Source organism: Dipodomys ordii, unplaced genomic scaffold, assembly GCF_000151885.1.
Source record: "Dipodomys ordii isolate 6190 unplaced genomic scaffold, Dord_2.0 Scaffold209, whole genome shotgun sequence".
Taxonomy (NCBI): Eukaryota; Metazoa; Chordata; class Mammalia; order Rodentia; family Heteromyidae; genus Dipodomys; species Dipodomys ordii.
Genome location: NW_012267425.1, coordinates 1,102 through 51,754, shown reverse-complemented (window position 1 = coordinate 51,754; position 50,653 = coordinate 1,102). Strand labels below are relative to the sequence as shown.

At 37.2% G+C, this 50,653-nt stretch overlaps 1 protein-coding gene across 4 annotated transcripts; it reads left to right on the top strand.

The window, feature by feature from the left end:
• The first annotated feature begins 14,950 nt into the window (after window positions 1-14,950).
• On the top strand, window positions 14,951-45,060 carry Vamp7 (vesicle-associated membrane protein 7). 4 transcript variants are annotated; one of them, XM_013035375.1, is made up of 9 exons: window positions 14,952-15,072; window positions 20,319-20,420; window positions 21,661-21,817; window positions 26,564-26,621; window positions 29,435-29,572; window positions 32,194-32,284; window positions 38,973-39,040; window positions 41,082-41,174; window positions 44,014-45,060. In XM_013035375.1, exons 3-9 carry the CDS (start codon window positions 21,672-21,674, stop codon window positions 44,080-44,082), a joined length of 663 nt encoding a protein of 220 aa, XP_012890829.1. In that variant the 5' UTR covers window positions 14,952-15,072; window positions 20,319-20,420; window positions 21,661-21,671; the 3' UTR covers window positions 44,083-45,060. The 4 variants fall into 4 exon arrangements, with proteins under 4 accessions (XP_012890830.1, XP_012890829.1, XP_012890828.1 ...); XM_013035374.1 differs by having other exon boundaries at window positions 20,319-20,470; XM_013035376.1 differs by having other exon boundaries at window positions 14,951-15,072; window positions 20,319-21,817; window positions 29,435-29,473.
• Window positions 45,061-50,653: the final 5,593 nt, after the last annotated feature.

Sequence of the window (50,653 nt, the reverse complement as noted above, 5' to 3'; positions counted from 1 at the left end):
ATTTGCAATATCTAGTATATGTCTGAGTCAAGCAGAAAAGTTCAGATAAGGTGATGTTAGGGAAATTAACCCTAATATATGTATTCAAATGTTTTTTTTTCTTTCATGCAATTATTTCTAACACATTTATAAGATGATTTCTTTGTTGCTTTGTATGTCCCTCCCCCACAGTATAACCCCTGCTTTCACTGTATTTCATGTCGGTAAATTTGTGGAGGGGAGGGGGAAAAACAAATCGTTTAAATAGGGATACAAGTGGACCCATTGCAACAATGAGATGTACAAGTCGTTATGTTGAAAATGAACTTTACAACTTTGGTGGGGGGCGGGGAAGATTGGGTGGAGAAGGGGAGGAGGATGGGAAGGGATGGGAAGAGGAAACAAAGGAGGAGGCTACAATGATAAGAAATGTACTCATTATCTTGCCCATGTAATTGTAACCCCTCTGTACAGTATTTTCACAATAAAAAAATAAAATAAAATATAAAAAAATATTTACTTTAAAAATGTGAAAGATCAACACAATGAAAACCATAAAACATTGATAAAAGATATTAAAGAGGATACCAAAAGGTAAAATATCCCATGTAATCATTAATCTGGATTGTCAACTTCATTGGATTAAGAGATACTCAGGTGATTAGCAAAGTACAATTCTGGATGTGTCTGTGAGGATATTTCCTGAGGTGATTGGAAAATACTCATCCTGAAAGTACATGGCATTATCAAATAGGCCAGCCAGCACATGCAAATGCCATCATTCCTCAACATTTCCCTTCTTCCTGTTATCTACCATTAGTGTCATCACCCACTGACATCACACTCCAGCTTCTTCACCTTTCAACATGGATTTACAAGCAACATTCCAGGAAGTTTCGAGACTTTTAGCCTTGAGCTGAGCAACATCATTGATGTTCCATATGAGGAAGTGTTCAGCTTTTTGGATTGAGCACCTATGAGGTTCTCTGGTTCTCTAGCATGTAGACAGCCATTGTTGAACTATGCAGTCTCCAACTGTTTACAGAAATATAATGTCTCTTTTTATAATTATATACTATACACATATTCTCTAGAATAACAAATCCAGAGAAACCTTACTGATAAGATTTTGGTGCCAGGAGTGGTTCTGGAGAAACAATTATAAGCATGAATTTCCTTAGTTGGCTTTATGGTTTCTGGAGTTGGCTATCCAATTTTTAGTCCTAAAGTTGCTAAAGAGGCTTCTTCTGATAGTATAGCACTGATAAACTATGTTACAAGCTATTTGAAGCAATACATGAAATACATTTGATACTCCTAATTCACTGCTTATGGGAGGCAAGGAATTCAATGACTATACTTTTAAACATTTCTGAAAAAACTAAAGAATATAATAATGTTGGCTAGTTGCTCCTGGCATCTCTGGACAAAGTCATAAAGGAAAAGAAATGAGCTCAGAGATTCAATTTCCCAGATCCAGATGGACATAAATAACCTAAAGGCTTCTAAAGTGTGCTCTGAAGAATCTTATTTCCTGTAGCCAAAGGGCAACAGAAGTTGCTGGCAACCAAACACAAGCCCTCATCATGCAATTAGCTGAATTACAATGCAAGTTTAGCTCAGTCTTATAGGGTTGAGGGAAAGAAAGGGGGACTGTCAGGTAGATAAGAATAAAAAAATGTGAACATAACACCTGCGGCTAACAACATGTGGCTCACCATAATGCTCCTTGTTTCCATAGTACCTTTGACTACTGCTCAAAATGGCAATTTTTCTTCTCATAATGTCCTGGGTTCCTGCTCAAATGCTCTTCTTCCCATAATGCCCTGGGTTCTTGCTTAAAATTCTGCATAGTGAGGTAATGTCTGTACAATGTCAAATATGACCAATCAAATCCACTTCTGTACTCATGCATGATGAGACATGATCAATAAAATTTATTTTTCTACTGTGCTCTGAGGGAGAGGGAAGACCAATACAAAGAGCCAGGGCAGAGAATATACCAGCAGTAAAGTCAGCCCACAAGGAGAGACACACAGGGAAGGAGATATGGGAGGAGACCCATACTATAACATCTGCCCTCTGAGAATCTCACAACAGACCTCCAGCTCCAGAACCCTTATCTATAGAGAGTTGATACTTCACTTTTGCTTTCAACAAACTTGCTGCATTACTATACTTTACTACTCTTCTGCCTCTTAACTTCTTACCTGTAGGAGAAATGGGCTGAACCATAGCCCCCTAGATGGCATTAAGATGAGTGGTATTAAAGTGACAGCACTGAATTCCATTGTATATGTGTGCCACATTTTCTTGATCCATTCATCCACTGTGGGGCATCTGGGTTGATCCATATCTTGGCTATGGCAAATAATGCTGTAATGAACATGATTGTGCTGGTGGCTTTAGTGTAGCTTGGTTTCTGGTCAATTGGATAGATGCCCAGGAGTGTGATTGTTGGGTCATAGGGAAGCTCTATGTTTAGTTTTTTGAGGAACTTCCATACTGCTGTCCAGAGTGGTTGAACAGCTTTACTTTCCCACTAACAGTATAGTAGCATTCCCTTTTGGCCATATTCCCACCAGCATTTGTTGTTGTTAGTTTTCGCCATAATGGCCATTCTAACTGAGGTGATGTGGAATCTCAATTTTTTTAACTTTTTTTTATTGTGAAAATACTGTACAGAGGGGTTACAATTACATGGGCAAGATAATGAGTACATTTCTTATCAAGCATTGTAGCCTCCTCCTTTGTTTCCCCTTCCCATCCCATCCTCCTCCCGCCCCCCCCACCCAACCCTCCTCCCTCAATGTTGTTTTGATTTGCATTTCTTTTATGGCCAAAGATGTCTAATATTTCATGTGTCTATTGGCCATTCTTATTTCTTCAAAAAAGTCTCTCTCTAAGTCTTTAGCCTGTTTATATTTTTTTACTTTAATTTTATCTTAAAGTGATGTACAAAGGGGTTAAAGTTGCATATGTAAGGTAATGAGTACATTTCTGGTTGAACATTGTTACCCCCTCCCTCCTTTTTTCTCCCACTTTCCCTCCCCCTGACTCTCTCCATTTATTAATTGGGTGGTTGTTTCTTTTATGATTTGTTTTAATTTTTTGAGCTCTGTTTATATTTTAGTAATGAGGCTTTTGTCTGATGCATAGCTGGTAAAGATCTTCTTCCATTTTCTTTCTATTTATCTTGCTAGCTTGTCCTTTGCCATGCAAAAACTCTTCAGCGGAATTCTATGCTTCCATCTAAAAGAATGAAATTACCCCATTCATGAGGAAATGCAAAGACTTGCAAAAAAAGACTATACTAAGCAAAGTAAGCCAGACCCAAAGAAACATAGATGGTATGTTTTCCATCATTTGTAATAATTAGAATGTGCCTATAAACCTACAAGTAAACCCAATGGATAGTAAAAGACAAATAATTATACCTACACATGATTAACTATTCGGTAGTCTAAACTTTCACACAGTGAGAACAGAGGATATTCTATATCTATATCTATCTATATTTATTTATTTATTGTAAAAATGTTGTACAGAAGGGTTACAGTTACATGAGTAGGGTAATGAGTTCATTTCATAGCGAGCATTGTTACCTCCTCCTTTGTTTTCCCCCTACCATCACTTCCCTTTCCATCTCCCCAACTCCTCCTGTCCCCCAACCCTGACATTTTTTTTTGTCTTTTTCTTTTTTGGTACTGGGGATCGAACCCAGGACGTTGCACTTGCTAGGCAAGCGCTTTGCCACTGAGCTACATCCCAGCCCCAACCCTGACATTTTAAAGCTCGTTTTCAACATAGTGTCCTGTACATCTTGCTGTCACAATGGGTCAGCCTGTATCCCCATTTAAGCATTCCTCAATATCTCTTCCCTTCCTCAAATTACAAAAATGTATATACAAGGTAAAGAACACCAGCATCAAATCCAGTGAAAACAGGGGTTATACTGTGGAGGAAGAAAATACAAAAGAAACAAAAGAATCACATAGTGCAGTGTAAGTACATTAAAAACACTAGCAATAAAGAAAAACCACTTGTCTTGGGATACATTTTGCTTAACGTTATCTCATGTGGTCATATGTACATAGCCTTTGATCTTCTCTGCTTGTCCTAGACATGTACTAGCCATTGCAAACAAGGGAAACCATGGGACCTATGTTTCTTTGGGCCTGGCTTACTTCACTTAATATAATTTTTTCCAAGTCTTTCTATTTCCTAACAAATAAGGCAATGTCATTCTTTCTGATGGAGGCATAGAATTCCATTGCTTATATATACCACATTTCCTTGTTCCATTCATCTACTCAGAGGCATCTGGGTTGGTTCCATACCTTAGCTATAGTAAATAATGCTGCAATAAACATGGTTGTGCTGGTAGCTTTGGTATGACCTTGTTTGTGATCCTTTGGGTAAATGCCCAAAAGCGGGACTGGTGGGTCATAAGGGAGCTCTATGTGAAGTCTTTTGAGGAACCTCCATACTGCTTTCCAGAGTGGTTGAACAAGTTTACACTCCCACCAACAATGCAGTAGGGCTCCCTTTTGACCACATCCCCTCCAGCATGTGTTGTTACTAGATTTCTTGATTATAGCCATTCTAACTGTGGTGAGGAATCTCAACGTTGTCTTGATTTGCATTTCTTTTATGGCTAGAGAAGTTGAGCATTTCTTCATGCGTCTATTGACCATTCTTATTTCATCTTCAGAGAAGTCTCTCTTTAAGTCTTTAGCCCACTTATGAATCAGGCAGTTGTTTCTTTGAGGATTTGTTGTTGGGGGATTTAGTTTTTTGAGTTTTAAGTATATTTTAGATATGAGACACTTGTCCATTGTATGGCTAGTGAAAATTTTCTCCCAGTCAGTGGGCTTTCTGTTGACCTTGCTAGCTATGTCCTTTGCTTTGTAGAAGCTCTGCAGTTTCATGCAATCCCATTTGTCCAACCTTTCTTTAATTTGTTGTGCTTCTGGGTCTCTATTAAGAAAATTTTGGCCTGTGTCAAGGAGCCCTCGAATTTCTCCTATTCCTTCCTGTAATGTTTTCATGGAGTCTGCTTTTATTTTGAGGTTTTGATCCATTTGGAGTTGATTCTAGTGCAGGGTGATATATACGAATCTACACTTCTACAAGTGTTTAACCAATTTTGCCAGCACCATTTACTGAAAAGGTTGTCTTTCTTCCATTCTATTTCTTTAGCTCCCTTGTCAAAGATTAGGTGGATATAGGTCTGTGGGTTCACTTCTGGGTCTTCAGTCCTATTCCATTGGACCTCAGGTCTGTTCTTGTGGCCATTACCAAGCTGTTTTGATTACTATGGCTTTGTAGTAGAGTTTGAAATTAAGAATTGATATTCCTCCAGCTCTGTTCTTTCTACTAAGGATTGTTTTTGCTATTCAGGGTCTTTTATTTTTCCATATGAATTTTGGGTTACTTCTTCTATTTCATTGAAGAATGAGCTTGGGATATTGATAGGTTTTGCGTTGAATTTGTAGATAGCCTTTGGCAGCATTGCCATTTTCACGATGTTAATCCTCCCAATCCAGGAGCATGAGAGGTTTTTCCACTTGCTTAGTTCTGCTTTAATTTCCTTTTTCAGGTTTTAAAAGTTTTTGTCATACAGGTCCTTCACCTCTTTTGTTAAGTGAACTCCTAAGTATTTTATTTTTTGTGGGGCTATTACAAAAGGGGTTGCTTTCCTAATTTCAGCCGTGGTCTTCTCATTGGCATACAGGAAAGCTATTGATTTCTGAGGGTTATTTTTATACCCTGCTACTTTGCCAACGTTTCTGATCAGCTCAAGTAACTTGGGAGTGGAGTCCATGTGGTTCTTTAAATACAAGATTATGTTATCTGCAAAGAGGGAGAGTTTTACTTCATCTTTCCCTATTTGGATCCTCTTTATGTCTGCATCTTGTCTTATTGCCCTAGCTAGGCATTCTAATACTAGGTTGAAGAGGAGTGGAGAGAGTGGACATCCTTGACTCCTTCCTGAATTTAGAGGAAATGGCTTTTTTCCATTAAGTATAATGCTGGCTGTAGATTTGTCATATACAGCCTTTATTATATTGAGGAATGCTTCATGGATTCTTAGTTATTCCAGAGCTTTCATCATAAAGTGGTGTTGGATCTTGTCAAATGTTTTTTCTACATCTATTGAGATAATCATGTGGTTCTTATCCTTGCTCTTTTTGATGTGATGAATTATATTGTTTTGCATATGTTGAACCAGCTTTGCATCACTGAAATGAATCCTGTTTGATCGTGTGTATGATTTTTTTGATGAGTTGTTGAAGTTGATTAGCCAAGATTTTGTTGAGAATTTTCCATCTATATTCATCAAAGAAATGGGTCTATAGTTCTGTTCTTTGATGAGTCTGTGCCTGGTTTTGGAATGAGGGTTATGCTGGCTTCATAAAAAGAGTGTGGTAGTGAATTTTTGCTTTCAATTTCATTGAAGAGATGGAGGCATATTGGTGTGAGTTCTGCTTTGAAGGCCTTGTAGAATTCAGCTGTAAATCCATGTGGTCCTGGGCTTTTCTTGGGTGGGAGGTCTTTTATTGCTGCTTCTATTTTGATGCTGGATATGGGTCTGTTAAGTTGGTTTAAATCATCTTGGTTTAGTTTGGGCATGTCAATATTTGCTAGAAATTGTCCATATCTTCAGATTCTCAAACTTACTAGCAGAAAGGTTTGAGAAGTATCCCCTTATTATATTCTGAATCTTGGCTGTTTCTGTAGTGATGTTTCCATTCTCATCTCTGAGTTTGTTTATTTGGGTATGTTCTCTTTTTTTCTCATAAGATTTGTTAAGGGTCTGCCAATTTCATTAATTTTTGGAAGAATCAACTCTTTGTTTTGTTAATTCTTTCTATAGATTTTTTTGGACTCTAATTCATTTAATTTGGATTTAATTTTAATTTGTTTCCATCTATTTGGTTGGTGTTTAGCTTGTTGTTCTTTTTAAAGGAGCTTTGGGTGCCTCATTAAATTGTTAGTCTCAGATCTTTCCAATTTTTTAATGTAGGAACTCAGAGCTATAAACCTGCCTCTGAGTACTGCCTTTGCTGTGTCCCAGAAGAGCTGATAGTTTGTGTGGTCATTTTTGTTAAATAGTAGGAACATTTGAATTTCCTTTCTAATCTCTTCCATGACCTACTGGTCATTCAACAGTGTGTTGTTCAACTTCCATGTGTTACAGTATTGCCACAGGATATTCTTATGAGAGGATCACAAGGACTCAATAGTTTTGTGCATACAATCATATAAAATGCTTATCAAAATGAACTCCAAAAATGGAAGCAAGAGGGTTTTTTTTATTATTTTACTGTTTGTGGTTTTTTTCCCCCCATCTTTCCTCCTTTCTTTGGTTTATTCTCTTCTGTCACTGTTTTTGATTTCTGTACCCTTTGTTTATTTGGGAAGGGCAAAGGGGAAGCACAGAAATGGTGGGACAAGGGGTGAACCAATTCAGCAGTGAAACCCTCTAGACACTATGTTGGAAATGAACTAAACAACTTGGCGGGGAGGGCAGATGCTGGTGGCTCATGCCTTTAATCCTACCTACTCGGAGGGCTGAGATCTGAGGATACCTGTTCGAAGCTAGCCCAGGCAGGAAAGTCCCTGAGACTCTTATCTCCAATTAAACACCAGAAAACCAAAAGTGGTGCTGTGGTTCAAGTGGTAGAGTGCCTGCCATGAGCTGAAGAGCTCAGACAGTGCCCAGGCCCAGAGTTCAAGATCCATGACCGACAAAAATAAAAACAACTTAAGAGGAGGGGAGGGAATTCAGGAGAGGAAAAACTGGGAGAGAATGAGGGAGGAATGATACTATTCAAAAGGAAATGTACTCATTACCTGATTTATGCAACTGTAACCCCTCTGTACAACACCTTTGCAGTAAAAATTAAAAAAAAATAAGTGACAGCACTGAGTAGAAAAAAATGGGATTCTGTAAATTGAGAAAGAGATGTGTGGGAGGACCCTGATAAGTTTGAGACATTGAACTCCTAAATTTCATTTATTGCTTTTGCCAGAGAAGTGGCCTCACCACTCTCAATGGTAGTGGCAACCCTATCCCTATTCCCTGTGGTATGGGCCTCTCAGTCTTGGCCCAAGGAACCTGATCTTGTATTGCCTATGGAAGCAGTAATGCCTTTTTTGATGCAGTTGCTAAGAGAATGCTAATGCTCCTTAAGACTCACCTACTCTACCATCCATTTTTGCCTCTAGACTAATCAGACACAAATCTCAACAGACTTCTAAAGGTGAGATACACAATCTTACCTAAAAGGAGATGGGCTACATTACAAAGAATCTCATGACTGTTTTAATTCATAAAAGCAGATGTCTGGGGAACCTGTGTAGGAAAGGACTTTCAGTGTATGGGATAATGGTAGAGGAAACAAAATTAGATAGCCCTGAATTTATTATTATAGGTCCAAAAAGCTTAAATTGAGAGGTTCTTTGAGTGTGCCAGTCCTGGGGCTTGAACTGAGAGGCTGGGCACTGTGCCTGAGCTTTTTTGCTCAAGGCTAGTGCTTTACTACTTGAGCCACACCTCTGCTTCTGGCTTTTTTGGTGGCTAATTGGAGCTAAAGCTGACTTCAAAGTGTGATCCTCAGATCTCAGCCTCCTGAGTAGCTAGGATTACAGGCATGGGCTACAGTAGCTAGCTACATTGAGTTGTGTTACAGTTTTCAGAGTTAACAAAGGAAGAGTTTACTTGACTGGTTGTTAAAATATGGATCAAAAGATAGCCTTCTATGAATGAAATGGTAAAGCTGTTTATCATTGATGAAGGGATTCAAATGCTCAAGAAGATTGGAATGTGAGAGTGGATCTGTAATATAAAAATTATTCACCCAAGGTTGAAGTCCAGAATATGTGCCTTTCACCAACACCTCAAGAAACAGACTTGTGAAGAAGTAACCAGAACCCTTGAAAACCTCTGTCATTGCTCTTCTCTGTATGCTAACCTGCACAGTAGCTCAATTGGAAAAACTTTAGTGTAATGGATATAATGGAATCCCAGAGTGGAAGTAGCCAAGTGACAGGAGGAGGGGGAATGGGGGAAGGGGGAAGGAGAAATTTACAGAGAGTGCCTAATGAGAAGTCAGCTGTCAGGCCAAGTGTATCTAAGGAGGGGTCAGGAAAGACAAGAAAGTCTATCTGAGAGTGGCTATGTAAGCTTGAATATGAATGACAAGGGAGACATGGACACAAATCTGAAGACATTCAGATCTGAGTAAACAGATTTAGTGCAGTATAAATAGTTGCTGTAAAAGATCAAAGTCAGAAAATGATTGGCTTGTTCTGAGGGTGAAAATTATGGTCTTGGTAGTCTATATTACAAGGACTTCAGGATAACTTACATGAGCATCTTCATCCTTGTCAAAGAAAAGTTAGAAGATGGAAAAGTGTGACAGTGTATCCTGCCTGTTTTCCCATAAAAGTGATTGATGACCATTATCAGCCTCTGCCTGGAGAAAGAGTCCTAGCTCCTTCCACTCATAAACAATTGGCTTAAGGTAGGAAGCTTTTTAGTCAAAATACTAAAGTAGAAATGAGCCAAGGTTGAAAAAGTCTAAGCCTAAGTTACACCTGTTTGATTATTTTCTATTTTATCTGAATATGCATTTCTGATGTCAAGTTAAAGAAGACAGCCAACAGGACACACTTAGATTTTATTCCAGGAACTTTAAAATGTAAGTGTTCGTTTACCATCAGAATTTTAATTGCAGATAATTTTTAAGTGATTTCTTCTTTTCAATTTCATTATTTTAATCTCATTTAAAACTTTTATTAGTGTTGGGCACTGATGGCTTATGCCTGTAATCCTAGCTAATTAGGAGGCTGAGATCTGAGTGAGGATCATGGTTCAAAGCCAGCCCAGGCAGGAAAGTCTGTGAAACTCTTAATTCCAATAAACCACCAGAAAACCAGAAGTAGCGCTGTGGCCCAAGTGGTAGAGTGCTTGTCTTCAGCTGAAGAGCTGAGGGACAGCACCCAGTCCCAGAGTCCCGCAACCAACAAAAATTAAAAAAATAAAAAACTTTATTAGTATATATTACATGTAAAAAGTAATTTCATTGGGCCAGCAATCTCATCCTATCACTTTTCCATTTTAAATCTTTTCACTACAATCGTGAATGCCCGATAAGAGCATCTGTCTGTCACAAACTCATGAGTATCGGGGTTAAAAAAAATGATCAGGGCTGGGAAGATGGTTCAGTGGTAGAGCGCTTGCCTTGCATGCCTGAGGCCCTGGGTTCGATTCCTCAGCACCACATAAGCAAAATGAAAAAAGCCGGAAGTGGCGCTGTGTCTCAAGTGGTAGAGTGTCAGCCTTGAGCTGAAGAGCTGGATAGTGCTCAGGTCCAGAGTTCAGGCCCCATGACAGGACCCCCCCCAAAAAAATTGATAAGTTAAATATTTCAAGTCAACCCTTTGTATGGATGTTAACACAATCTTTCCTATTCTTAGACACTATGAAACTTGGGCTGAGAATATGGCTCAGTGGTAGGATGCTTGCCTGCTATATGAGAGGTTCTGGGTTCAAGCTCTACTGCAGGAGGAAAAAATAAAACTTTGAAACTTAAGAAGTGCTACCATCAGTGCTCAAATTCTATTTTCTACACCAAGTCTTGGAATCATTATTTCTTAGAATTTTTATTTTTCTGTCAAGCAGGTCTTTTCTGTTATACTCCATGTAATGTGTTAGTTAAGGCAGTAAAATATAGTAAGTTCTTAATTTTCCAGAGTTAGAAGTTAGTAGGTAAGAAAGAAAAGTCAAAATTTATTTATAAAATTTCTATGTGTGGGGCTGGGAAGGTGGTTCAATAGTAGAGCGTTTGCCTTGCATGCATGGGGCCCTAGGTTCGATTCCTCAGCACCACATAAGCAAAAAAGAAAAAAAAACTGGAAGTGGCGCTGTGGCTCAAGTGGTAGAGTGCTAGCCTTGAGCTGCAGAGCTGAGGGACAGCACCTAGGCCCAGAGTTCAGGCCCACGACTGGACCCCAAAAATTTTTTTTCTATGCGTTTCTTGAAAATTAGTTAAATAAAAGAGAGACAATCAGCAAGGGAGGTTAACATTTACAAAATAGAGGAGAAAAGCAACTTAGTAAATAAAATACTTTTTATAGTATGGTGTTTTGAATTCAGGGACTTCCACCTGCCCAAGTAACATTTTCCCATTCGAGCCACACCTCTAGCATCACTTTGTGTTTATTATTTTGGAGATAAAGTCTCATGGACTTTTTTATGGACTTTTTTTTAACCTGGGCTGGCTTCCAACCACAGTCTTCCTGATCTCAGACTCCTCATTAACTAGCATTTATATACATGAGCCACTGCTGCCTAGCTTTGCTATGGTTTTGACTGGTTTATCATTCATGAATTTGAATGCTGAAAGATTGGTCCTCAGTGTAATAATGTTAAGAGACAGTAGAACTTTTAAGAAATTAGGCTTAGAGGGAAGTAGTTAGATTACTGGGAGCTTGATGCTTGGAAAAGATATAGTTTTCTCAGAAACCTGGTTAGTTCCTGTAAGATCCCATTTTAACTCCCTCTGCTAATTGTGAACTTAAAAAAAAAACAAGCATGCAGAATGTAGGTATGAATTGAGCACAGAATACCAGAAAAGTTACCCAAGTCTGAAAATCTAGGAGGAAAGCTACATAAATAGCAATGAAAATTAGCAACACACTGCAATAAACATGAATAATTTTGATTCCAACATAATGAAGCCACTAGATTTGTTTGCAAACCACAAAATAATACATCGAAATCAATTATGACAAACAGAACATAAAACAAGAATCTCTCAGATATGACTAGAGCCCTGTGTGATATGTTTTCTTATGCTGGGTGAATAGACATTTTCAAGCACCAAGTAAATCGGGGCTGGTTGTAATTCATGGTACATCTCTTCTTAATTTTGTAACCTTTGTCAAGACCAAGACCAGGTTTCTTGGATGTACAAGTGATTCACATTATTTAAACTGTCAGTTCTTTATTTCAAGCTTGGCATCTATAGGAACTGAAATGGCAGAGTATTTGTTTCATAAATACAACTTATTTATAATCATCAAGAAAGAGATTTTGCTTTGGTAACTTTGAAGAAATAGTAACAGGAATTCTAAGTTTGAAAATTGTACAGCTGTTCAAATGTTTCTGCATTTTCTTGGAAACTACCCAACATGTTAGGAAAAAATGCACATTTATTGGCTTGCTAAAAAAAGCCAAATAAAGGTAAAAATGCATTTTTAATCATTTTAATGTTCTACTTGAACTTCTGTACTGATTTAAAATCCAAATTATTTTTCATGGATCACATAATTGTGCAAGACCTCCTGTACACAAGAAAGCAAAGGAGAACACATTCTTAAACATAAGGGAGCTGGTGTAGAAACTGTAATGTGTGAAGAAACGATAAATTTGTGGGGCAGAAAGACTGTGCTTTCCTCTCTTGTTATTCCCTCTGAACTGCCAGTAGGCTCCCATCACACTAGCCTTATTTATGTTCCTTTTTATCTTTTAGTGGCTGACTCTATTTTTTACCTTCAGGTTTTGGCTTAAATCTTATACCTTCCTGGAGGCCTTCCTTGATTTCCTGATACAAGGGCTTGTATTGAAGATATAAATTTTGGAATATGGATGAGATTACTTTTGGAGAGAATATGAAGTAATAAGAATAGAAATAGAGTCCACAAGAAATCTCATAGAGAACAAGGGATTATTAAAGAATCAACTCAGATGATTATAGAAGCTGTAAATCTATCATCTGTAACCAGATATCCTAGGAAAGCACAGTCTGCCTGAGAACCATGGTAGCCACTGGTATAAAATCCCACTCTGAGTACAGAAGATGAGATGAAATGTCCCAACTCCACAGTGAAGTAGTCAAAAGAAACAATTTTCTCATTTTCCTTTTATTTAGATCTTCAGTGAGCTAGATGATGCTATTCACATTGTGAAAGGACAACCTATTTTACTGATTCCACTAATTCAAATGGTAATATCATCCCAGAACACTCTCACAAACACACCTAAAAGTGATGTTTAATCTTGGCACCATAAAGTTGATTGAAAAAGTAGCTATCATACTTACTATATAGGAACAGGCTTGAATGCAATGTGTGGGAGTCGGTGGAGAAGACCTAAAGCAAGAGAGATAGATAAAGATCATACTATGAATGGTCTCCAATTTTGCAGGAGATAAGATTAGTAATATTATTTCTGATCTATAGTACCAAATTCATTTTTGTCACTATTCTCTGAATGTGCTTCAGTTTGTATATAGTTCATCCAAAGGCATACATAATAACCAAGATATATTATGCCATACTTAGGGTAGTACTACTTGTTATAGTACCTTATGATTAGTATTATATTCTTGGTATACATGGGAAAACACTGAGAAATGAAGAAGAGTAACTTGAACAAAATATTTAAACCTTTGACATTTTTCTTTCTCTCTGCCTAAATAAACTAATGAATGCTAGCTATCATTATTATCTAATAAAAAATCTAATGACAGATAATTAGTGGTAAACACAATGTTTGCTCAGTAATACTGTTTCTTTTTAGTTTGGCTCTACTGCTTACTAATCGTGACAATCTGTGAGGACAGTCACTATTACTATCTTCATTTTAAAGATATGAAAACTGAAGCTTGATGAGAGGAAATTTTTAGGAGATAGAATCAATATAGCTTGCTTTTGTCTAATATAGCTTTGAGGAAATCTACCCATTCAAAATAATATCCAGCTTAGTGGTGTGGTAAACTGACTGGTTGAGACATGCGATTAAGAGGAGATGTACAAGCAGGTTAGGGAAGAGTGGAAATGTATTAGGTCAATTGGGGAGTACTTTGAAGTTTCAGGTACCTGAAAAGTTTTTGGTCCATTTATGATTAGATAATTGACTCTAAAATATGGGAGTCTTGTCTAGGGTTACTATATATGGGAAATATCAACATGTAGAATTCAAGCAAGGCCAGGCGCCGATGGTTCACGCCTGTAATCCTAGCTATTCAGGAGGCTGAGATCTGAGGATCACAGTTCCAAGCCAGCCCGGGCAGGAAAGTTCGAGAGACTCTTATTTCCAATAAACCACTAGAAAACTGGAAGTGGCGCTGTGGCTCAAGCGGTAGAGTGTTCGCCTTGAGCTGAAGAGCACAGGGATAGTGCCCAGACCCAGAGTTCAAGCTCCACGACTGGGAAAAAAAAAGTCAACCAAAGTAATAGGGAGGATTAAGAAAGTATAGGGAAGAGCCTCACAGAACACGAACTTTTCAAAGGAAAATGAGCTGTCACAGGAGTGGGAGGGAAACCTTCAGAGTGTAGTGTCTTGGGAAAAACTAGAGAGTAAGAAGTTTCTTGCAGAAATTGATTGAACTTTATAGACTTTAGAAATGGCTTGATTTTAGAGAAAAAGACGTTTTGTAAAGTATTTGTTTTAGGAACAGTGTTGAGAATTGTGGACTAAAGAGATGGGAGAATCAAAAGAAAGAAGCAGTAAATAACTACCACCACAATAATAGTAGAATGGGAGAAATGATAGTGAGGGGTACAATTTTCTTGGTGGAAATAGAGGGAGTTCCTGTCAGATAACTTCTATATTGTCTATGAAGTAACTTTAATTGCTATGGGAGACCGAAGGGAGATGGTTAGGGAAGCTCATCATTTACTAGTTTACTCAATACTGGTAGATTCATATTTTTTTTCCACACTTGCATTCTGTCATTTTCTAGAAACCTCCTACACCATTTTCTGTTGTGTACGACAGGAATCTTAACCCCAAGTGTCACAGGCCCGGCAAGTCTGCCCCAGGAACTACAGCTCCCATAATGCAGTGTGGTTCGTGGACTGGTGGGTAGCTGGGAACGTGTAGTTCCCGCCCTACTGCCCTTCCCATTGGAGGAGCGCTCACACTCCCAGGAGGCCATACGTAGTGGGTGGGGGCGCTTTACGCGGAAGTCAGCCTGTTCAAGCCCGTCCTTCTCTGGGTGAGCGCAGCGGGCAGCTCTGGGCCAATCTGCGACCCTCGGTCACGAGCCCGTGTGCCCTCAGAGGGTGCCCGGACAGGTAAACAGAACGAGACGTTCTCCGCGGGAAGCGAGGGACGACGACGGAGAGAACGCGAAGGTGTAGACTTAAAGGTGCTGGGGTGGAGGCAGAATAAGGGTGACTGGGGTTTCTCGATGTCGACAGTTTGGGCAAAGTGTGTTGTATGCCACTGAAAAGGCCTATAGTTAGAGTGTCAGAACGCGTCACTTAAGTTGTCGTTACAGGATGGAAAAATGTTAACTTCCACTCTTTTCGTGTTCTGTTAGACCTTTCTGTAGCATTTGAATCTCCCTAGATAGCCAGTCTTCTAAAAATTCGTTTTGCATTTTTTCAGTGACATCACTTTCTGCTATCCCTCCTACTTGTGACTGCTCATGCTCCTTTTCGAGTTCCTATCACCCTATATCTTCTTCCACTTCCTAATATTGACATTCTTCTTTCTCCTCGGTTTCAGTAGGGATTGTATTTCCACTCAGATCTATTTTCTCGCATCAGATATATATGATATTGTTATTTTTATTGATAGCCAATAGCTATCAAATTGATCATGTGCTTGGCTTTTTGGTAAATACATCTTTATTTCCTGTAACTCTCACAGTGATCAAATCCTTTTCTTTCTATCTTAATTGTTCTCAACTACCTGAAGTACCAGTTTCCCACATTTGATCCCACATCATGCTGTTAATGTATGAAACATTCTTTCCCTTTGAGTAGCTAGTGTGGGGAGCAAGTCCATTTGTATGTGTACCATAATTTATTAAATAACTGATATATACTATATATACTATAACTGATATATACTTTTTAATGTGTAGGGAAACAGCTAATTGTAAGTAATATAGAGCACACCCTTGTCAGGAAATTACATGTTTAGATGGCAAGGATAAACAGGAATAAACAATATGTTATATGTTGTTTAATGCAAAATTTAAAAGGGTGGTTGACTTGACAGGGTAGAATTATATGCTGAGAACATCAGAGGGATTGGGTGAGGTCTCAGTATTGTTCATAAAGAATATTTGTGATACCAACACAAAAAGTAACTTCACTGTTCATGAACATTTTATTTTTCTCATAGCTATGTTCTTAGTTTTTATGTTTCCTCTGAGATTATTGCATCGCAATTTGAAGTTTAGCTGTAATTGGCCTATTTCCTTCTAAGAGCCACAAAGAGTTGGGGATTGGATTACTAACTGTTCAACTGCTTTATCTAAATGAGAGATAGTTTGGTAGTGAAATCGTTCTTACCAGGTCCTACTAAATATATAAATATAAAATTAAATATAAAGTTATCTACCATCTATACTGTATTTAAGACCAAACCACATTTAGTGTTTACTCATTTATTCAACAAATATTCGAGTGATATTAGATGCTAGGCACTGTGCTGAACACTGGGAAAACAGGGTAAAATGAACACTTTGACCTTTTTTCTAAGGAGAACTAATGCTAACATTATACAGAGGAAATTGCTAATATATAAGTAACACCTTCATTCATTCCTTTATCCAAAGTGAGATAATCACAGAATTTTAAGAAATCTGAATAATTGTGGACATTTTTAGATTACTTATTCCTAATGAGTTATTGTATTTGCTTTATAAAGTCTGTTTCTCATTGTACTTTTGCTCTCTTGGGCACAAGAGTCCTTTATATCAACTTTTATTCAACTTTGTATCTCCATTGTCTTCTGCTTGGCTGGAACCGAAATAGAAATAGACTCTCTTTGAACAAATTCAATTGACTTAATTTACATATTAGGCTAATCTATTACCCATCTTAGGTTGTTTTCACTTCTGTGTCTTCTATCCTTGTATTATACCTTAAAAGATTAGTTCCTATCTCTTTCCTCAGTATCTCATGGACCTCTTAATTAAATGGGCCATTTAACCTATGGTATGCGACATGGAAATTTTGTCCGTCCTATGAGACATTTTGCAATGAAACTGTTGCAAGAGCTAATAATGTAAACCATCCCTTTTCAGAAATGCAAGTAATGGTACACAGTGCTTTCTTTGGATATTATATTGATTACTATCATGTACTGTATGAGTTAAATTCTTTTACTTCCTTTAAAGGTTGTACAATATTTGCATATCACATTGTGATGTAATTTGGTTTTTCCTTATTAGAAATGAATATTTGAATATTTACTCCTAAGTCTGAAGTAATTTACATGTTACTGTTATAATGCCACAATATTATTTTCAAAATGTTAGATAAAAGTCTCAATTTTAAAAATTCAAGTTGGGCTGGGAAGGTGGCTCAGTGGGAGAGCGCTTGCCTTGCATGCCTGAGGCCCTGGGTTCAATTCCTCAGCACCACATAAGCAGGGAAAAAAAAAGGCGGAAGTGGCGCTGTGGCTCAAGTGGTAGAGTGTTAGCCTTAGCTGAAGAGCTGAGGGACAGCGCCCAGGCCCAGAGTTCAGGCCCCACAACCGGACCCCCCCCCAAAAAAAATAAAAATAAAAATTCAAGTCTTATTCCCTGCAGTTATCTTTCAATTTTAAGTTGTTACTACTAAGAACAAATTTGTTCTTTAAAACTAATTGAAAACAATGGAAACATGAGAGTGTTTAAGCCATGAGTATCATAATTTTAGGGGGTGTCAACCAAAGATCAACCAGACATGCTTTCAAGACACTAAAAAGTTCTGGCATTTTGGGTAAATTTCTTCACAACTTTGCTTTCATAAACATGAATGTAAATGCAGCACTGGATTTTATACCTTTTTATTTGTAAAGTGTACATTAGATGATCCACAACAGTCTTATAACCTTTTTAATATTATAATAACAATATAGAAGTTTAAAAATTCTCAGATCACATGGAGTTGAGTGTGAGGAATACTCAAGACTTGATCTTTCCCCCTACTCAGTTCCCTGAAACTAGTTTCAACCTCTAGTGAAATGTTCATCCAAACATTTGTATCTTCCTTTGCTATTACTAAATATTTCATACAGGTAATCCATTACAAATGGATATATTTTGAAAGTTTCTTTTTTAAGCTTGCTGTTTGAAGTTCTTGTATAATATAAGCTCTTCCTATATAAATAATGATATAAAAGGGCATTTCACTTGTTATGCCAATTAATTGCTTCTTATTAACTTTTAGTAAAATCCAAGATCTCTCTCACACTGTAATTCTACTATGAAATGTGTGTGGAATTCTCATTTGAATTCAACTACAGCATATCTTTTGGAACTGGAACTTAGCAACTGGAACAAAAATACCTTTTATTTGGAAATTTAACACAGTGACTTCAAGCTTTCTATCACAGAGTTCTATGGACAGGCCTCTAATATGACTGAAGGAAAAGATAGGATAAAGGTTTGGGGAAGAAAGAAAGGAAATTTAGGAATTACTTTTATCTAAAAATAATACTCTGCTTCTTTATATTTATTATTCCTAGTTTTACGCTGAGTGAAGTACTCCTTATTCCAACTGGCCATATTCTATATAAACTTGAAATTTACTACTATATTTTCTTTTTCTTTCTTTCTTTCTTTTTTTTTTTTTTTTACAATTTCTCAAATTTACTTTTTTCTTAAAGAAGTACTTCTAATCTCTGTCAAAAGGGAAGTGAGGAAAGGTAACCCTCCCTTGTAAACACTGAAATACAGATCTGGGAAACGAGGATATTTTCTTTTTTCATGTTAAATATTTCTTGTTCTGTGTGTGTGTGTGTTGTTCTGGGTGTGTGTGTTGTTCTGGGTGTGTGTGTGTGTGTGTGTGTGTGTGTGTGTGTGTGTGTTTGAACTCCAGGCCTCATGCTATTTATTGCTTAGCTTTTTCATTTATGGCTGGCATTCTACCACTTCAGCCACACCTCCAGTTCTGGCTTTGGCTAATTAATTGGAAATAAGAGTCTTGTGGATTTGTTTGCCTGGGCTACTTCTGAACTTTGATCCTCAGATCTCAGCCTCCTGGGTAGTTGGGATTACAGGCATGAGCCATCAACACCTAACTTCTAGATGTTCTTGATATAATATAATGGTTGCTAACCCATTCTGTCTCCTTTCTGTCCAACCTTGAGATACTCAGAATTGAATTCAGTATTACACATGTTCTAAGCAGCACAGACTTTAATGTCAGTAGTACTTAAAGAGATCAAGGCACTTTATATCTTACTGTGATTTAATTTTATGTTAACATTTTAAGTACAACCTCATATCCTTGATTTGTCATGAATTTGTGGTTTGCTAAAACAGTGGATTTTTCTGCTGGGCACCAGTGGTTTGCCTGTAATCCTAGATACTCAGGAGGCTGAGATCTGAGGATTACGGTTGGAAGCCATCCTGGGCAGGAAAACCCGAGATTTATCTCCACCAAACTACCCTAAGGAATTAGAGCTGTTGTTTAAGTAGTAGAGTTCTAGACTTGAGCAGAAAAGCTAAGGGGTAGCATCTAAGTCTTGAGTTCAAGCCTGAACTTGAATAGATTTTTCTGTATTCTTGTAAAACTTAGTTTTCTTGGAACTGCACAGAACTAAGACTGCTACTTTTTCATCTTTTTGTCTGGAGGACCAGAAGATTTTTTTTCATTGTGTGTGTGTGTGTGTGTGTGTGTGTGTGTGTGTGTGTGTGTGTGTGTGTGTGTGTGTGTGTGTGTGTTTCTTTGCCTCCAAACAATGGGCCCCTTCCTTATAAAATTGCACTGACTGTTTTATAGTGCTTAATTTCTATCATAAACATAGCTAACCCCTGACAATTGTTTCTTGAAGTTTTCTTTCCCTTTGTCCTCTGAGCTACTACACTCTTCTGGCTTGTGGATTCAGTTTTATCATCAACACTCTTCTCTTTATCTGAAGATGAGTCATATTTAAAATAGTACATCCAGAAGGATTTATGTGGGGATAATAAGAGTTTAGAATCAATCCCTTAGGGAAATCAACATTTAGTGGTAAAATAGAGAGCAAGTAAACAGGAAAATAGAAAAGGCATCAACAAATGTAGGAATGTTTCAGGAAGGAAGATTGATCTAGGGTGTTCATGGTTCCTGGAAGTTAAGAGGGGTGAGAATAAATAAATGACCACTGTACTTTACAACATAGTAGCTATTGGTGATTTGGAAGCATCTTATTATGAAACAGTAAGAGGAAAAGCCAGAATATAGTAAGTTGAAGGAAGTAGAAAAGCAAGATAATGTATAGACAAGAGACTAAGAAATACAGTAGTACCCAGAGCATTATATATGATTGAGGAAACCTTTAGTCAATGGTATTAAAATGTACACAGCGATTTTGAAACTGTAACTTTCTGCAGGGAATTCCAGAAAGAAGAATCTGAGGACCCAGCCTTGGAGAACAACATTATTTACACAGGAATTCTGAAGACATCCTAAGAGGAATACATCTGAAGAGGCAGATGAGTGCCTTCTGTTCTGTGTATTGTCTTAATTTAGTTCTGGGATTTTAGTAAGGACTCTTAAATAAGAGACCTTAGATGCTAAGCACTTAATAGCCTGCTGCTGTGTCTCACAAAGTATGGTTATCTGAATCATCTACATCCATACAAATTTACTTTAAAACCAGATTCCAAGGCTGCACTTCAGGTTTACAGAATCAGAATTTTATGAAATTATGCCAAGAATTTGAATTTTTAGCAAGTGACTCTTATTCTGCCACTGAGATAATTTGTATTCTCATTACAGTTTTAGAGCCTCTGGTGTCGTAGGTGATAATGAACATGATCACCAATAATATTAGGTTGAGGAATTTATTTGTTCATCTTTGAAAGTTTATGTCATTAAATAAGAGCAACTAGTCTGTTGTATTGTGGGAAATAGCACATATTCATAGCCAAACATAAGGAAATATCTTAAACTCATGCCATATCATTTTAGTAACACTTTATGAAAGCTCTTACCACAGTTTTTAAAACCACTTCCCTCTTGTGGAAAGTTTTTACTTTTTCACTTTATTTCTATTATAGATAATGTCTTTATTTTAGAAGTAGTAAACCATATCACCATAAAATTGTAGATTCTAGAGTCATAGTTCCTCAGTTTAAATTATAGCTCCTTTACCCCTGTAATTGGGGAAAAATCAGTTTCCTCATCTGTAATAGGTGTGTCAGCATATGTATAATTTCATTGAGTTGTTACAATTAAATGGGTAAACAATTACAAAATACTTAAAGTAGTTCCTGTCACATCATGACCATTTAATAAATATGGATTTTATGTGAATCTAGAATCTAATTATGTTAAACAATTTCTGTATGATAAAATTTCAGGATGTTTCTGCTATTTATGTTCATTGCTTTTCAAAAAGATAGTATCAGTTTATGTTATAATTGTAAATGCAATGTTGCAGTGTATCGCTGGTATGTGGATATAAGTGCAGGTTAATGTGTAAGCTTGTGGAAGACTGGGACCTTATTGGTCTGTCTTTCTTGTTTGTGCTAGAGATCAAACCCAGGCCTTTGCAAATACTAAATGTGGTTTCTACCACTGAGTTATGCCCTCAGCTCTTTTTAAGTCTTTTGTTACTGGCAATGTGGCTAGGTGAATTTTCATAAATTATAGTTGCTTTTGAAAGATCATGTTAAAGAAATATGCTAAAAATCTGTATGTGTGTGTGTGTGTGTGTTTTCTTTAAAATAGATTGTGAAGCCATGGCCATTCTTTTTGCTGTTGTTGCCCGGGGAACCACGATCCTTGCCAAACATGCTTGGTGTGGAGGAAACTTCCTGGAGGTGACAGAGCAGATTCTGGCTAAGATACCTTCTGAAAATAACAAACTAACGTACTCACATGGCAAGTGAGTTCTGATCTGCATGTGGTAGAGGGAAGAAAAGAATTTTGTAATCTGAACCCCCAAAAAAGTAGAAAGCAAGCTTTTTAGGTAGATTAATTTGAATGAGCTGACAGATCAGTTACTTTCATGAACTTAAAAAAAAAAGCTTATAAACTTACGGTTATTTTATTCTGTTATTGAAGTGATGATATTATTTTAAAGGAGGATATGGAAATGTCGATGCAAAATTGACTTTATTGTAGAGTTGTAGGATATAAGAAATGATAACAAAAGTATTCCATTGTTCTTTTTATGAAATTCACATAGTACCTAACTATTGCTAGGCACTTTTCTTAGTGATATAACAAGAAATGTAGTATTTGCCTAATAGAGATTATAGTTTAATGAAAAAATCCATAGATAAGTATAATAGATTGGGTAGGTAGTGGTAGGTGGGTAGCATTCTAATTAAGAGGAACAGTAGGTAGAAACTTATGGATGTATATAATCCTATTTAGGGATCTGTAAGTTGTTCTTTGTTGCCTTGGATGGTAAAGATAAAGATGGATAGCAGAAAATTCACATAGGGCTTCATAGTGTATGTTAAGAGTCTGGAAGTGTGTGGAATTGCTAGGTCATAGGGAAGCTCCACTTTTAGTCTTTTGAGAAACCTCCATACTGCTTTCCAGAGTGGTTAAACAAGTTTACATTTCCATCAACAGTGTAGTAGGGTTCTCTTTTGGCCACATCCCTGCCAGCATTTGTTGTTAATGGTTTTCTTGATAATGGTCATTCTAACTGGGGTGATAGAGAATCTCAATGTTGTTTTGATTTGCATTTCTTTTATGGCCAGGATATCTAACATTTCATGAATCTATTGGCATTCTTCTTCCTCTGAGAAGTTTCTCTTTAAGTCTTTAGCCCATTCATTAATTGGGTTGTTTGTTCTTTGAAGGTTTATTTTGGGTGGGTTAATTTTTTGAGCTCTAAGTGTATTTTAGTTATGAGGTCTTTGATGCATAGCTGGTAAAAATCTTCTCCCATTCTGTGGGCTTTCTATTTATCTTGCTAGCTATGTCCTTTGCCATGCAGAAACTCTTCACTTTGATACAATGCCATTTATCCAGTCTTTCTTTTGATTCTGGATTTTTACTTAGGAAGTTTTGACCCATGCCTAGGAGCCCTAGTGTTTACCACACTTCTTCCTGTAATATTTTTGTGGTATCTGTCCTTATGTTTAATCTTTGACCCATTTAGAATTGATTCTAGTGCCACACTAAAGTGTCCAGCACAACCATGTTTATTGCAGCATTGTTTACCATAGCCAAGATATTGAATCAGCCCAGATGCTCCTCAGTGGATGAATGAATTAAGTAAATGTGGTATCAATGGAATTAATGTAATGGAAGGGAATTCTACTCTTCCATCAGAATGATATTGTATCATTTGTAAGGAAATGGAAAAACTTGGGGAAAATGATATTAAACAAAATAAGCTAGATCCAAATAAACATAGGTTGCATGGTTTCCCTCATTTGTGGTAACTAGAATGTGCCTGTAAATCTACAAGTAAACACATAGGTAGTTAAAAAATACACTGGAACATGATAAATTATACTGGTCTTTAGACAGTCACATAGTGAGACCAAAGGAGGATATTCGTAGGAATGGATCACAAAGGCTCAATAGCCATGTGTATATGATCATATAAAATAATATTTTACAAAATAACTCTAAGGTATAGAAACAAGATTTTTTGTTGTTGCTGCTGTTTTTGTTGTCTTTTCCTCTTGTCTATTTTTGTTAGTTTATTTGTTTCTGGGAGGGTAAGAGGGCACAGAAAAAGAGGGTCAAAGGGTAAACAAATGCAGCAGCACTGGTACTCATTAGACACTGGAAAATGAACTATACAATTTGTGGGTGGGGACAAGCGGGAAAAACTGGGTGAAAGTGAGGGAAGGAATGACATGGTCTAAAAAGAAATGTACTCTTTACTTGACTTCTGTAACTGTAACCCCTCTGTATACCACCTCTATAATAAAAATGAAATATATTTTTTAAAGAAGAGTTTGGAAGTAGGAATTTACATTTCCCCTTTGGGAAGTGGAAAAGCATTGAAAGTTTTTAGGATATATAAAGATGACTTTGGTGGCTTATTGGAGGAATCCTAACTGGGAAATCTGAATAATCCCATAAAAATGACTCAGCTTTCCTCAATGATGTTTAAAGAATCTTTTGTTTCTTAATCAATCCTTATTTCCTTAGTTCTTATCTCAAAGAGATCCATGTTATTTTCTAGGGGTACGTCCTTTTTATAATTTTGTCTACTCTAAGCTACTATGAGAAAAACTCTTAAGATACAAAATAAATGTAATGAGAGTCCAGAGATGAGTGTTTCAGAAATGGAGGTTAAAAGTTTTCCAAGAAACATGTAGAAGTGAGTGTGGCCTAACAATGATCACATAACTGCTTCATAGCAATTTCGAAGTCTCTGATGAGGGTCTTTTATTGGTTCTGCTTGTTGGAGAAACTCCGTACTTTCTCCTTAACTCCTGCTCTTGTTACCCAGGAAGTTCTTTTTGGTCAGCTATACCTTTTGGCCATATCCCAAGTGAGTATAAGAAAATGTGTCATCTTTGAGAACTATACAGGTTTTATATCTGCTTCCTGCAGTCTGGTTTGGGGGACCCAGAGATTTCTATAAGAGTTAATCTCACTCTCTGGTGAATATGGCTATAGAGTTTCTTAAGAACCTTATAAGGCTTATAAGTGTGTGTGTGTGTGTGTGTGTGTGTGTGTGTGTGTGTGTGTGTTTCTAATTATTTTCTAGGAAAATGGTCAAGAAAAACATGAAATCTTTTAAGAGGAATATAGGAAACATGTTCTGCTTATATATATGAGCCAGGACTTAGTAACATAGTCACACCTAATTACAAAGGAAGCTATAATAATCTAGTTACAATGTCAATTTTAGTAGAAGAAGGTATCTGCTGTGCTTTTCCATTTTCATCCTGGTGCAGTCTACCCCTGTGACCTATGGGGTGAGGCTCCATCACTTACATTTTTCTTTCTATTCTTCTGCCTTAATTTCTGTTCTATTCTTTTGTTCACCAATTCAATAAAACGTCTTCTTACTTTATACCTAAAGAAGAAAGTCTGTTTTACTTTATGTTTAGTGTTTTTCTTCTGAAAGCTGTTCTTTGTATTCTTTTTACTTTAACAACATTACTGGCTACTCAACTGACTAAGCCTAAACTTGAAAATCATATTAGACTTCTTCACTAAATCCTTGTCATTCTCCATGAAGTTTTCCAATTCATCTATTCCCTTTCCCCTTTTCCCTTCTCTAGTATTGTTTTTCAGTACTTGAGTCCTCAAGTTTGTTCTACAGCCATACTTAACAATGTACAGCTCAATGATGTTTTTCTTCCTTTCTGTCCTTGACAATGGCTCTTAATTTTTATTGGAATGTACTTACCATACCCTAATTTTAAAATTCTGCCATTTTCTCTCTGAACTTAGATAGTTCACCTTCTACAAAGTACGAAACTCCAAGACTGGGGTGCTTCTATGTATCTACCTACCATCTAGTTTAGTACTTGTCACACTGTGTTGTAACTGCAATCTTGGTTTTCTCTGTCACCTGACTTTAGGCTCCTTGATGAGCAGGATCATACTTGATATTGTTTATGGCCTTTGCACCAGTGACTCCTAAATATGTCCTAGGAGAGATTAATAGAGAAAATGATAACTCTTAGTTTGGGACGTTATGTTTAATTGTCTATGGTATGTCCAATTGGATGTGTTTAACAGACACTAGTGTAGGTCAGACTGGAGCGCAAGATATAGATGATACTTAGATTTTGGTAGTCATTAGCAAATCTGGCAACATTCTCCCCCAGGATAAAAGCTATTAATGCTTGTTCATTTTTCTTAAGATAATAATACCATATATATGTATCACCTGGCATCTGGTTATATCCCTATTATCATCCCTTCAGGTAACTTATTTTTCTCCATGTTCTGTACTTTAGTCATGCGAATGAATTTTACTTTCCTAGATCTATTATATGCTCATTTATCTCTAGCTCATTTATCTCTTGATGATTCTTTGAGTTGCATTCTCTTACTTATTCTTCAGGTCTCAGATCAGACATCATTATTTCCAAGGAGTCTTTTCTGGTACCCTTGAGCAAATCTCTCTTACCTGTGTCCTGTGTATCCCCCGAGTACCATGTACTGCCTGTAACTTTATCATCATTATATTAGCTACACTATACTGCAATTACTTGCACTGTGATCCTCAGCAAGACAGGGATAAGTTTTGCATTTTGATATCCTCATATGTAATATGACAACTGGATCGAACTAGATACTCAAACAAATATTATTGAGCATTTGGTAGAAAAGGTATTTGCTTTGAGATATTAGTAAAAAGCAAGGAAAGCCATGTGGTCCATTGATACTAATACTTAATTTAAGATGTCTTCTCTTATTCATGCCTGAAGAGCCCAATTATCCTTTTACAGCAGTAATTTTAATGGGTAACACACATGCTTTTGTTTTATGTCATTAGGGTAGAGAACTTCTTATTCACTCCTGTTGGTTTAAATTGAGAGAAACAGATGTATGAGGAAGGTGAGGAAGAGAATCGATTTTATTTGCAAATAATATGTTAGCATTATTGGGTTTGCCTATGCATACATACAAGATAGATATAAAAGGAATATTGCTTTTAACCAAAGTAAGTTATATATCTTTTATTCTACAGTTATTTGTTTCATTACATCTGCCAAGACAGGATTGTATATCTTTGTATCACTGATGATGTAAGTAACTTGAAGGCATATTACTATTTCATTATGTGTACTGTTAATGCAGTCAGTTCTTAATTATTTATACCTATGGTGGGTAAAGGGGTTGCAAACTTTTTGTAGCTTTTTTTTCTGTTCTTTCATTTGTTATATAGCTCTACATATGATAATCTTTTGTACTTAGATATGTATAGATCAGCTCAATTTTTACAGTTTTAGTTTAATATCTTGAAACTTCAGCATTTATCTTGTTCTATTATTAAAATTAATTATTATAATTATGATTTTTGGAATCACCTTCTCAAAAATGTGACTACAATGTTAAATACACTTTATCATAACTCTATTCAGTAGTTAATAAATTTTAATGTGTGTAGACTTTGAAAAGAACAAATAATACATTACAATCAGTAATCATGTAAACTTATAGTTTATTTCAGTTATGTGACATTTTTCATGGGACTGAGGTTTGAACTCAGAGCCTTAGAATTGCTAGATAAGAGCTCTGCTGCTTGAGCCATGTCTCCCATCCAGTTATGTTCTGGGCATTTTTTTCTTTATTATTTCTTAGCTCTATACTCCAAAAACTCTGTAACTTAATGATGCCATCAACAACTCTTCTCTTTCTTGTCAGTTTCTTCCCCTAGAAGTTTCCCTAATGATTGCATGGAGCTACATGCTTATTTAGTCATGTATAAAGAATAGGAATTAAATTCTCTAGTCTTTTTCTTTTGTTGGTAGTAGGGTATGAATTCCGAATGTTGCCCTTATTAGGCAGCTACTCTGCCAGTTGAAGTATGCCCCCACTGTCTTTTTTGCTTTTACTTAGTTTTTGAATAAGATCTCATTTATGCCCAGGCTGGCCTAGACTGTAATTTTCTTCTTTGTACTTCCTATGTAGTTTCCCCATCTCTGCTTCCTGAGTAGCTGCATTATAGGTGTGAGCTGCTGTGCCATGCCTTTGTATTTTAGTCTCTTATTATAGGAATAAGGAAACATTTCCTAAATCTATGCCTTCTCCTTACTTTTGAAGTGACTATCCTTTCATGTCTTACTGGCCACATGCTTATTTCTAAACTGTTCTGGTAATGGAATTGGCACAATTGCCATGTGTTAGGATCCCTAATCTTTATTGTTTTGGGGGTATTTTTTGTTTTTGTTTTTTGGATTTTTATTTTTATTTTTTGCTGGTGCTAGGGCTTGAACTCAGGGCCTGGGCACTGTCCCTAAGCTTCTCTGGACTCAAGGCTAGTGCTAAACCACTTGAGCCACAGCACCACTTCCAGCTTTTTCTGAGTAGTTTATTGGAGATAAGAGTCATGGACTTTCTCAATTCGCTTGGCTTCGAACTTCAATCCTCAGTTCTCAGCCTCCTGAGTAGCTAGGATTATAGGCATGAGCCACCAGCATCGAGCTCTAATGTTTATTGTTACAGACCCCTTTGTCACCTATGGTCATGTTCATAATGTTATTAAATATATGAAATAGTATGCATGTGATCTAAACAAAACTGATTATACTAAAATATGTGTATTTATAATATTGAACATATTTTAAATGATACAATAATAAATATACTTCTTTATGAGCTCATTAACAGTACCTAGTCATGAGTCTAATAACAAGTAATAAGTTTGAAATAGAGATGAGCTTGAATGTTCTCCATGTATCTATAATGGCCATGGTATATAAAAAAGATTTCTGTAGATGACAAAATTGCAATTACTTCTTAATACTCCTCTGATTTATTACCTACATTCACAGTTAAAAGGACAAAAAATATTTTGGCAGTACTGGGGTTTGAACTTGGGGTCCTGTGCTTGCTAGGCGGGATCTACCACTTGAAGCCAGGACTTACCCCACTTAGCTTTAGTCATTTTTTTTAGATAGTCTTTTTTGTGTAAGCGCAACATTAGACCATGGTCCTCCTACATATGCTCTGTGTATAGCTGGGATCACATAAATGAGCAACCATGCATGTTATTTGTTGAAATGGGAGTCTTGCTAACCTTTTGCCTTTGCTGGCCTTGAACTATGATCTGATCCTTCTCATCTCTGCCTCCTAAATAGCTGTGATTACAGATATGAGCTACTGCACTCTGCTATGGTTGAAAATTAAGTTAAAGACCAGTGAAAATAACAATGCAATTTTTTTTTCTGTCTAAGAGCATGCTCCCTTTGAATTTTTAACATCAACTCCATTTTTAAAAACATTGGTCTAGACTAATTATCTTAGGTGAAGTGGAAAAAAAGAGTGTCAACCATAGTGATAATCATAATGATTTTAACCATGGTCTCATTATACCTTCTAAAATCAGGGGAAAACAAACAAACATCAACATCTGACAAAACTGGTATGATAGAGCTTGGAATTGATGAAAAATATCATGAAATCTTGAATTGTCAAATATTACTTGAGCTATAATTTGATACATATTCATGTATATGTACTTATTGACTGACTGGGCATAGACAAAGTTATTTCACATGACCCTTTCCATTGTATTACCATTATTTGCAACTATCAATTCCAAGTTCCTAACCTCAGGAAGTTGAATAACCCAGGTACCATTACCATTACCTCAGTTGGCAATAACCAGACATGTTTGAATTTAACTCTCAGCTCTTTCATTTACTAAGTGTTTCACATTTGATAAGTTAGCTACCCTTTTCAAAGTCTTTGCTTTATCTTAGAAAATGGAATTAGTCCTAGTTCCTCCTCAGAGAGTCATTGCTCAGTAACCATTATCCTGTTTATACTGTTGTTCGTAATCCGTGGCACTTTTGTTTACTTTGTAAGTGTGAATTCTATGTTTGTTACTTTTTAGGATTTTGAACGTTCCAGAGCCTTCAATTTTCTGAATGAGGTAAAGAAAAGATTTCAGACTACTTATGGTTCAAGAGCACAGACAGCACTTCCATATGCCATGAATAGTGAGTTCTCAAGTGTCTTGGCTGCACAATTGGTAAGATCTTTCTCAGGATACAGTGTTTTGATTCATGTTTTCTTTTTTAAAATTTTATTTATTTTTATTATTATTATCTTTAAGTAGGTGTACAAAGAGGTTGCCATTCTACAAAACAGTATAGGAATACAAGATGTCTGACAACATTGTCACCCATTGCTCCTACATGTTTTCTTGTTACCTGAAATCACCATGAATGCAGAGGGTCCTGACCTGCAGTACACTTTTCTTACTGTTTTACTGTATAAAATAATAAAATTTTCTTACTAAAAGTAAAGGGGCCATTTTATGGTAGAAAGATAGTAATTGGTTACATTCTTTCTTAATAGTTGTCAAAGTATCTCAGAGGTAGAGAGAAGAGAACATGAAAGATTATCTAGTTAAGCTACCCATCTAATGCTTAAATCCACTGATCATGCCAATTGTCTTTTTAACATATATATAAACTTTCTATCCATTCATGAGACAAGTTTATTTTTAAGCAGTTTGGAGTAACCATTTAGGAGTCTGATCGTCTACATAAATCCCTAATTGTTAACTCAGTGACATTTTACTTACATATGTAAATATGTATGTGTACATATCCCTTTAAATTGCCACTGTAATTAAGATAGAAAGAATTTCCATTGCTCTAGATTTTCCAACATTTCTTTTTCCAGTCAGTCAGTTGCCTCCCTCCATACTCTGCTCCAGGCAACTACAATCTATTTTCTATCTCTGTTAATTAGTTTTGTCTTTTGTACGGTTTCCAATAAATGGAAAGATACAGTGTGTATCTTTTTGTGTCTTGCTTGTCTTGTTCATTGTAAAAGTTTTTATATTCACTCATTCATGTTATATAAATCAGTAGTTTGTTTAGTTCTTTTTGGGGGGGGTCCAGTCGTGGGACCTGAACTCTGGGCCTGGGCACTGTCCCTCAGCTCTTCAGCTCAAGGCGAGCGCTATACCACTTGAGCCACAGTGCCACTTCCGGCTTTTTTCTTTTTGTTTATGTGGTGCTGAGGAATCGAACCCAGGGCCTCAGGCATGCAAGGCAAGCACTCTACCACTGAGCCACCTTTTTAATAAGTAGTATTGTATGCATATACCATAAGTCATTTATCCATTTACCTGTTTGTAGATATTTTCATTGCTTTCAGTTTTCAACCTGTTTCTAGGTATTTGGATTGTTTTCAGTTTTCAACTCTCATGAATAACTATGATTCTGTACATATAAATGTTTGTGTGTGTACATATACATATATATATATATATATATATATATATATCTTTTTGGAAAATACCTAGGAATGGAGTTATTGGTTCATATGGTAAGTATTTGTAATATCTTAAAATTTGTCACACATTTTCCCCAAGTTATTACATAATTTTACATTTTTACCACCAAGCCCAGTGTTTCTGCATCATTGCCAACACTTGTGTCTGTCTTTAATTTTAGGTGTTTTGATGGGTGTGCAATTGTATCTCATGTGTTTTTAGTTAACATTTTTGTGATAACTAATGATGCTGAGCATCTTTTAAATGCTTACAAAGACCTAACCTAGAACTATGATAGTATTGCGAATGTAGAAAAAAGGACATTTTTAATTAGATATTTTTTACTTGTATATAAGTGTTCTTTTTAATATTTTTTAAAGTATATTTGCATGCATATACTTTAAAAAGTATATGTGGGCTTCATTCCTCTGGAAATGAAGTCCTTTTAAACTCCTATTATTTATACCCTGCTTATCAACCCTTATTATTTAAGCGGTAGTTTGTTTCATACTCTTTACCAGGAGATGTTTATATATTTGATGCTATGTAAAACACTATCATCAAAAGTATACTACTGCACAGTGAATAAATAGACAACTATCAGAAAACCTTTCAAATTAGCCAGTTTCTCATTCGCTCTAGAATTATGTTTGACCCTTTGAACAAATCTGTGCTGGTTTCCTCATCTATAAGCAGAAATACGGAAGGCATTTTCATCAGAGTTTTGAGGTAAATTGAGTAGTATCCCATTTGAAGCATTCAGTATAGTGAAGTGACTGGGACATTGTGTATTAAACACTCAATTGTTGTTATCTATGGATAATAACTTCTCCATGTATGTTGTCATTGGTGACCTAGATTCTAGATCCTGTGAAAAGCTAATGAAAATAGGTATCATGCTTTGATGCCAACAGATAGAAGAACAAATATAAGAAAGAGAGCATGCCTCCGCCTCATTATATCCAAAAAGTAGGGAACAAATTTTCATGCATTTTGTCTCTGTCCTTCCTGCCCCAAATACAGACTTCTTTGTATTCCTTTCTTCATCATCTAACCACAGATTATATACCTTTCACTCTTCTCCCCCAAGAATCTCAGCTGTATATTTGACATATTGTAGTATCTTTCACTTAAATTTACTCAAAAATAAGATACTTTATACTTTAATACTTAGATTTTTATATGGAAGCATTTTTTGTGCCGACAGTATTTCCCCATAGGTCTGATGACCATCTTTTCAGCAAAGTGACATGTATCTTTTATATAATAAAATAGTGATATCATTTTTTCTGATTTATATAAGTTATAATTTCTCTTATTTTTGTTTTCTGTTGTAAATAATGTCTAGGTATCTTTTTTTGTAGAAGCATCACTCTGAGAATAAGGGAGTAGACAGAGTGATGGAGACTCAAGCTCAAGTGGATGAACTGAAAGGAATCATGGTCAGAAACATAGGTATGTTTCACTGGCATTTCATTCATATAGACATTAACAATGATGACTATTTTATAGTCAAGTTATAATAGAGATGCAGACACAATTACTTATTCTCACTATTAGAAGCTAATATCAGTTGAGATATTGATGTAACTTAGCTGTGCTGTTGTCTGCTTCTTATTACTTTCAGCTATTCTGTAAGATTGTTTAATTAAGGGCCGGGAAGGTGGCTCAGGGATAGAGTGCTTGCCTTGCATGCATGAGGCCCTGGGTTTGATTCCTTAGTACCACATAAGCAGAAAAGCCAGAAGTGGTGCTATGGCTTAACTGGTGGAGCGCTAGCCTTGAGCTGAAGAGCTGTGGGACAGTTCCCAGGTCCAGAGTTCAGGCCCCACAACCGGAAAAAAAAAAGTTAATATGACAATTTGGTTTGGAGATATCCAGATGGCTGAAAATATAGATTCTTAAACTATACTGGAGTTTCCTAAAATATTGTTTGGAAAGGGCTGGGAAGGTGGCTCAGTGGTAGAGTGCTTGCCTTGCATGCATGAGGCCCTGGGTTCCATTCCTCAGTACCACATAAGCAAAAAGAAAAAAAGCCGGAAGTGGCGCTGTGGCTCAAGTGGTAGAGTGCTAGCCTTGAGCTGAAGAGCTGAGGGACAGCGCCCAGGCCCAGAGTTCAGGCCCCACGAATGGACCCAAGAAAAAAAAAGAGGAAAAAAAAAAGAAAAAAAATATTGTTTGGAAAAACAATATTTGGCTATTGACCAAAAGAAAGAATTAGGTTTAAAAAAAAAACAACTTGTATTTTTCAGAGAAATAAACTATGTTATAATTTCCATCTAATGGCTTGTGCTGATTTTGTTAGGAATACTTGGCACATTAAAATAAGCCAGAGAGCCAGGCACTGGTGGTTCATGTCTATCATCCTAGCTTCCCAGGAGGCTGAGATCTGAGGATACGGTTCAAAACCAGCCTGGACAGGAAAGTCCATGAGACTCTTATCTTCAATTAACCATCAGAAAACTGGAAATGGTGCTGTGGCTCAAAGTGGTAGAACACTAGCCTTCAATACAAAATCTCAGGGACAGTATGCTGGCCCTAAATTCAGGCCCCACAACCACCACTACCACCACCACCAACAACAACAAAACAAATACATGAATCTTATTTTTAATTGATTTGTTCAGTAGAGTTTAAATTTAGGATGATATTGGTGTATAGTTTCAAGGCTCAGTTTCAAAGTATATTATTCTCAAAGCTCAGGTTCTCATAGTGTGGTCCTTGGACTAGTAGAATCAGCATCATCTAACAGTTTGTTAAAAAATACTCTTTGGAGCTTGATGCTGATGGCTTATGCCTGTAGTACTAGCTACTCAAGAAGCTGAGATCTGAAGGTCATGGTTGGAAGCCAGCCTGGGCAGGAAAGCCTGTGAGACTCTTTATTTCCAATTAACTGCCCCAAAACCTGGAAGTGGAACTGTGGCTCAAATGGTAGTGTGCTGGCCTTGTACAAAATAAAAAGCTCAGGGACAGTGCCCAGACTTTGAGTTGAAGCCTCAGGAGCCACACAAAAAAATGCATATTTGGGAGCCTAATCCATACCTGCTGAATCAGACTTTCTGGGAGTAGGCCCCAGTGATGTGTTTTCACAAGTTGTATAAGATATATAATTATATATAAATATCATAAATACCAATTTATGATCTTGGATTTGCAAGTTGAATTACTTTTACATTTATTCTTAGAACAATTACAGATTATAAAAAGACATTTAAAAATTTCTGCTCCTGATCTCATTGTTGCAAAGATTTACTTTTATTCTTCTATTTAAATTTTTATCTTCATGTACACATACATACTTATAGTCATGTTTATATTGTTCTGTAGTGGCAATATAATAAAGTGATTAAGGTTTATAGTCATATATATGTCTGAATTCAAGTCTCAGTTTTACTTTTCATATATATTAGTCTTTTAGAAGTCATCTATCCTCTCTGAACTTTAAAGTCTGATCTGTATAATCTCTGATCTGTAAAATCAGTAAACTAATATTACCAACAGATAACAGGATAAAAGTGGTAATGTATGTAAAGACTTGGTACACTGCCTGGAATTTAGTAAGGATTGAATTTGGTCATACAGTATTTCATTGAGTTAATGTATCACTATGTCCTTTTCTTTGGACACCTAAGTTCTATAGGGTCATTTTACTCAAAGTACAGTTTTGTTACTAAATAAGGACCTAGCTGAAGAATGTAAATTAGTGCTGGACTTCCTTCATTGAGAATCTCTTGCTCTGGCAGTAATGTCAGTTAGACTGAGTAGTGTGCTTAGAGACTTAGTTAAACCAGTAGCAAACCACTTAAGCTGTACTGATTTAGAGATTTGTGTTACACTAACAGTACTGTTACTATTTTTGTGCCTATTATGTTTACCTTATTTTTAGATTAATTCCCATGAATATAATTAATAACCAAAGTGCAGAAACATTTTGTTAATCTTTGTATGCATATCTCTTGCCTATTTAAAGTGATTTGTTTATTGATAGACTGTGCTGGTTCTGTGGCTTTAACTCAAGGCCTGGGCACTGTCCTTGAGCTTTTTTGCTCAAGACTTACTCTAACACCTGAGCTATAGTTTCCCTTCCAGCTTTTCTGGTGCTTGACTGAAGGTAAGAGTCTCACAGACTTTCCAGCCTGGGTTGTCTTTAAGCTGTGATTTTCTGATCTTAGCCTCCTGAGTAGCTAGGATTATAGATGTGAGCTACCAACACCCGGTGTAAAGTGATTTACTTTAGTTTTAAATATGTCTAGATGAAGAGTAGAGGGCCCATTGAAAAAACTACTAATATTTTTGTCTTACCAAATTTTACGTGAAAGTGGAAGCAACCAATGCTATACTATTGTGCATATGTAAAGTTCCCAACAAATCAAACTTTTCATTACACTGATAGAAACTCTGTACATTTTTTAGTCACTCCTCATATTCTCTCAATCTCTAGATTTAAGCAACAATCAATCTCTTTTTTGTCTTTACTAATTCTTTTACAAAATTTTGGGCATTTTGCAGAAGTGGAATCATATAATATGAGACCCTTTGTGTATTAACTCCTTTCTCTTAGCATAATGATATTGAGGTTAATTCATGTGGCACCTTGTATAAGTACTTTATTCCTTTTCATAACTGAATGTGTCAGTACATTGTCACTTTCTTTTTATTTTTATTTTTTTGATAGTACTAGTGTTTTAAACTCAGGGCTTTGTGCTTGCTAGGCAAATGCGCTATCAGCTGAATTACATCCCAGCCCTTTGACTTTAGTTATTTTTCAGGTAAGGTCTCTCTTTTTCCCAGGGCCAGCCTTAGACTGTGATCGCCTTCATTATACTTCCCTCATAGTTGGGATTGCCAGGAGTGCATGTTGAAATGAATTTCCACTCTTTTTTTCCTGGCTGCCTTTGAATTGCCATCTTCCCAATCTTTGCCTCCTAAGTATTTGGGATTTCAGATTTAAGCTCCCCTGCCCAGACAGTATTTTATTTCTCCATTTATATCCCTCATTTTTCTAGCTCCTGTTTTGATATACCTATTATTCATATGTTGGCACATTTGTGATGTCCCACAGTTCTGTGAAGTTGTTATTTTTATTCATTCTTTTGATATCTCATTCAGCCTAAATATCTTCAGGCTGATACTGAGAATTGACCTATCTGTTTGCTGATATTTTGTCTTTCATCTCTTCTAATCTACTTCTGATTTTGTCTAGCTAATTTTTTATTTCGATTATTGTGCTCTATTTCCATTTGGTTTATTGTGCTCTTTCTGATACATTATGCTTTCCTTTCCTTTTCATTGTGCCAGTTGTGGGCCTTGAACTTAGGGTCTGGGAACTGTCCTTTAGCTTTTTCCCCCAAAGCTGGTGCTGTACCACTTTAGCTACACTTCCACTTCTGACTTTTTAGTAGTTAATTGGAGATAAGAGACTCATGGACTCCCCCCCCCCCCCCCCGACTGGCTTCTAATCTCAATCCTCAGATCCCAGCCTCCTGAGTATCTATGATTACAGGTGTGAGACATCCGGGTCTGGCAACTTTGAAGTTTTTGCTGAATTCAATAGCTGGATTACCTCAAGTCATTTTGCTTTTGTTTTTATGAAAGTTTTAGCCTGAATTTACTTAAGTACATCACAGTTAAAAATGTAGAGAGGAATAGAAAAAGAGAAACATTTCCTGTTCTTCTTGCTGGAAATGGAAATTAAAGATTCAAAATGGCAGTTTTTACCTGTAGTTTTTGTGCTTTTTGAGCTGAGTTGAATGCAGATAATGTCACCTAGCAACTATGAATCTTGACAGTGGTTTGGGGAGGGTGAGGTGGGTGAATCCTACCCCAAACCCAGGTAACCTTCAAGACTTCCTTTTGCAAGACATATCTTTTATTCTTTCTGTCTTTGTCCATTCATGAAGAATTTCCAGATTTTTTTTATCATTCAGATAATAAAACAAGGGGCTGGGAAAGTGGCTCAGTGGTAGAGCGCTTGCCTTGCATGCATGAGGCCCTGGGTTCAATTCCTGAGCACCACATAAGCAAAAAGAAAAAGCTGGAAGTAGAGCTGTGGCTCAAGTGGTAGAGCGCTAGCCTTGAGCTGAAGAGTTGAGGGACAGCGCCCAGGCCCAGAGTTCAGGCCCCACAACCGGACCCAAAAATAAATAAATAAAATAAAACAAGTTTAGATAGCCTCTCCTATATTCCAGAAGAGAAGACCTGTTTTAGGTAGCTCCTCTCATATCTTCTAGTCTTTTAACTAAACACTAAAATGAAGGTGTGATTGGACCAGAGCTTGTCTACTTTTTTTGTTTACTTCCTGGTTTTAACTTGTAAGTCTGGCCCTTTGAATTTTTGTTGAAAATAATATAATTTGCTTACCTTCTTATTTATCTGTCTTACTTCATTTTTCTTAAATATCAAAGCCATTTTCTATTCTCTGTTCTTTTTCCTATATATGTTTCAGACTCTCCTGTTTATTTTCTTATCTCATAAAGCTGTTGAAAGTGGACATTTTAGATAATGTATTATAGTCATTCCGAATACTGATCTCCTTTAAGATTTGTTGTTTGTTTATTTATTGACTAGGCTGGAGTTTTTCAGTGGAATATATTCTTTACATAGTATGCATACTCTAATGGTCACTCCTCAGAGAGAAAATCCTTGGGCCTGTCAACCAGAATAATATGACTCTCCTCAGATCTCTCTTAATTTCCCTGTTAAACATCTGGCTGCTCTGCTACTCTTCCTTACTTACCTGCTAATTTCTACTAATTGTAATATAATCTAATTAGATTTTGGTTCTGTTGTAGGGGGACTCTTACAGGCGTGCTCTGAACTCTGAAAGCAGAATTGTTTTTAAAGGAAAACATTTTTTAAAAATTATTTTTAAGTAGTTTGTACAAAGGGGTTCCAGTTCAGCATGTCAGTTTTTGAGTCAGTGTCACGCTTCTGTTGTTCTCCCCCATCTCTCCCAACCCCACTCATCCCCTCAAGTTACCTGGATCTGTTTTCTCATACTTACATTGAATATTATGACTGCAATTTTCCACTCTCCAGAAGGGCTGTTAGCTTTCTTGTTTCCTCTTTTTCTGTTTCTACTTTCAAATGGCCTAAATTTTAGTTTGTTTTGCCCATGAAACTACCAGTTTCATCTTACTTACCTTCCTCTAAAATATCCATTGTTTTAGATAGCCTCCTTAGGCTTCAACTACCTCATCTTCTGTTTCAAATAGTCTGTCCCCTGAAGGGAAGCTGTGTGTTCTTAAGGCTTGTCTCTTCCCCTTGTATACTCTCTCCTTTGGAATGAGTATAACCCTTAACTGGGACCCTGCAGGGGGAAAATGTTTTCCCAGGTTGTACTTGTCATGAGCTTCTCGTGCCATTATTCTAGAAGTGTCTAGCTTTCACTCATTTTTTTGTTCCTTTTTTTCACCACTCTCAGATCATACTCTCAATTAAATTTTCACACTACCACTCTTAAGTCAAGTGTAGTCTGCTGTCTGTTTTCCTATATGAAGTTTAATCAGAATGCAGCAATGATAATTCATTTACATAATGCCTAAATGTGACCAAGGAGAGTAATTGCAATGTAGGTCTACAAGGCCTAAACAGAACTGCCAACCTTTATTTTTCTTGATAAATTGATAAAAATATTTTTTAACATAAATCATTTATTTTTGTTTATGGTTCTGAAGGTACCAGTCCAAGATCAAGTAGTACCCTAAGGAGTATAGCACATCATGTCAAGAGAATATGATAGAACAAAAATTGAGCCCTGTACCAGTGGCTCAAGCCTGTAATCCTAGCTACTCAGGAGGCTGAGATCTGAGAATTGCGGTTCAAAGCCAGCCTGGGCAGCAAAGTGCGTGAGACTCTTTATCTCCAATAAACCACTAGAAAGCTGGAAGTGGTGCTGTGGCTCAAGCGGTAGAACACTCGCCTTGAGCTGAAGAGTGCAGGGACAGCGCCTAAGCCCAGAGTTCAAGCCCCATGACTAACCAAAAAAAAAAATTGAGATCTGTTGTTATTTAAACATATAAGTACTTTTGTGATACCTATGAGGTGACAAGAACACCAACTATGATTGAAATTAGATCTTGATTGAAAGAAAATGATGTATTTGTAATAGAAAATATGATTTTTTTATTTCTGAAATTTTCAGATCTGGTTGCTCAGCGGGGAGAAAGATTGGAATTATTGATAGACAAAACAGAAAATCTTGTGGATTCAGTAAGTGTATAATATAACAATTTTTCAGGATGCAAAGTAGATACAGATGATGGTTGAAAGTAGAAAAAGCCCTGAAATTTAATACTGTTTATTTTTTGTTTCCTTTCTTATGTCTATTATATCTTTATTATATGTTATAATATTGTGTTAAAGAAGGAAACAGTGAGACATAGAAAAATAGCCACAGTTAATAGCCATTAAGGAATCTGGTTTAGAAAGCATACTCAGTACACAAAAACAATTTCCTAAACCTTTGAATTAATGTACAATTTTTAGATTGATCATCACCTCAACTGTATGTACCAACCAGTCTTTTTGCTACTAAAAAAAGTCTCACAGTATGAAACAAATGTATAGGTCAGTTGTGATCCAAGATGAATCTTGAAAACTGAACAGTTCACTTTCTTGTTTATAGTAATACTTTGGTCTTTTCCTTCTATCAAACCACATCATAGGTTAGGAAAGCCCTTAGTAAGCCTTAAAGGAAACTGTAATTTTGTGAGTTAGGTATGCTGCAGTTACATGTATCATTTATTGTTCCATATGATTAGGTAAATAAAAATTTGAGAGAAAGATGATAGATACAGAAAGAATGCAGAAATCAGTTACAATTGGAATCTACACTATTACACATTTAAATGCTGGAGTACAAAGAAGGCAAATAAGTATCTAATCCTAATTTATATGTTACTTCCAGTCTTTCGGCTATTCAGTACTAGTGTAACTTGTACTTTCCAAATAAAACTTTATTTTGTTGACACTATGATAATGCATGTTTGTTACAACTGGCAACAAGATTTATAGTGGTTAGAAGCACAAACTCTAGAATCAGGTTGCCTGAATTTGTTGCTAGTATTTAGGAACAAAATTTATTTTTATATATTGGCTTTGTTTGAATCCTGCATGTTTGGGAAATTCAATTGTTGTAGCTTTTCAGTAGATTCTAAGATTGAATATAAGCAGCAGCAGTGGACATCTTACCTGTTGACTATCTGATGGGGAAAAATTCAGTATTGTACCATCATTTTTGTGTGTGCTGGTCCTGTGGCTTGATCTCAGGATCTAGGCACTGCCCTTGAGTTTTTTTGTGCAAGACTAGAGCTCTGCCAGTTGAGCCACAGCTCTACTTTTTTTTTTTTTGTGGCTAATTGGAGAGAAGAATATCACAGACTCCTGCCTGGGCTGGCTTTAAACACAATCCTCAGATTTCAGCTTCCAGTAGCTAGGATTACAGGTGTGACCCACTGATGCCTGGCTCAGCTGTAGATATTTTGTCAGGTCAAAGAGTTCCTTTCAGTTCTATAATTGAGAGTTGTATTGGTGAATTTTGTCAAAAGTTTTTGTCTATGAAGATATTTATATATTTTTTCTCCTTTCTTCAGTTATTATGGTAACTTACATTCATATTTTTTAATGTTAAACCAAACTTGCATTTTCTTCAAGGTCATGCCATAATATCCTGTTTATATAACACTTTATTAAATTTCCTAATTTCTGTCTAGGAATTTTTCATCTATGTTCTTTTTTATGTAAATAATACTTTATTTTTAGAAAAGTTTTAGATTCATGGAAAAACTAAAGAGATGGTAAAGAATTTCAAATATATCCCTTCCTTCCCCCTCCATACTTGGTTTCTCTGTTATGAACTCATACATTAATAAGGTATATTTGTTACAGTGAATGAACTGGGCAGAATTAGCTAATGAGCTTGCAGCCAAATAGTTTAGTTTCTTACTGAAAATGTAAAGAGGAAAATGCTTTTCACTAGAAGAATCACTTCTGGTACTCAACACCATGTTCATTGGGATGGTTAAAAAAAGGAAAGGAAGTGAAGCATATTTAGTGGGCTTTCACAGCTTATGATAGATCTGGTAGAACCTTGCTATTTGGAACTGGCAATTATGAGTGGCTACTTGTAAAGAGAGGTAAGGGGCATTGAGACTTCAGCAGAATTAATGAAAGCAAAATTTTTGCAACGTGTTACTGCAGATCATTCATGCAATCAGTGCCAAGAGCTGAACAATTTATGATTGCTTTCTAGTCTGTTACCTTCAAAACCACCAGCAGAAATCTTGCTCGAGCCATGTGTATGAAGAATATCAAACTCACTATCATCATCATCATCATATCAATTGTAAGTTTTTATCCTTTTATGTCATGGTCTTTATGCTCCTGAGCTTAGCTTCTTCTTTGTTAGTGTGTGAATTTAGTTTGATTTATGAAGCTGTATTAAGTTTGAATTATACTTATTGGTTACTATATATGTGCAGAGCACTGTTCTAATGCAGTGTCAGTCTTTGCTAAAAGATTTCACCTAACATATTTCAGCTTGTGAGATTTTCATATTACAGCTGTGACAAATTGTCTTTATATAAAGATAGTAAGCTTTATATTTGTAACCTAATATATACCCTAACACATGCCCGATCATAACCAAAACCATAACCTTAACCAATGTTCTTTTTTTTTTTTTTTGTCGGTCATGGGGCTTGAACTCTGGGCCTGAGTGCTGTCCCTCAGCTCTTCAGCTAGTGAACCACATTGCCACTTCCAGTTTCCTGGTGGTTTATTGGAGATAAGAGTGTCATGGACTTTCCTGCCTGGGCTGGCTTTGAACCGCAATCCTCAGATCTCAGTCACCTGAGTAGCTAGGATCACAGGCGTGAGCCACCGGCACCTGGCTCTAACACATGTTCTAACCCTAACACATATCCTAATATGTACCGTAAACATAACATGTACCCTCATATGTACCCTAACCACTAATACCTTCTCTAAACCATACAAGATAACCTTACTAACACATTCCCTAAACCATACAAGATAATCTTACGTGCACCCGAACATGTACCCCAAATGTATAACCTAACACATATGCTAACACTTGCCCTAGCCCTAACACATAGCTTAACCCTAATATGTATGCTTACATGTTCCCTGACATACCCATCATACAGCCTAACTCTGGCCATGCTCATATTCTAACATGTACCCTAATTTTAACCCATGCCCTAACATGTACCCTAACTCTAACAATAACCTTATCATGTACTTTCAAGTATACTCTAACCCTAAAATACACTTTAAACATTAACATATATCCTAACAAGTACCCTAACACATACTCTAAACCACCCTTACATCCACCCTAACATGTACCCTAACCCTAGCAGTTACCTTAACCCTAACATACCCTAACACATACCCTAACCACTAATATATACAGTATCAAGTACTCTAACACATATTCTAAACCATATAGGTACCCTTATATGTACCCAACATGTACCCCAAACCCTAACACTTACCCTAACCCCAATTCATACCTTAAACTCAAATCTTAACATTTCCCTAACATTTACCCCATCATACACCCTAACTCTAATCCTATGCCTTACCCTAAATTGTCTGCTAAGCTAAATCCATACATCATTGTGTACCTAACACTTTCTCCAATACTAACTCACTCCCAAACCTAACACTTACATAACCCCTTTCCTAACAAGTCCCCTAACTTGTGGAATATGTGTATGTAAATATGTGTATGTGTAATACTATGTAGGTAACACAGTTTTTTGATAAAAGTGTCATAATTTAAATTTCAGTACTAAATCAGGTGCCAGAAGCACATGCCTGCAATCTTAGCTACCCAGGAGGCTGAAATCAGAGGATTGCTATTTGAAGCCAGCCCTGTCAGAAAAATCTGAGCGTCTCCATATCAAATTAACCAGTAGTACCAGTAGTACCAGCTGTGAGCAAGCAAGCTGAGCTAGAGTGTGAGGCCTTGAGTTCAAGGCATGGTACTATTAGCACAAAAATTAATAAAATAAAGTTGTAGTACTGCCTTAAAAATTTAACATAGCTATAATAGGATCAGTAGTTTGAAAATGTTCCATCATCAGCTTTTCCTTGCTTTGGTAATCTTAACTCTTGAGTCATTATCTGCTGGTTTTATAATTGTTATGTAGAGATAGTCTCTCTCCATGGTTTTCCTTATGTTTTTATCTTGATTGTTGAAAAATGAAATTCAAGCCTAAAATCTTAAAAATACAGTTTATAATAAAACAGTACTTCAAGGAAATTGTAGTTGTTTGGGGTTTTTTTGGTTGGTCATGGTGCTTAAACTCAGGGCCTAAACTGCTGTTCCTGAGCTTTTTCACTCAAGGCTAACGCTCTTCTACTACATTGAGCCACAGCACCATTTTCAATTGTCTGGTGGTTAATTGGAGATAGAGTCTCATGGATGTTTCTGCCTAGGCTGGCTTTGAACTGTGACCCTCAGATCTTAGCATACTGAGTAGATAGGATTACAGGCATGAGGCATCCAGCTATTTGGGATTTTTATCACATATTAATGTTGCATCAATGGGGTCGCTCTTACAGCCTTGGTTCTGCCTGGTTACCTACTGCTTTCTGAGAGAAAAATAGTGGAACTTAAGTGGATGAGAGATTAGGAAAGATAATTTCAATGCTATTTCTGTCTTTGAAAATATTGTTTTGTTGCATAGTCCACAACTTCTACTGTAATAAAATCAAGTGTTCTCCCTCCCTCCCTCCCTTCCTTCTTCCCTTCCTCCCTCCCTTCCTCCCTCCCTTCCTCCCTTCCTCCCTCCCTCCTTCCCTTCCTTCCTTCCTTCCTTCCTTCCTTCCTTCCTTCCTTCCTTCCTTCCTTCTTTCTTTTCTTCCTTTCTTGTCCCAGTCCTGGGGCTTTTTGTGTTGAAAGCTAGCATTCTACCACTTGAGCCACATCTCCATTTCTGGCTTTTTGGTGGTTAATTAAAGAGTCTCACAGACTTTCCTGTCTGTGCTGGCTTTGAACCACAATTCTCAGATATTAGCTTCCTGAGTAGCTAGGATTACCACCAGTGCCCAGCTTAGCAGTGTTCTTTAATAGGTTGCACTACCCTTTATATATTATTTTGAAGTATATGATAGATTCAAGAGAATAAAATTGCCTACCTCCTTTTTTCCAGGTTTTCATCTATATCATTGTGTCACCTCTCTGTGGTGGATTTACATGGCCAAACTGTGTGAAGAAATAAAGGAGCTGTTAACCAAGGATAAGAGGGACAAAAGAGTTAAAAGTAATTCATGTAACTCAGGCTTTGCAGTACTTACAAAAAGTGTCTGCCAATTGCTTCAACCCTCTTTTCACTTAAAAAATATATATTTGTCCTAACAGTTTATTCCAGTGCACTTCAGATTGAATCATTGATCACAGCAGTAGCTTTAGAAAGGCTTTTGTTTGTTAACTAGTGTCATCTACTTCTATAATTAATCTTAGTGTTAATTGCACAAAGTTGTTGCCAAGGTAAAAGCCACCACTCATACAACTTGTCTAATAAAATTATGATTTTTTATGCACACAGAAGTATTTGGGAGATAACATTACTAGCAACTTATCTTCATATCTTTTGTTATGGAAGAGTTTCAGGTGCTTCAAAACAATACAAATGGAGAATTGTTCTTATTTTGGGAATTGTACTTAGTTGTTGGTGCTGCTTATTTACAGTAGGAGCCCAGAAAGGTAAAGTACTAAACATTATTTGAATTATATGTGGATCATTTTCCTAGCCTGTTAGAAACACAGAGATTATACTTTTCCTCCTAGCATTTACTTTTGGGAATAAAGTTAGTGAAAGAACAGTAGATAGTTTGATATCTTCTGTTTCTTCATTGTAGTTGATTTGAGGAGATTTCTATTTAAATATTTCTAAAAGTTGTGGAGTTTTTTCATATTCCTTTTTTTCTGTGTATATTTGGGGCATATGTGTTGTTAGTAGAATGGGTAATGGAGGGTTGGGGAGGCAAATGATTGACTTGCCAAAGAAGAACAGAACACAGTGAATGTACTAGCATTTTTGCTGTACAAGAGAGGTAAGATTGAAAGGTGGTATATTTTCTATTCTGAGAAAAGCCCAAAATCAATACTGCTAAACATCAAGTCCAGATTTGGATTTGACTCCTGTTGAGTAATAGAGTATCCTTTATGATTTAATAAATTCTTTTTTTCTGCCTAATTTTGAGGAATTCTTTTTGAAACCCAAAAGAGAATAGTCAGTGTGATATACAGAAACAAGACAAAGTAGTTTATCATATATTTTACTACAGTATAAGTAAATTGTACTATAATAATACCATTTCATCTACTTTAATATCTGTTAGCTAGTATTTGATGTGTATCTGAAAAGAAGACACTGCTGCCCTAGATCTAATTGCATCTATTTATTAAGTTTCCATTAAACAAGTTATATTACATTTTACCCTTTACACAGTGAAAGAACAAATTAGTCTGTAGAAACTAGCCACCTGTTTAGCCTAGTTATGTGCCTTCAATTTGTATGTATGTCCTATAATTAGACTCATAGTACCTGTTCTTCCTTCTAAAACACTGAATTCATGCTACCTGATTCATTTATGTGACATATACCATAGACCCACAGGAACTTATTCATAACACAAATGTTTTTCTAGTCTTCTTTATCAATACCAATCATTTGGCATTCCTAAATGATAATTTCCAAATATTTTTTTATTTTTTTATTGTGAAAATACTGTACAGAGAGGTTACAATTACATGAGCAAGATAATGAGTACATTTCTTATCAAGCATTGTAGCCTCCTTTGTTTCCCCTTCCCATCCCTTCCCATCCTTCCCCCCCAAATATTTTTAATCCAAAGAAAAATACTTAAAGCTTACTTTCCTTTCTTATGACCACCTAAGTAAAACTGAGTGTGCATGTTTTAGTGATTAGTTATGCAAGTGTTCCTTGGTCTATTTATGTATCAGACTGCTTTTTAAAGCACGTGTTTTAGTGTAAATAATGAACTAACTGAAGACATTAATAAAATTTAAGAGTAATTGAGTTCTTTGCTTTAGAAATTTTTACTGGAGTCTGATCTCATTTGTTGACATTTAACCATACGGTATAGAACAAAGGGTTGTTATTTTTTGCTGAAGATATACAAAGACATGTCATCTTTTTTTTTTTTTTTCGGTCGTGGAGCCTGAACTCTGGGCCTGGGCACTGTCCCTCAGCTCTTCAGCTCAAGGCGAGCACTTTACCACTTGAGCCACAGCACCACTTCCAGTTTTCTAGTGGTTTACTGGAAATAAGAGTCTCGTAGACTTTCCTGCCCAGGCTGGCTTTGAACTGTGATCCTCAGATCTCAGCCTCCTGAGTAGCTATGATTACAGACGTGAGCCACTGGAGCCTGGCAAGAAGTGTTTTCTTAATCCTTTAGTAAAGATCTATGGTATAGTGTCAGCTTGTTCAAAACCAAAAGATGCAACAAAAAGCATGAAAAAGTGCATAAGTCATGATGAAACCAGAAAAAGATCCAAGAATGATCATATAGCCTTTATAGCTCATCTTTAAACCATGAGTTATGAAGGCATAAAACAGGGGGAAAAAACCTCCAAAGACTGGGATTCCATGTAATACTTTAAAAAATAAATGTATCTAAGTTGAATGGTTTGGTGGGGAAGGGACACTGAGGGGCATAGCTCAATGTTAGAGCACTTGCCTAGTGTGTACAAGGCTTTGGGTTCAATCTCCACTACCACCAAAAATAAATTAATTACAATAAAAATAAAATTTATTAGTTCTGAAAGAGATTGCTCAAAGGAAGATGCAAGGTGGAAGACAGCATTTCACTATAGCAAACAGGGTTGGCTAAACAGAAAAAAAAGAAAAATGGGTAAAGATCAATTTAAAACAAAAAAAGCTAGACCACATCCCCAAAATAATAATAAAAAAACCTTTGTCACCTGTGAACCTAGGTAGCTGAATATTTTTTTACAGGTTAGGGTAACTTGAAAACAGCCCATTTGAGCTCCTCTCTCTATGCCATCCAGATTGTATCTGAAGTATATAATTTCTAACCACACAGAGGTAAACGTGATTATTTGGTGGTTGTTTCTTTTCGAATCTTCCCTAGCACCATTGAGTCAAACAGCAATAATAGCAGTCCTAGATACTACTGAATGGTTCTACCTTAGCAACAGGTTTATTTCTCACAACTGAATTTTCTGAAGAATATAAGGTGGAAGTGATGGTGATGGTTGTGGCTAACTTGTGTCTGTTTAAATTTAACGAGAAAACAGCCAGACAAGTATTATGGAAACAAGGAGTTTAACATTGGATTTAAGCTTACACAAATGTGTGACAAATAGGAAGTGAAGTTTCAAGAGAAGACACCAACATATCAGAGAAATAGTCCTAAGCACTTCCATATAAAGTATTAGCACTGGTGAGCAGGTTGGAGCTCTGAATAATTATCCCTGTGTGTCTACTTGCCAAACGGGGTCTGTGAAGAGGAACATGTAGAAAGGTTTCAGGAAACCACAGCTTCAGTAGACCTGGTGCCAAAACCTGGTGGTAGGTTTTTAGTCCAAACTTGGCTGTAGTGCCAACAATCCAATTAATGATTTGAATGTGTAGTTGGAGGCATGGTTTAAGTAGCAGAGTACTTGCCTAGAAAGTGCAAGACCCTGATTTCTAACTCCAATACCAAAAGAATGAGTTGAATATCAAATGGAGGAGATTGAGGGAAAGCTGAGGCATACCTAAACATTTTTTTTGATTGCTCTGACTTCCAGAGTACTGACATTTGCTTCTGTTCTGCTAAGTCTCAACAAGTTCATCTTTTTTGCTCAGGCAAATTATTTAGAGGAATACTATGAAATCCTTGGTTTCTAGGAATAACAATGGTGCCAGTCCAGTCGAATTCAGTATTTTTAGGATTTGCTCAGTAGTTTATATATTTTTTATTGTAAAAATACTGTGTAGAGTTACATGAGTAAGGTAATGAGTACATTTCCTATCGAGCATTTACCCCTCCTTTCTTTTTGTCCCTACCATCCCTCCCCTCCCCACTTCCCCAAAGCTCAATAGTTTTATCAAGAGAATTATGAGAATTTAAGTCATTCTCATCTGAGTACACTGTAAAAAGTTAGCGTTTGTGCTGTTTATTAATCCAAAACAATCAAATACAGAATGTACCAAATTTTATCTTTTCCAAGCAGAAAGAAAATGATAACATATTCTATATAAGCAAATCAATGTACACAGATTAACCCTAATTTACTTTTTTTTTTCTGTTACTGGGACTTGAGCACAGAATCTGAGCACAGCCCCTGAGCTTCTTTTGTTCAAGGCTAGGTCTCTACCACTTGAGCCATGGCTCCACTTCCAGCTTTTTTGGCAATTTATTGGAGATAAAGGTCTCATGGACTTTCTTTCCCAGGCTGGCTTTGAACCATGACCCTTAGATCACAGCCTCCTGAATAGCTAGGATTACAGGTGTAATTACAGGGTGGTATGCTTGCACATTTCTATGGGGTGGAGCCAGAGAGCTCACTTCCCCACAATTCACAGTGGGTGATCAGGTGCTGTGCCTGCACATCTCCATGGAGTGGCATCAAAGAGCTCACTTCCCACAATGCCCTGCTGACAGAATGGTGGTATGCCTGTACATCTCCACAGGGTGTTGACAGAGAGGTCATTTCCCACAATGCTGTGTTGTTGGTCTGGTGCTAGTGTTGCACATCACCACGAGGTGGCACAAGAGAACTCACTTCTGAGTATGCCCTGATAATAGCACATGGCTATGCCTGCACATCTCCACGGGGTGGCGCCAGAGACCTCACTTCCCACAATGCCTAGCAGGCGGCTGGTTGCTATGCCTGCACATCTCCATGGGGTGGCACCAGAAAGCATATTTCCCACAATGCCCAGCTGTGGCCAGGTGTTATACCCACACATATCCATGGGGTGGCGCCATAAAGCTCATTTCCCACCATGCCCTACTGAGTGCCTAGTGCTATGCCCACACATCTCCACGGGGTCAGAGAGCTCATTTCCTACAATTCCCAGTTGATGGCCTAGTACTATGTCCGTACATGTATACAGGGTGGCAGAAGAAAACTCATTTTCCCTAATGCCCAGCTGGTAGGCGGGTATTTGCCCACGTATATCCATGGGGTAATGCCCTGCTTATCGACCCGTGCTAGCCCGCACATCTCCACTGCATGGCTCCATAGAGTTCGCATCCCATAATACCCAGCGGGCAACTATGTGCTGTGCCCAAACATCTCCACAGGGTGGCGACATTGAAGTCATGTCCCAAAATTCCCAAATTTTCATACATCTTCACCAGGCAGCACCAGAGACCTCACATCCCACAATGTCCAGTGTGGTGGCCAGGTAATATGCCTGCCAATCTCTACAGGGTGGCGACGTAGATCTCAATGCTCTGTAGGCAGCTGAGTGTTATGCCAACATTTCTCCAAAGGATGTCGCCAGAGAGCTCACTTCCTCCAATGTACTGCTACGAGCATATGCTATGCCCACACATCTACACCAGATGGCACCAGAGAGCTCATTTCCAACAATGCCATGTTTTTTTTGGCACAGTGCTAGACCCATACATTTCCACTAGGTGGTAGCAGAAATCCTCCTTTTCTCAATGCCCCGTGGGTGGTCGGGTGCTGTGCCCATATATCTCCACAGGATGGCGCCAGAATCTCGCTTCCCACAATGGTCTGCTCACAGCCATCACACATCTCCATAGAGTGACATCAGAGAGGTCATTTCTCACAATTCCCAGTGGGTGGCTAGGTGCTATGCTCGCACAACTCCATGAGATGACATCAGAGAGCTAATTTTCCACAATGCCTTGAAGTTGGCCAGGAGGTTTGCCATCACATCTCCACAGGGTGGCACCAGAGAGCTCACTTCCCACAAAGCTCAGCACGTGGCCAGTTGCTATACCTGCACATCTTCATGGGGTGGTGCCAGAGGGGTTATTTTCCACAATTCCAGGCAGATGGCCAGTTCCTATGCCCACACAATTCCACAGGGTGGCACCAGCAAGCTCGCTTCCCACAATGCCCTGCTGATGTCAGGCATTGTTACAATGTCCTGCTAATAGCACATGGCTATGTCTCCACATTTCCATGGGGTGGCTCAAGATGGCTCACTAACCACAATGTCCAGCAAGCAGCCGGTTGTTATGCCTGCACATCTGCATGGGGTGGCACTAGAGAACTCATTTTCCACAATGCCTAGTGGGCAGCCAGGTGCTTTGCCCACAAACATCCTTGGGATGGCACCAGAGAGCTTATTTCCCATAATGCTCAGAGGGCAGCCTAGTGTTATGTCTGAACATCTCCATAGGGTGGCTACAGACAACTCAATACACACAATGGTCATTGGGCAGCCATGTGCTCTGCCTACACACCTCCACACTTCCCACAATGCCCTGCTGACAGCCCGGTGCTATGCCTGTACATCGCAAAAGGGTGGCACCAGAGAGCTCACTTCACAAAATGCTCGGATGTCAATCAGGTGCTATTCCACACATCTTTACAGGATGGTTCCATACAGCTCACTTTTCAATATTCACAGTGGGTAGCTGGGTGCTATGCCCACACATCTCCTCAGGGTGGCCCAGAGAGAGACCTCATTTCCCATAATGTTGTGCAGTCTGCCGGGTGTGATTCCCACACACGTCCACGTGGTGGTCCAGAGAGCTCAGTTTCCACAGTGTCCAGCGTGTGGCCAGGAGCTATGCCAGAAAGCCCTGGGCAGGGAGGCACCAAAGCGGTCA

Excerpts from the sequence above, each read along its gene's own strand:
- Vamp7 (XM_013035373.1), top strand. The coding sequence starts at position 21,612 with ATGCTAAAAATCTGTATGTGTGTGTGTGTGTGTGTTTTCTTTAAAATA. Across the intron at positions 29,573-32,193 it reads GTGTCTTGGCTGCACAATTG|AAGCATCACTCTGAGAATAA; the intron begins GTAAGATCTTTC and ends CTTTTTTTGTAG. Across the intron at positions 39,041-41,081 it reads CAGAAAATCTTGTGGATTCA|TCTGTTACCTTCAAAACCAC; the intron begins GTAAGTGTATAA and ends ATTGCTTTCTAG.